At 43.0% G+C, this 72,089-nt stretch overlaps 2 protein-coding genes and 1 long non-coding RNA gene across 3 annotated transcripts; all 3 read right to left on the bottom strand.

Moving 5' to 3' along the window:
* Positions 1 to 5,451: 5,451 nt before the first annotated feature.
* LOC309797670 lies at positions 5,452 to 15,148 on the bottom strand. Its single transcript, XR_014292773.1, has 3 exons — positions 15,020 to 15,148; positions 12,247 to 12,377; positions 5,452 to 5,722 (listed from the first exon to the last, which is right to left on the bottom strand). It is a non-coding gene; the product is annotated as an uncharacterized lncRNA (long non-coding RNA).
* Positions 15,149 to 32,269: 17,121 nt separating this feature from the next.
* On the bottom strand, positions 32,270 to 35,101 carry LOC309797671 (BCL-6 corepressor-like; the record flags this gene model as incomplete). Its single annotated transcript, XM_082646120.1, has 4 exons — positions 32,270 to 32,630; positions 32,895 to 33,182; positions 34,606 to 34,762; positions 34,981 to 35,101. 4 exons carry the CDS (start codon positions 35,099 to 35,101, stop codon positions 32,594 to 32,596), a joined length of 603 nt encoding a protein of 200 aa, XP_082502246.1. The 3' UTR covers positions 32,270 to 32,593.
* A 267-nt stretch (positions 35,102 to 35,368) lies between these two features.
* Positions 35,369 to 62,201, bottom strand: LOC309797668 (BCL-6 corepressor-like). Its single transcript, XM_082646119.1, is given in 13 exon segments — positions 35,369 to 35,593; positions 36,744 to 36,910; positions 41,790 to 42,023; positions 42,027 to 42,044; positions 42,375 to 42,556; positions 43,804 to 44,049; positions 49,405 to 49,591; positions 50,058 to 50,111; positions 50,773 to 51,162; positions 52,686 to 52,814; positions 53,845 to 54,050; positions 55,501 to 55,527; positions 61,654 to 62,201. Coding segments are annotated over 10 exon segments (1,668 nt in total). The 5' UTR covers positions 52,689 to 52,814; positions 53,845 to 54,050; positions 55,501 to 55,527; positions 61,654 to 62,201; the 3' UTR covers positions 35,369 to 35,406.
* Positions 62,202 to 72,089: the final 9,888 nt, after the last annotated feature.

The raw sequence follows: 72,089 nt of genomic DNA, 5'->3' as shown, positions 1-72,089 counted from the left end.
AATTTTTAGAAAAAAGACAATAGCATATAAATGAATCAAGGTGCAGAATTCCTCAAATTATAAAAATCAATTCCTGGAGCGTTATTGATTGGTAACTATATTGATCACATCAATGTAGGTACTTTAATCAGTCTGTGTACAGAGATTGCAGCTACAAGATAAAAAAAACATAATCAGTTTATTCAGTTGTTACAAATGTAGGAGGGGGAAATGGAAATAGGATTAACAAGATTTTATGCAGAACCAAGAGTCCACTTCCTTTTCTTTCCAGAAACACTATTCTATAAACCATGGTATTGCTTCTCCTAGCCAGACTATTAAGCATGTTTGGTTAGATTATATTTTGAATTATACCAGTTCATTGGAGTAAATGTCTCTATGGGACACTTGGGTTTATAAAACTCTGTTTCATAGCCGGATGATGTAGAGCATCCCTCAGACTGTCTTCTTGCAAAAGAATGCTGTTGTGTCAAATGAACAAGCGAAAACAGGTAATAATATGATATTAGAACTCTCTACAAAATAACAGCTCAATTCACATTTTGTGATACGTTCAGTGACACCTTAGAAAACCATGTTGTGTGTATGTATGTATGGAGTGCACACATTTGTACGTAATACTGGGCTTTGATCACTAATGTTAATGTTCGCTAAAATTTGTACCTTAATGTGGATTGTAGTATGAATATATATGTAGTAAATTATTATAAAGAGATATGATTATTAATATAGAATAGTATTCTGTATTTTATAATTAGTGTTAGAGTGGTATAATTTAAAAATAATAATAATATTGAATATTTTTGCCTACCCTTCCAATATTGGACGTTAGTTAGGTAAAGTAGACATTAGTGGAAACATGCATCTTAGCTGATTGTGTATGTATATATTCTGTCAATTTTTAATTTTTTAAAAAACACAAATATTGTATTAGAAGCCATGGAGTATTAGAAGTCAGCGGTAGTCGAAAACTGAGGTTATTCATTATTTTGTGTTTTCATATCCACAATATGAAGTGATTTTGGAAGTTTTTTGCTAGCTACTAGAAAATAAGCTAAGATTTATGTTAGCTCTTTGAATGCATCTACCGAAGTTCCATCACTAGGAAAGTGAGGTCACCCTTCTTTGATTAAATCATCAAACATAACATAGTACCATTTACATGTCCTCAAAGTTTTATTAGAACACACTTAATAGCCAAGATTTTAGCTATTTACGAGGTCTTCTAACTATATACCAGGCAGTTTCATCTGTACATGGCATGAACTACCTTATAAAATAGAGCTGCCTCTTTTTATTCCCTAAATATTATAATCTATCTATATTAGTGAACTGGAGCTGTGGATCAGATGATAAGATATGCATAACTGTGTGCACTGAGTGATTGGAATGCCACTTGTTATCTTTTTTTCTGGAAATGTCTATATAAGAAAATAAAAGGTACTTTATAGAAATATGAAAAACATAGCATCCCGATACTGTTCATTCTTACTCTTTTTGGGAATTTGAATAAGTAATTTATTCTCCCTTAACCTCAAGTTCTCTATTTAAAAAAGTGACCTTGGACTAGATCCTGTTGCAGATACTGTGGTCAAATGATTTTATGCCCAGGGATTTCAGCCGTTGCCTGTGAATCAAAATCAGTTGAGCAAATTCTGATTCAGCAAGTTCAGGGTTGATCTCTGGCTTATGTACAGTTGACCCTTGAACAACTTTGGGGTTAGGGGTGTGGACCCTCACACAGTTGAAAATTCAGGTATTACCTTACAATCGGCCTTCCGTATCTGTGGTTGAACATCTTCATATTCAGTCAACCCCAGACTGAGTAGTACTGTAGATTAAGTGAACCCAGTTCAAGTCCGTGTGGTTCAAGGATCAACTGTACTTTTAAGAAGTGCCACAAGTAATTCTGATACTCAGCCCGGATATGGAATATTGATTCTATGCTATTTGGTGCAAAGAACAAAATGGGAATCTCTCAGTCTATATATTGATTATAACTTATCTAAATATCATACCTTACTAAGAAAAAATATCATTGGGTGTAGCAATGGTAAAATAGCTGCAGTGTATTTCATCGTAAGAGAAGATGGTTACAGTGTTACTGGTAGAAAAATGATCAGAATAGTGTATTAGTTAGGGTTCTCCAGAGAAACAGACCTAATAGGATATTTATATTATATTGGATTGGATTGGATATATAATAGGTCATTGTATTTTATATAATAGGGTAAACTATCCTATTGCGGTTGACCCTTGGACCATATGGGTTTGAACTGTGTGGGTCCACTTATCCACGGGTGTTTTTCAGTAAATACTGCAGTGCTACACGATTCGTGGTTGGTTGAATCTGCGGACGCAGAACCGGATTATGCAGTTTTTAACTGCACCCTAACCCCCATGTTGTCCAAGGATCAAATGTATATATGTGGGGAGGGGAGATTTCTTTTAAGGAATTGGCTATTGGCTTTGGTTTATGTGATTGTGGGGCTTGGCAAGTCAGATATCTGCAGGGTAGGTCAGCAGGTTGGAAATTAAGGTAAACGTTCATGTTGCAGTCTTGAGTCCAAAAGCTAGAAACTCAGAATTTCTCTTTTGCAGTCTGGAGGCATAGTTCTTTATTCATGGGAGGACTTCAGTCTTCATTCTGAAGGCCTTCAACTGATTGGATGATGTCCAGCACACTATGGAGGGATCATCAGCTTTTCTCAAAGTCCACTGATTTACAAGTTAATCACATCTAAAATATACCTTCACAGCCGCTTCTAGACCAAAGAACCAGACACCATAGCCTAAGTTTACATGTAAAATTAACCATCATAAATGGTAAACATGAGTGAGGGCTGGCTGATGCAGGCAGAAGAATGCCGAAGTGGGTTCATTCAGAGGGAATGTGATTGGGTATCAGAGGAGGGCTGGCATATGCTGTGTGGGTGGAGGAGGCAGCAAGGTTGTGGACTACTTGAATCTGTTGGGGCTCAAAAATGGTGCCCTGAGCCAGCACGAAGTCCACCACAGTAAATGGCAGAGGTACATAGGATGTCATACTTGAGACCAATTAGGCTTCATTTAACCAGTGAGTTTCATCACGTTGATTTTCATAGTTAACTCTCACTCCCTTGTTCATCTGTTCATTATATAACACTCCAGTCGGAGCCTTTCAACTTGCTTGAGCATTTGTGTATTAGCTTGGTGGTGTTGGTTTTGGTTGTCAGTACAGCACTATTCATTTTTGGAGTAGTATCACTTCATACTAAGGCAGTTGTTGCCTGTTGATTGAACAGGCCCGTTGTAATTTCTCTGCACTCCATAGCAATATCACTTTTCTTCAACCCAGGAAGGGTTGATTGAATAAGCAAGTTGCTTCCACTTTTAGTCTTTCAGCTGCCACTTGGATACTTACCATACTTTGAATCCACTTGCCAAACTATCATGACCCTGTTATCCTGTGTGCCCACCAGTTATATACATATTATCTTTCCTTACCTATCTTGCATATGCTGAATTTTGACTTTCTTCAAATTGGGTTACTTTGGATAATACCATTACTACTTTGGCTTTTAAAGCCTTTAAAAGTCTTTTGGCACTATAAAAGGCACAGGGCTCTAGAAATGGAATCCTCAGATTTTGGTGTGCATACGATTCACCTATAGCTATATGAAATGCAGATTCTTGGCTCCATTTCTAGAAAATTCTGATACAATTTATATGGAGAGAGGGGGGTCTGCAAATCTGCATTTTACAGGAGCTACAGTTTCTACTATGCTTAATAGCTATTCTGTGTTGATTCATCATAATGCAGTGCAACTATGCACTTAAAAAAAACTAAACCTTTTTTTGAGAATATTAGATTTATCAAACAATTGCAGAAATAGTACAGAGAGTTCTCATGTACTCTTCACCCTTCTTACTCTAATGTTACTATTTTACGTAGTACATATGTTAAAACTAAAAAGACGGTGGTGCATTACTTTTAGCTAAACTCCAGACTTTATTCAGATTTATCGATCTTTTTCTTTACAATTATGTCTTTTTGCTGTTCTAGGATCTAATCAAGTATATCACATTGAATGTAGTTATAATCTCTCTTCTATGGTCTCTGACAGGTTCCCAGCCTTTCCTTGTTTCCCATAACCTTTATAGTTTTCAGAAGTACTGGCCAGTCTTTTGTAGAATGGCCCTGACTTTGGGTTTGTTTGCTGTTTTTCTCATGATTAGACAGACCAGGGTTTTTTGGGTTTGGGGGAAGATTACCATAAAGGTGAAATGTCTTTCTCATCACCTTGTGTCAGCAATGACTTATTACTGGTGATGTTAACCTTGATCACTTGGTTAAGGTGAGGTCTGCCAGATTTCTTCACTGTGAAGTTACTATTGTTCCCTTTCCATAATCTATCTTTTGGAATCCAGCCAATACACCTAAGAGGGAGTTTAAGCCCCATCTCCTGGAGGGAAGAGTATTTACATATGTTATTTGAAATTCTTTGTAAGAAAGATTTGTACCTTCTTCCCCGTTTATCTATGTGTTCAGTTATTTATGTCAGTATGGACTCATGAATATTTCATATTTCTCTATAACTTTAAAGTTTAATTAATTTTATGACTCAAATTGTTCCAGCTTAGGCCATCAGGTGCTCCTTCAGTTGGGTCCTTGTGTCCCTTTGATCTGCCTCTCTCCTTTTGATTTTTGAGTGCCGCCTTATTTCCTGGCACTACATAATGCTCCGGGCTCATCTTGTGCTTTCATTGCCCCAGGCCTAGAATTAGTCATTTCTCCAAGGATGTTTGGTTTTTCTAAACCATGTTTAGAAACTAAGGCCTGGATGCTAGATGTTTGTTGCTACTTGGTGTCATTGTTTCTTGTCTCTCCGCAAAGTTATGAAATATATGCACGTATATTAACCAATGTATACACTCATATCTATAATCATTTCTATAGGTGTCTATCTCTATACTTATTAAACTAAACGTGAGTTCATACTAATGTCTGACTCTAATCCAGTATCACATGGTTCATTCTAACTTTTGCCTCTTGCTTATTTGTAACTTCTTTTACTAACAGTGAGAAACCTAACTCAAATTATTTACCATTTACTTATTTGTTCTACACTAGTGTAAATGTGTTTTCAGATTTCTTAACTGTATTCCTGTGAGAAACAAACTTACCAACTAAAATTGTGTTTATGTAGTTATTTTTGCACCTAGTCTTATATTTACCAATCAAAACATCATTTTCCAAAGTCACTTATGTCAGTTCCTTTTTCTCCACCCCCTCCAGTGACGTTTTATCATATATTGGAAATACAGTTAAATTTATTTGTCACAGTATGCATTACATCCAGGATACTCTGATTAAAAATTGCATACATTAAAGTTCACCCTGTGATGTACTATGTGTTTTGACAAATGCATAGTCATGTATCTTATGCCTACTACCATACAGTAGTTTCATCAACCTAAAATATTCTCTGTGAGTGGCCTTTGTAGTCATTCACTCCCAACCTCTGACAAATGCTGATTTGTCTTCCATCCCTATAATTTCTCTTTTCCAGCATGTTGAATAAACGGCATCATACAATATGTAGACTTTTGAATTTGGCATCTTTGACTTAGCAACATGCATTTAGGATTCATCCATGTTGTTGTGTGAATCTATAGTTTCTTCCCTTTTATCACCTGAAGTATCCATCATCTCAAATACCAAGTTTGTTTATCCATTCACCTGTTGAAGGATAATATGATATGATTATTTCCAGTTTGGGACAATTATAAAAAAAAGCTGCTATAGGGCCTCCCTGGTGGCGCAGTGGTTGAGAGTCCGCCTGCCGATGCAGGGGATACGGGTTCGTGCCCCGGTCTGGGAGGATCCCATATGCCGCGGAGCGGCTGGGCCAGTGAGCCATGGCCGCTGGGCCTGCGCATCCGGAGCCTGTGCTCCGCAACGGGAGAGGCCACAACAGTGAGAGGCCCGCATACCGCAAAAAGAAAAAAAAAAAAAAAAAAAAAAAAGCTGCTATAACCATTTGGGTATAGGCCTTTGTGTGAACATGGGTTTTCAATTAGCTGGGGAGTATGATTGCTGGATCCTATTGTAAAACTATGCTTAGCTCTGTAGGGAAACTGTCAAACTGTCTTCCCAAACAACTATATCATTTTATATTCTCACTAGCAATGAATGTATGTTCCTGTTGCACTTCATCAGCATTTGGTATTGTCAGTGATCGGATTTTAGCTATTCTAATAGGTGTGTAGTGATATCTCATTGTGGTTTTATTTGTATCTCCCTAATGATATATGATGCTGAGCATCTTGTCATATGCTTATTTGCCATCTGTATATCTTCTTTGGTAAAAATATGTATATATGTATTTTTCTTCCTTTTGTTCTTATAGATTTGTGTGTGTGTGTGTGTGTATATAGATATCTATATCTATATCTATATATACACACATATATAAAGTTAGGTTGCTTGTTTTCTCATTGTTGAGTTTTAAGAGTTCTTTATATATCCTAGATATGAGTCCTTTATACAATATATTGTTTTGGAAAGTAAAAAAAATGAAATGGATACAAGGTACAAATAAAAGTTTTAATCAACAGTCATATGAAAAATTTTGAAGCTGCCCAGTTGAACTTTAGGATATTTTAGATAAGTGAATACTCATTAGGCTTGCTAGTTACAGTATTATTAAAGGGAATGGTTGAAACATTGGCTCTTATACAAGTTCCTCAGAATTTTTCTAAGTAAGGAAGCTAAAATTATAGCCTTATGAAAATTCTCTTACTATATAAATAAACATCATGACATCTACTAAATGTCTTGGGACTTTAAAGCATTTTCCTATAAATAAATGAAAATATTTGTGAGATATAAGAAGATCTCTCTGACTTTTCTTTCCCCTTTATGCAATGAATATAGTTTACTTCTGTTTTCTGATTATAATTATACTATATGAAATAGCAATATTATACTGGATGCTTATTCTGAGACAGATAACATGCAAAACCATGTTACATAAATTATATTGATTTACAAATAACCCATTTGTTTGATTTCATACGAAATTTAGAAAGAATTATTTAGAAAGAATATTTAGAAATTTAGAAAGAATTTAGAAAGAATTTATATTCTTTATTTCGAAATTTAGAAAGAATTTATATTTAGAAATTTAGAAAGAATATATATTGTGTCCAGTTTACAGAGGAAGAGCCAGAGGCAAAAGAGGCCTTTATCATTCCTCATTCACAAGGAGAAGCTAAGGCATACTTGTTAGGAAGGTAGGAAACATCGTTCAGCTACATCTAACAAAGGAAATGATAAATATTCCCTTGACAAGTTAATAAACATGTTTAGAACAATTAATTCTGTCATGAAAAATACTGTGATAAAAGAAAAATCCAAGATGAATTTGTCTGTATTTCAAATCTTTAGAAAACAGCTTGTTCACGGGCATTGTTGTAAGCACCATAAAAGAGATAAAAATCTAACTGTTTTAAACAGTGGTGATACCATATGATCTGTAAGCAGAAAATAAATCTCCAAAGAAATAAAATAAATACATTATTGCTGCAACTAGAGAAAACCCGTGTGCAGCAACAAAGACCCGACGTAGCCAAAAATAAATTAATAAATAAATTTTTAAAAATACAGAAATTTAATAAATAAATAAATATATACATTGGACTTCGAAAACTGAGACATTTACCTCTGAAGCAGTAGGTCATTAACATCACAGATTTACATTTGTTACTCTATAAATCCAATTGCAATCCTTGATTTTTCCATGAATAATAAGTTAGATTTTTATCTCTTTTATGGTGCTTACAACAATGCCTGTGAAAAAGCTGTTTTCTAAAGATTTGAAATACAGACAAATTCATCTTGGATTTTTCTTTTATCACAGTATTTTTCATGACAGAATTAATTAATTTTCTCTTATTACTTAATGAAGTCGTACGCTTTTCTGTGTTTACTGGCTGTTTGGATTTCCTTTTTTATGAGGTTTACATCAACTATTGTTATTTTTTATTATTTTTTAAATTATTTTTTTATTTTTGGCTGTGTTGGGTCTTCACTGTTGCATGCAGGCTTTCTCTAGTTGCGGCGAGCAGGGGCTACTGTTCGTTGCGGTGGCTTCTCTTGTTATGGAGCACAGGATCTAGGCGTGCAGGCTTCAGTAGTTGTGGCACGTGGACTCAGTAGTTGTGGTTTGCAGGCTCTAGAGCACAGGCTCCGTAGTTGTGGCGCACGGGCTTCGCTGCTCCGTGGCATGTGGGATCTTTCCAGACCAGGGCTCGAACCCGTATCCCCTGCCTTGGCAGGCAGTTTCTTAACCACTGCGCAACCAGGGAGGTCCAACTGTTGTTATTTTGAATTCTTCTCCATTTCCAAGTAATACTCTTACATGACTATTTTCTCACTAAATTGGAGGCATTGTCTGTTCACTTTCTAACTTACTAATAAGTAAGGATTTAGTTCCTTTACACTCTTTCCTATGTCCACACTGCTCAGTAAAGTTATGTCATCATGAGTTATTCCAGTGCTCATGATCTCTTTGACTTGTAGTGATATACTTAAAAACCTACATTGTTGATCAACTAGAAACTCTCTCAACGTAACGCTTTGTAAAATGAGGACATTCATACCATCTTCCCTTTTTTCTACCTCCTGTCTACCTTCCAAACCTAGCTTTTACGTTGTCAAAGTTGAAATTTATATTCTATGTGCAGTTAAGTCTTCTGTTATTTGAGAGTCAGTACGGAGTAAGGTTTAAGAGAACAGGCAGAGAGCCTAAACTCAAAGGCTCGATCCAACCTTAAATTAGGTGCAGCCTGGGCAAGCTCCTTCCCTGTCTTAGCTTCCTGTTCTCAAAAATGGGAATGATATTAGCACCAACCTCATAAGGCTATTCAGAGGATTAAATGAGTTAATATATGCAAAAACACTGAGAGCCTAATATATACTAAGTACATACTAGTATACATTTCAGTACATACCAAGTTAATACTAATACATACTAAGTATAGTTTACGTTAGTTATTTGTGATTACATGCAAGTTGACAATAAAAGCTGCAAACCAAGACAGCATTGCCATTATTACAATGAAATTAATATTGCCCCCTGCAGATGTACTGTGTCTTTGTGTATAGACTACACCTCGTTCCATACCGTGCCAGTGTCACTGCCCTTGTGCAGGGTGACCACATACCCCAAGCCGCCTTGGGCTGTTCCAGTTTATACCTGTTGTCCTGATGTTACAGCATTAGAGTCCCTCCTTACACTACTGAAGTGTAAGGAGTTTGGACAAGTTCTGGTTTGGACAACAAACTAGATAGGTGGTCATTACCCCTGTGTGTCACTGAGAAGGGGGACATCTATAGTGTCAGGTTGAAGTGGATTCTTCCCTTCCTCACCAATAGTAGGTTAAAAATCAACCATAGTTTAGTTGGCTTCAGGTTTATGTCCGTATAGCCCTTTCTCCTCTGGAGTTCAAGTTCCTTCTCCTCTTCCTCTCCCTCCTCCCTTCCAACAGTGCCTAACACCTAGTAAGTACAATATGCCTCAAGGTGTTTCTAAGCTCTCAATCACACAATCAATAGAAGTCTCTCCACTCTGGACTGGCTGCAATCTGCACTGAATCCCCTATTACCTTCCTTCTTGGTTTATTGCCTCATTTTGCTGGATTATTTCTATAAATAGCTTAAGGTGTAGCACAGGAGGTCAATTTTTCAAATTTCTTTGTGTACAGAATATCTTCTTCAGCCTCCACTTATGACTCATAGTTTGGCTGGATACAAACACCTAGGGTGAAAATTATGTGCCTGAAAAACTTTGGAGGTATCTTTCTAATGCCTTCCAGGATCCATGGTGCTGATGACAAGTATGATAAAGTCAGATTTAAAAGGTTTTTTTTAGGTGACCAGTATTTTTCTCTCTCGAATGGATGTATCCTCTCAGTATTTTATTCTATTTTGTTTTTTCAGTATTTTAAAGTTTCACAATGAAGGGTGCCTAGGTATGAGTCTATTCTTGCTCATCTTGCATAACTATTTTCAATCTGAGGCCTGATGTCTACTTTCAGCTGTGGAGAATTTTGTTGCCCTTTGACAGCTTCCCTCCATTTTTTTTTCTGGGTCTGGAGTTTCTAATAGTAACATGTGGGATCTCCCAGATGCAGCCTCTCTAACATATTTCTATCACATTTTCCATTGTGTCTTTCTTTTTTATATACTGAGAAATCTTTTAAATTCCTACTGAATTTATTTCAGCAACCATATTTTCATTTCCAGGAGATCTGTCTTGCTTTCCAACCATTCTCTTTTTAATTAACTAACTCCCTAGTCTTATTTTATAGTGGCTAGCTCTTTTTAAACCTCTCTCAGGATATTAATTAAGGTTTTTCCTTAAATTATTTTGTTCTCTAAATTGTCCCTGGTCCTACTAGGATATGTTTTCACTCTTTTTCCCCCTCTCTGATGCTGTAAGCTTTACTCAACTATCAGGCAAATGACAGTTATTTTCTATTTAAGAATGAGTGCAGAAAGCTCCCTGAAGTCAACGACTGATTGGCTTCTTATGCAGGAAGAAGCGGGCAGTAACTGTAACAGGATCTCCCCCAAACACAATTTTCTCGGATGTAAAAACTCACACTAGCTGCCCTAGTTCTCGCCAGTTTCACTGTTTTCAAAATGAAATCATCTCATTTCAGGAGCGTGAGGGCGGGGCTGGGAGTCCACTCCTCCAAACACAACCCTTCAATGAGCTCCCCTATCTCAGTCACACTTTTAACTAACTCCACCCTCTCTCCTACATGCGCACCTGAGCATGGGGCTACTTTTTCAGGTGGGGTCAGAATCCTCCTCAGTTGCAGGTGGTCCCTGTGCATATTCTAGTAATGCCTTTCCTCTGTTCTACTGCTTCGGTTTCACACTCTTCCACCTGTCTTCCGTCTTTCCAAACTATGTTGAAATCTCTTGATTGTTGTGGGCTTATATACTGAAACACTTTGATACCATCATTGTAGTGTCTTGTCAAAATGGAGAAGAGCTAAAAGGGTTCTCATGCATTCTGAATCTGCTATTCTGTGGTCCCAGTGTTTAAATTTCTTGGTCTTCCCCAGTGTCTATCATTGCTTTTAGAAATACAATCTCGTGGTCTATTCGTGAAGGAAATGAATACACCGCATCTAAAATGACAAGGAATGCAGGTTAGATGCACTAGGGTCTTGTCGTACTCTGCCATTTACTAATAAACCACTTACGTGCTACAAATTGTAGGTGCTCATTTATAAAACGAAAGGGGGTAACTCTACATGAACTATAGATTTCTCCTACTCAAACTCATAATTTTCTAAGTTCTTTTCTTAAAATTTCTCTATATTATCATTAATTTTCATTAAAAAAATAAAAATTAACTTTCTCTTTTGAAAATCAAAGAGTAATTCCCATAGTCCTACAATAAAGGGATAATTAATTCTGAAACCTGTCAAGTTTCATGTTTCATATGAAAAGAAAATCACATTAAATAATTTTTAAATTTAAGTAATTAAATTTAAATAATTTTTAAAAAGTAAACATGGACTTTTTAGCACAAAGACACGGTCCCCCCAAATGGTGTTCCTTTATTTACTAGAAGTGTTCAGCTCTGCATTGAAGTTGAAATAAAATAAATATATTATTTTTGAGGTGCAAAAATTTCTTATGAAAATCAATTTTTCTTTTCTGTCCATACAAACAAAAGTATGGAATGACATTACAGGTCATGTTTATTTGGTAATAGAATGTAGCTTCTTGATATTTTTTATTTTAGGAAAGGAGAATATCAACATTGAAACGTTTTTCAACTTTACTTTTATTTAAAATGAGGCCATATTTTCCTCTTATAAAAAGAAAGTTCAACTAGAACTGTCAATTTTTCTCATCTTTAAACAAGATCACAGAATCAGCTGACTGTATTCATTCAGAACTCAATTTCCTTATCTTATGATCACTAAGGTTCTTCCTAAATCTAATATACTAAGGTTCTAAGGAAAGGAAAATATATTACTAACGACATGTTTTGAATTTTATTTCTTAGAGTTCAAATGTCCACCATTCACCTTGGTCTAAGCTTAAGGAACCATTCAAGGGGATACAATGCAGATGGGAGGAGAAAACAGAACCCTCACACAAGCTGTGCCGTGTTGCAATGAGGCTTCCATTTGAAAAACAGTCTTCTCTATAGCTTTAAAGTGATAACTTTGTACCTGCACTGCTTCTTGTTTCAAACGGATTTTCTCTGGCTCTTCGTGAACACGTTCTGAGGAATCATCAGCCTCTTCCACTTCTGAGGAGGAAGGACTCTCTACTGTCACAGTCACAGGAAATTCTGATGGACCTGAGTGTCACAAGAAGAAGATAGGAAACCACAGAGTTGGTATACTAAAGTGCAAAGAAAGAAGACAAGATTGTATAAAAGACAACAGAAGCCAGATACCAAATATCCAAATATTAGAGGACATTTAACAAAAGTGAACTGAGGTATCATTATTTATAAATGTCTCTCACTGCTCCTTAGTCTAAAACAGGCAATGACTAAGTAAAATTACAGGAACTTATTTTTGCTATGTTACTGTACAGACCTCTGTTGTACGTGGTTAGGATTAGTAATGGGAATTTCCCATATTATTTTATTAAGTTTCTTTCACAGAAGCCAAGTGAAGATCCAAGGTAAACATTTTTTCTCAGATCAACTTTATACTGCAAATAAAAAATTTATTCTTCACCATCAGACAAAAACAGTCTGGAAGGAAATGTAGTTTTTCAGATGAAAATACATCAGCAAAGGGACTGATGAATAATCAGAAAGTCAACATATCTAAGCTGTGAATAATAGACATTAGAATTTAAAAAAATAAATCACATACACATACGCAACTAAAACTGACCCATCAAAAATTTCATCTTCTCACCACCCTCAAGCCAAAACTAGGGCAACAGTTCTCCCAGCAAGCTTCACTGCCAATGCAAAGTTGTTCAATAGGACATTTCCAAACATTTAAAACCTGACCTGGCCACAACCCCATAAAAGTCTACAGATCATAAAGAAGTGTGCTGGGATTATATAACCACGCAGAAGACAAGTCACTAGGACATCCTTTTGACAACAAGCAGCAAATCCTGCAGCATAGGAAAACCCTAACAGGAGAACGAGGTGCACAGCCCTCTCTCTGGGAATGCAAGGCCAGGACTGACTCCCAAGACGCTCTTCTCTCAACCTCAGCAGTGGTGCCTTTCACAGACCAACTATGCAGTCTCCCAAGACCACTGGGAAGGAGAATCTGATACTGACAGTATTAGCTTGCCATGAGGCCATAAGCGAGGGAATGTGTGTGGCCTTGGTGAGAGAGCAGAGGTTTGGGAGATGCTGCTTTATATTGGCTTTCAGATCAGGAATTTGTACATATAGCCCGCAAACAACGTTTCTTGAAAACGTGAACATTCTTGAGTATGACAGCTCCATGTGAGGGGTCAGAAATGGCAGTCAAGTTCACTTCACTGGGTAACAGCTGATTTGCGGACTGGAAAACTGGCTTCCTTGTTTACAGACATAGCCACAAGGCTGCCCGTTGTGTGCCAAATCCACACAACTACACAGTTGCATTGAGAGAGCGACCAAACATGTTTTACATGGATTTATTTCAGAGAGGGAAATGCTTCTTGTAAGGCTCTGTCAGTTTAAAAAGCAAGAAGAATGACCATCCACCTTTCCCCATTCAAGCCCTATATATCATAAATATGATAGCTACACACCAGCAACTGATTACATACATCACGAGCTTTGATGAATGGAAAGCCTCTAAAAAGATATCAACAAAACGAAGTTAGATCTTGATGTAAATACATCACCAGTTAAACCCACTTAATACAACTATTTAGTAGTATGAACAGTATCCATACAGAATTTTGTATAAAAATAAATAAGCTCAAAAGAAGGACCTGGAAGGCTCTGCTATGGAGAAAACTGAACAGCATTCAGCCGACTGGCTTGGTAATAACTCTGAACTGCTGAGAGGCCCCTTCAGCTCCTATGCTCAGGATGGTTGAGGTTTCAGTCTCACTTCTTTAAATGGTGATATTAATCGTTCTCTACCACCCTGTGTGACGAGGATGGACCTGCGATTAAGTGTCTCAGGAAGAAGATAGGAAACCACAGAGCTGTAAAACTCAAGTGCAAACACTGGGGATTCAACACTATAGTTTATGCAACAGCAATTCACATTACCATTTGCAAAAAAGTAGTCGGTTGTCCAGTGGGGATTAGAAACACCCATTTAACATGAGCAACTGAACAGATATTTTACACAGTAACTACTTCAAGTACTATTTAAAATCAATTCTCTTTGTTTTCTTAAGCAATTGTTAATCCCCAATTTCGTGATTACTACCAAGTAAGTCACCTGAAGATCATCTAGAGCCATCTATTTCACTTAGCAAGCCTAAAGCTATAATTCAACCATTTTATTTACTGTTCTGTGACAAAAATTACTATGAACAGCTATCCCCTGAATAAGAAATCAGGTAATGCCAGTTTGACTCAGTATATCTGATTTACTGTTAATAAGCCAGTTGATTTAGAATAGGTCTAATGCATATTTTTCATCCATTCTGCATTAAACTAGTTCCCATGCCTAAAATGTCTTTTTTCCCATTCGTACATATCCAAATTCCTACTTCTGTGCTGTAGGGCTTCGCTCAACTACACCTGCCTTTAATGAAACTTTTCTCACATGCACAATTGGTGATCATTTTAGTCTCCTCAAGACTCCCACGGAGTTACCTCTGTTGTGACACTTGAGAAACAACTTGAAACTCCCAATTACTTTTAATTTTTCTTCCTTAGAGGGCTCATTAGGCAGAAGCCATGTGTGAGTTACCTTTTTCCCTCTACACAAAGCACCAGAGACCACCCACATAATAGAAGTTCCAAAATAAAGAACTCTAAATGACTGAAAAAGACAGGGAATGCAAACAGGTTACCTGTTGCTTTTTGCACTTTCTGCAGGACACAATGGCCGGAAACCAGACACTCCAGGTGGTAGCGGTTCAGGAGGGTAACATTCTTTACCAGCAGAGTGTTTCCTTCCATTACTTACAGGCTTCTTTGCGGCCAAGAGTACGTTTGACAAAGCATGAAAAGAAGGAATCAAGATGCACCAAAGGTCTACAGAGCAACTGTCACTCGTGCATACGTCGAAAGGAATCAAAAAGGCACTTGACAATGATGCCAAGCCCATTAAAAGAGGATCGGTTTTGTACAAAGGTTTTACATAAGCCAGCATTTTTTAAAAATATAAATTCTCTACAGTAACAAGTTATTTTAACTAAAAGTATTGAGATGTGCAGAAATGCAAAAATAAAGTTTAAAAAAAATCCCAAAGTATGATACATTTTATGTATCATGTAGAAACACTCAAGTTTCCTAAATCTTAGAACACCTTTGGCATTTCTGAATCTCAAGGACACAGAAACACAGATACACCCATGACTTCTGCCAAACAGAATCTTCAGAAGTAGACCAAAAGTTAAATTTAAGATGAATTTTTCTATGTAAAAACAATACAAGTTATAAGGCTGCAAGTTGCTGGGGGGTAGGTGAGTCAATTTTACCCTCCTATAAGCCTGTCAACCTTCACTGCTCCTTTGATTTCATATAGAAAACACACAAAAAAACAAATGAAACCCACTGCATGGAAGAGTGAAATGTGGAGACTTACCCTATATTTCAGTAGTAAAGAGGCAAGTATCTTTATATGAAACATTTGGTTGCAAAAACTAGACCTACGTGTTAATATTTTACTTAGAATAAGCCATATATTAAAATTCACATTTAAATATTTAACTTGAATTTACTGAAAACAAACATCATAGGTTAAAATGGTTATATTTATCCTTCAAAGCTACTATATTTTATGTTATTTTATTTATTTATTTTAATAGATCTTGATTGGAGTATAATTGCTTCACAATTCTGTGTTAGTTTCTGTTATACAACAAAGTGAATCAGCCATATGCATACACATGTCCCCATATCCCACCCTCTTGAGCCTCCCTCCCACCCTCCCTATCCCACCCTCCCTATCCCACCCCTCTAGGTCATCGAAAAGCACCAAGCTGATCTCCCTGTGCTATGCTGCTGCTTTCTACTATATTTTAGCAGCATTAGGATGCAGGGTAAAATGGAGTGTATGCGGTAATATAGGACAAATATTTCATAGAGTGTAGCTTATTGATAATCACCACACGATCCTGTGTGATTTACATGCCTCTTAAAAATATATAGGAGCTCAGTTCATTTTGTGTTATTTTATTGTGTTTTTTAACTTAATTGCCATCAAAAAAAATGTTTGTATGCATATGGTTTGTATGTGTATACCCTTCCTTTACTTTCAGAAACTAATGCAAATACATTTGTATTAAAATTTTTTTAAATTACACTTTTCTTGTTAGGAGATTAAAAAATTTCTAATAAAAGTTCCCATCTTTTATTAGGCATACATAAGTACAATATAAATGTGACACAATTCACACCATTATTTCACCCCTATACTCACCTGGATCTAGGTATATACCCAGATACTGATTTGGCTTACCTCTACGTCTCCAAATAACTGAGGCAAATACAAAAAAAAGCCCAAGAAATAAAATTACTCTTAAAAGAGCTCAATGAGCTTGTATACTTCAGTTACATTTCTACTTTGTTTAATCATGCTAACTAAAAAAAAATGTTTAACTGTTCTCATTCCACGATGCCCTATTATTCTGTACTAATTTTACAGAATTCCTAATATGTTTTACATATACATGTTTTATTTATATATATTTCCATTTCTAATATCATAGCAAAAGTCAATGTAGCTATTTTAAGAATGCTTTACATATGATATAAATTTTTAATAATAATATCTAATTAGTGTGATATCACAAATCTTAACTTCTTTGAATGTACTATTTGATTATTAAAATATCACTCTCGAGAAATACAGCTACACGTGGAACAACTCCTACAGAACACCTACTGAACGCTGGCAGAAGACCTCAGACCTCCCAAAAGGCAAGAAACTCCCCACATACCTGGGTAGGGCAAAGCAGAGAGATCCCCACACAGAGGATCGGTGCCGAGCGGCACTCACTAGCCCGAGAGGCTTGTCTGCTCGCCCGCCGGGGCGCGCGGCGCTGGAAGCTGAGGCTCGGGCTTCGGTCAGAGCGCAGGGAGAGGACTGGGGCTGGCGGCGAGAACTCAGCGTGAAGGGGGCTAATGTGCCACAGCTGGCCGGGAGGGAGTCCGGGAAAACTCTGGAGCTGCCGAAGAGGCAAGAGACTTTTTCTTCCCTCTTGGTTTCCTGGTGCGCGAGGAGAGGGGATTAAGAGCGCTGCTTAAAGGGGCTCCACAGACGGGCGCGAGTCGCGACTGAAAGCGCGGAGCCCAGTGACGGGCGTGGGACGCTGGGGCTGCTGCTGCCGCCGCCAAGAAGCCTGTGTGCGAGCGCAGGTCACTGCCCACACCGCCCTTCCGGGAGCCTGTGCAGCCCGCCACTGCCGGGGTCCCGGGATCCAGGGGCGGCTTCCCTGGGAGAACGCACGGCGCGCCTCGGGCTGGTGCAACGTCACGCCGACCTCTGCCGCTGCAGGCTCGCCCCGCACTCCGTGCCCCTCCCTCCCGCCCGGCCTGAGTGAGCCAGAGTCCCCGAAGAGGCTGTTCCTTTAACCCTGTCCTGCCTGAGCGAAGAACAGACGCCCTCCGGCGACCTACATGCAGAGGCGGGGCCAAATCCAAAGCTGAGACCCAGGAGCTGTGAGAACAAAGAAGAGAAAGGGAAACCTCTCCCAGCAGCCTCAAAAGCAGCGGATTAAAGCTCCACAATCAACTTGATGTACCCTGCATCTGTGGAATACATGAATAGACAACACATCATCCCAAATTGAGGAGCCCGGAGTCAGTGCTGTGCCTCTGAGGTGGGAGAGCCAACTTCAGGACACTGGTCCACAAGAGACCTCCCAGCTCCACATAATATCAAACGGCGAAAATCTTCCAGAGATCTCCATCTCAACACCAGCACCCAGCCTCACTCAACGACCAGCAAGCTACAGTGCTGGACACCCTATGCCAAACAACTAGCAAGACAGGAACACAACGCCACCCATTAGCAGAGAGGTGGCCTAAAATCATAAAAAGTCCGCAGACACCCCAAAACACACCACCAGACGTGGACCTGCCCACCAGAAAGACATCCACCAGAACATCCACCAGAACACAGGCACTAGTCCCCTCCACCAGGAAGCCTACACAACCCACTAAACCAACCTTAGCCACTGGGGACAGACACCAAAAACAACGGGAACTACGAACCTGCAGCCTGCAAAAAGGAGACCCCAAACACAGTAACATAAGCAAAATGAGAAGACAGAAAAACACACAGCAGGAGAAGGAGCAAGATAAAAACCCACCAGACCTAACAAATGAAGAGGTAATAGACAGTCTACCTGAAAAAGAATTCAGAATAATGATGGTAAAGATGATCCAAGATTCTATTTCCCAGATCCAAAATCTTGGAAATAGAATAGACAAAATGCAAGAAACAGTTAACAAGGACCTAGAAGAACTAAAGATGAATCAAGCATCGATTAAAAACACAATACATGAAATAAAAAATACTCTAGATGGGATCAATAGCAGAATAACTGAGGCAGAAGAACGGATAAGTGAGGTGGAAGATAAAATAGTGGAAATAACTGCTGCAGAGCAAAATAAAGAAAAAAGAATGAAAAGAACTGAGGACAGTCTCAGAGACCTCTGGGACAACATTAAACGCACCAACATTCGAATTATAGGGGTTCCAGAAGAAGAAGAGAAAAAGAAAGGGACTGAGAAAATATTTGAAGAGATTATAGTTGAAAACTTCCCTAATATGGGAAAGGAAATAGTTAATCAAGTCCAGGAGGTACAGAGAGTCCCATACAGAATAAATCCAAGGAGAAATACGCCAAGACACATATTATTCAAACTGTCAAAAATTAAACACAAAGAAATCATATTAAAAGCAGCAAGGGAAAAACAACAAATAACACACAAGGGAATCCCCATCAGGTTAACAGCTGATCTCTCAGCAGAAACTCTACAAGCCAGAAGGGAGTGGCAGGACATAATTAAAGTGATGAAGGAGAAAAACCTGCAATCAAGATTACTCTACCCAGCAAGGATCTCATTCAGATTTGATGGAGAAATTAAAACCTTCACAGACAAGCAAAAACTGAGAGAGTTCAGCACCACCAAACCAGCTTTACAACAAATGCTAAAGGAACTTCTCTAGGCAAGAAACACAACAGAAGTAAAAGACCTACAATAACGAACCCAAAACAATTAAGAAAATGGGAATAGGAACATACATATCGATAATTACCTTAAATGTAAATGGACTAAATGCTCCCACCAAAAGACACAGATTGGCTGAATGGATACAAAAACAAGACCCATCTATATGCTGTCTACAAGAGACCCACTTCAGACCTAGAGACACATACAGACTGAAAGTAAGGGGATGGAAAAAGATATTCCATGCAAATGGAAACCAAAAGAAAGCTGGAGTAGCAATTCTCATATCAGACAAAATAGACTTTAAAATAAAGACTACTAGAAGAGACAAAGAAGGACACTACATAATGATCAAGGGATCGATCCAAGAAGAAGATATAACAATTGTAAATATTTATGCACCCAACATAGGAGCACCTCAATACATAAGGCAAATACTAACAGCCATAAAAGGAGAAATCGACAGTAACACACTCATAGTAGGGGACTTTAACACCCCACTTTCACCAATGGACAGATCATCCAAAATGAAAATAAATAAGGAAGCACAAGCTTTAAATGATACATTAAACAAGATGGACTTAATTGATATTTATAGGACATTCCATCCAAAAACAACAGAATACACATTTTTCTCAAGTGCTCATGGAACATTCTCCAGGATAGATCATATCTTGGGTCACAAATCAAGCCTTGGTAAATTTAAGAAAATTGAAATTGTATCAAGTATCTTTTCCGACCACAATGCTGAGACTAGATATCAATTACAGAAAAAGAGCTGTAAAAAATACAAACACATGGAGGCTAAACAATACACTACTTAATAACGAAGTGATCACTGAAGAAATCAAAGAGGAAATTAAAAAATACCTAGAAACAAATGACAATGGAGACACGACGACCCAAAACCTATGGGATGCAGCAAAAGCAGTTCTAAGAGGGAAGTTTATAGCAATACAGTCCCACCTTAAGAAACAGGAAACATCTCGAATAAACAACCTAACCTTGCACCTAAAGCAATTAGAGAAAGAAGAACAAAAACATCCCAAAGTTAGCAGAAGGAAAGAAATCATAAAAATCAGATTAGAAATAAATGAAAAAGAAATGAAGGAAACGATAGCAAAGATCAATAAAACTAAAAGCTGGTTCTTTGAGAAGATAAACAAAATTGATAAACCATTAGCCAGACTCATCAAGAAAAAAAGGGAGAAGACTCAAATCAATAGAATTAGAAATGAAAAAGGAGAAGTAACAACTGACACTGCAGAAATACAAAAGATCATGAGAGATTACTATAAGCAACTCTATGCCAATAAAATGGACAACCTGGAAGAAATGGACAAATTCTTAGAAATGCACAACCTGCCAAGACTGAATCAGGAAGAAATAGAAAATATGAACAGACCAATCACAAGCACTGAAATTGAAACTGTGATAAAAAATCTTCCAACAAACAAAAGCCCAGGACCAGATGGCTTCACAGGCGAATTCTATCAAGAATTTAGAGAAGAGCTAACACCTATCCTTCTGAAACTCTTCCAAAATATAGCAGAGGGAGGAACACTCCCAAACTCATTCTACGAGGCCACCATCACCTTGATACCAAAACCAGACAAGGATGTCACAAAGAAAGAAAACTACAGGCCAATATCACTGATGAACATAGATGCTAAAATCCTCAACAAAATACTAGCAAACAGAATCCAACAGCACATTAAAAGGATCATACACCATGATCAAGTGGGGTTTATTCCAGGAATGCAAGGATTCTTCAATATACGCAAATCAATCAACGTGATACACCATATTAACAAATTGAAGGAGAAAAACCATATGATCATCTCAATAGATGCAGAGAAAGCTTTCGACAAAATTCAACACCCATTTATGATAAAAACCCTGCAGAAAGTAGGCATAGAGGGAACTTTCCTCAACATAATAAAGGCCATATATGACAAACCCACAGCCAGCATCGTCCTCAATGGTGAAAAACTGAAACCATTTCCACTAAGATCAGGAACAAGACAAGGTTGCCCACTCTCACCACTCTTATTCAACCTAGTTTTGGAAGTTTTAGCCACAGCAATCAGAGAAGAAAAGGAAATAAAAGGAATCCAAATTGGAAAAGAGGAAGTAAAGCTGTCACTGTTTGCAGATGACATGATACTATACATAGAGAATCCTAAAGATGCTACCAGAAAACTACTAGAGCTAATCAATGAATTTGGTAAAGTTGCAGGATACAAAATTAATGCACAGAAATCTCTGGCATTCCTATATACTAATGATGAAAAATCTGAAAGTGAAATCAAGGAAACACTCCCATTTACCATTGCAACAAAAAGAATAAAATATCTAGGAATAAACCTACCTAAGGAGACAAAAGACCTGTATGCAGGAAATTATAAGACACTGATGAAAGAAATTAAAGATGATACAAATAGATGGAGAGATGTACCATGTTCTTGGATTGGAAGAATCAACATTGTGAAAATGACTCTACTACCCAAAGCAATCTACAGATTCAATGCAATCCCTATCAAACTACCACTGGCATTTTTCACAGAACTAGAACAAAAAATTTCACAATTTGTATGGAAACACAAAAGACCCCGAATAGCCAAAGCAATCTTGAGAACGAAAAATGGAGCTGGAGGAATCAGGCTCCCTGACTTCAGACTATACTACAAAGCTACAGTAATCAAGACAGTATGGTACTGGCACAAAAACAGAAAGATAGATCAATGGAACAGGATAGAAAGCCCAGAGATAAACCCACGGACATATGGTCACCTTATCTTTGATAAAGGAGGCAGGAATGTACAGTGGAGAAAGGACAGTCTCTTCAATAAGTGGTGCTGGGAAAACTGGATAGGGACATGTAAAAGTATGACATTAGATCACTCCCTAACACCATACACAAAAATAAGCTCAAAATGGATTAAAGACCTAAATGTAAGGCCAGAAACTATCAAACTCTTAGAGGACAACATAGGCAGAACACTCTATGACATAAATCACAGCAGGATCCTTTTTGACCCACCTCCTAGAGAAATGGAAATAAAGACAAAAATAAACATATGGGACCTAATGAAACTTAAAAGTTTTTGCACAGCAAAGGAAACCATAAACAAGACCAAAAGACAACCCTCAGAATGGGAGAAAATCTTTGCAAATGAAGCAACTGACAAAGGATTAATCTCCAAAATTTGTAAGCAGCTCATGCAGCTCAATAACAAAAAAACAAACAACCCAATCCAAAAATGGGCAGAAGACCTAAATAGACATTTCTCCACAGAAGATATACAGACTGCCAACAAACACATGAAAGGATGCTCAACATCTTTACTCATTAGAGAAATGCAAATCAAAACTACAATGAGATATCATCTCACACCAGTCAGAATGGCCATCATCAAAAAATCTAGAAACAATAAATGCTGGAGAGGGTGTGGAAAAAAGGAACACTCTTGCACTGCTGGTGGGAATGTGAATTGGTACAGCCGCTATGGAGAACGGTATGAAGGTTCCTTAAAAATCTACGAATAGAACTACCATATGACCCAGCAATCCCACTACTGGGCATATACCCTGAGAAATCCATAATTCAAAAAGAGTCATGTACCAAAATGTTCATAGCAGCCCTATTTACAATAGCCCGGAGATGGAAACAACCTAAGTGTCCATCATCGGATGAATGGATAAAGAAGATGTGGTACATATATACAATGGAAATTACTCAGCCATAAAAAGAAATGAAATTGAGCTATTTGTAATGAGGTGGATAGACCTAGAGTCTGTCATACAGAGTGAAGTAAGTCAGAAAGAGAAAGACAAATACTGTATGCTAACACATATATATGGAATTTAAGAAAAAAAAATGTCATGAAGAGCATAGGGGTAAGACAGGAATAAAGACACAGACCTACTAGAGAATGGACTTGAGGATATGGGAAGGGCGAAGGGTAGGCTGTGACGAAGTGGGGGAGCGGCATGGACATATGTACACTACCAAACGTAAGGTAGATAGCTAGTGGGAGGCAGCCGCATAGCGCAGGGAGATCAGCTCGGTGCTTTGGTGCTTTGTGACCGCCTGGAGGGGTGGGATGGGGAGAGTGGGAGGGAGACGCAAAAGGGAGGGGATATGGAAACATATGCATATGTATAACTGATTAAATTTGTTATAAAGCAAAAAAATAAAAATAAAATAAATAAATAAATAAATAAATAAAATAAAATATCACTCTCTTGAAATAACAATTGGCAGACGATCATAAGCTTTTTTTTTGACTTCATAAACACTCTTAACAACTTATTTAATACACTATTGTCCAAGCAAGTTGATTAATAGAGAATCAAAAACATACAACTTTAAGTAGAAAAAAAAAAGCTGTATTTATGAAGATGTTTACAATAGTTTATTTTAGGTTATTTCCAATTTTTCACCAATTTAAAAAATTGACCTACTCAATGAAACCTTGTGAATGCAATGTTAAAAAGTATTAACTATGAATCACAGAATTTAAATTTAGTATGAAAAGATAAGAATGGCAAATTATATTGAAGCTATGTGGAATTATGTTTATAGACAGCAGGAAGAGAAAATAAAAAATGTAAATATTGCTTGATAGGATAATGGGATTAGAGGTGGTCTTTTAAATTTTTCATTTTTATGCTAATACAATACCTTTATAAAACCCAAAAATCTTCAAACAACACATTTTTTAAAAATTGTGGTAAACTACACAAAACAGAAAATTTATAATTTTAACCATTTTAAAGTGGACCGTTCAGTGATATGAAGTCAACGAATTTTTAAAACTTTCAGAGGGCACCTGAATAAAAGATGTGTTGTCCACTGGTGATTTTAATGTATCTGATATATAACTAAAGTCACCACAAAACTCTTTCTGGGAAATTGGCAGATCATAAACATAAAAAATTTATTTTGCTTTTTGTTAAACCTTATTGTTTTGCTGTTTCAAAATTCAAATTTACTTACAAGAAAGAGTCAGTTTCATATATTAGATTTGGTTTCACAAATGCTGCTCCTGCTATTCATTCTTATCACCAAAAAAAAAAGACTATTTGTGACTAACGATAATATGTTACAGAAAATAAAAAGTTAAAAGGTTTTCAATCTGCATATCTGGGAACCTAAATTAAAGCATCACACAACATTTTCAAAAACAGAAAAGCCATTTGATTTGACTAAAATCTTAGTTTTAAGATGGCAGAAAGTACCTTGATAATTGTCTTTTAAGAAAGAAAGAAAACCAAGCCATTAAAGAGAAATTCTTCCGAGAGAACTGAAACATGTTATATACCTCTGACTTGGCACTCCTTCCATCTGGAGAACTTTTTTGGTAACTGTTTTCATCACAGAATGATCTAAAGTAAAATGAATTGAAATTAGAGTAATTATTTTCCAATGAGTGGCTATTTCCATTTAAAACCGAAAGCCAACTAATTATTGCTTTTCCCATAAATTTAAATATGAAATCTACATTATATAATTATACACTTATTTCCCCCTTTGTGTATTCTAATTTCTTCCTCAGAAACCTAAGATGCCATCTTGCAGACTGCCCACAGTGGCTATTATTTTGGCAGCAGCAAAGGTCAACTTTAAACATTTTGCATCTAAAGTGGCTTTGGATACCTTCGGATACAAAGTACAGTCTGAGCACCGTCCAGACGCTTAGATACCTAAAGAGCATCTAAGATATCAAACCAGGGCATCCAAGATAACAAACCAAGTCCTGATATTCCCTCAAAAGCTGCTCCTCCCATCAGCCCCCTTCTTCTAAGTGATACTACCCAGTTGCACACATAATCATCAACCACTTGTCTCCTTGTTACTATTTCCTTCATACCTCACATCTATCTGCAGGTCTTGATAGCTACACCCTCAAAACACAACCTGAATTCAACCGCTTTTCACTTGCTGCAAACTTCCAACCTAACCTAGGCCATAAACATCTCTTATTTGGAGCACTGTGATAGTCTCCTAACTGGTCTCCCTGTTCCTCTTCTTCTTTTTTTTTTTTTTTTTTTTTTGAGGTACACGGGCCTTTCACTGTTGTGGCCTCTCCCGTTGCGGAGCACAGGCTCCCGACGCGCAGGCTCAGCGGCCATGGCTCACGGGCCCAGTCGCTCCGTGGCATGTGGGATCTTCCCGGACCGGGGCACGAACCCGCGTCCCCTGCATCGGCAGGCAGATTCTCAACCACTGCGCCACCAGGGAAGCCCCGTTCCTCTTCTTTATCCTCCCAAATCCCTTCTCTATACCAGGTCACCTTATTCAGATACGATTTGGATCATGCCTTTTTCCAGTTCAAACCCCTCTACTCATTTAGAATAATCCACATCTTTACTCTGGCCTTCAAGACTTTACAAGAGCAGACCCCTGGATAGCTCCTTGACCTCATGTCATACCACACTCTTCTTCACTCGGTACTCTGCCCAGATTGGCCTCCTTGCTTTTCCTTAAATACTCCACCCACCTACATGCCTACATACTCATTGCCTCCTTGTCCTGGAATGTGCTTACTCCAGATCTTCCATGGCTTGCTCCTCTCTTCATTCAGGTCTCCGTTCAAATGCCACTTCTCCAGTGAAGCTGTCCCCTAACAAACCTATCCAATGGAGTCCTACCTGCTCTCCCTCACTCTCCTTACATTAAGATATTTTTGCACTTCCTACTCTCTAAAATTATATTACTTATCTGTTTACTCATTTCTATCTGATCTCCTTCACTAGAATGTAAGCTCCATGAGGGCAAGACTTTTGTCTGTCTGGTTCACTGCTTTATCCCTAGTCCCTAAACCCGTATCTGGCACACAGAAGATATTTAAAATATTACTTGTGAATCTGACAAATGAATAAAGTACTCCTGGCAAGAATTCAGAGGTTGCACAGGAAAGAAATAATGCTCTTGGTGGAAGCAGACTTAGTATCTAGATTCACCTCTATTCAGAGTAGAGATAAGAAAAATTTACAAGTATAATTCACTTTAATTAGTACATTATCTGCTAAAAACATAAGGGAAGTCCAACACTAGAAAAGTACCGTTGAAGCTTGAACAACATGGGTTTGAACCTCACGGGTCCACTGACACACGCATATTTTTCAATACATATGTACTATCGTCCTACATGACCAAGGTTGGTTGAATCCACAGATGTGGAACCACTGACTATAAACTTATACCCAGATCTTCAACTGCGTAGGGGTCGACACCCCGAAGCCCACGTTGTTCAAGGGCCAACTGTATATGACGAGGAAAGTTAAACACATTAACTTTTTAAAAACTGTCAATACCTGAACAAATTCTTTTTGTTTTGCTATGTGTTTATCAATTTAAAAAAAGTGACCACATACCAACAAGCAGATTTTTTCTTATATCCAGAACGAGCAGAGTTCTGTTGGTTTCAAGGGCCTTTAGTAAAGCCTTCGCTCCTTCACTGGTGAGGCCGCACTGCTGCAGGTCAAGTGCTTTCGATGAAAGACAAAAGGTCACTTGCTAACTCTACAGATTTAACATATAGACAACTCTCATTTTCTCACGTGTGGAAGAGTCCTGCACAAGACAAGTCATGGCAGGTTTGTAATTTTGGGTATGGAAAAAAACAGAAACATATACGCACACACATAATGCATAATCCAACTTAAAAACCTCTTCTTGGATGTGCAATGATAACCCTGGCTTTCGTACCAATAAATCATACAACATATTTTACAATTACAGAACTGAAGAATAACTGTATAGAACCTATGAGCAAAAAGCATCACAAAATGAATCTCAGTTCATAATTAGCAAGGGCGGCAGGGGCATGTAAACCTCACAAGCAAAACCTGGTGGAGCTCAGAAATGCACTGCATTCTTTTGATCATGATCTTCAGCTCCAAATCACACTTGAAACTAGTTCAAAGGGGAAAACAAAATAGAAGAAAGGTAATAACTGTTAGTTTCAGAGGAAAAAAAGACAAGTCTAAGAGGATACAAATAATAAAAACTTTAAACAATGTGTGAATAGAGAATACATACTAAAAACCTATCATGAAAGTATGATGGTCAAGAACCCTCGCAGTAAAAGGTCAGACAAAAACCAGAAAAACTGATCATGAATTCTAGTAGTTCTGGGGCTGAACAACCTACTCATTTAAACCAAAGGGATCATCACTAACACACAGGTATTAAAAATTATTACATGAAAGGAAACTATCATGAGTCTTTTTTTAAGTGTTGTGTGGACCATCACATTAAAATAACTGGAGTCTTTCAACACCCCCATGACACATAGAAATAGCAAGTCAGACATACGGATCTGACAGGATATGATACAACCCTTACAAACTCTCACTACAGAAGAATGGACACAGGGTATAATTAACCAAATAGCCAAATTATTACAAACAGCCAGTAAACCTCACCAGTAAATCAAATGAATACAAAATAAAACAAAATGTGGTTATTCTCCTATCAGATGAAGCCAAGATTCTGTAAGAAAAGCCTTTAAATAATGTCTATACACTTTGGATCCAACAACTCTCTTTCTAAGAATTTAACCAAAAGAAATAGTCAGACATATAGGTAAGGATATGTATCAGAGTACTATTTGTAACTGAAAAACTGGACAAAGCTTATATACTAGAATGGATGAGCTATGTGCACTGTGGCATATTCATATAATGGAATACTGAACAATCACAAAAAATGATGTAGGAGATGCAAATTTACTGACTTGCTAAAATGCTCATACTAAATTAATTGAAAAAAGTTATAAAATTTGGAGTAACCCCACTTGCATAGAAAATGGAGAGGTACTCATTTTTGTAGTTTTACATTTTTTTACAAGTGCTACAGGCCAGTGTTTGTGAGAGGCAGGCTTCACATCTACTGTTGGGGTGGACTACAAATTGGCATAGCCTTTCTGGGTGGTAATTTGGCCATGTGTATCAAATGTCTTAAAAATATGTCACACTTAGTCATTTCACTTGTAGTACCTTATTCTACAGAAGTAATCCTGATGGACACAGAGATGTATATACAACGTATTCACATTGTCTCTGACAGGGAAAAGCAAACTGTCTAAATAGAATTGCAAAGAATTGATTAAACTATGGGACATCAATACGACGCAATACTACATGATACATCATTAAGTGAAAAAAGCAGGAATATGAAATAGCAAGTATACTACAATTCTATTTTTGTAATCCCTAAGTGTACATATATATTTGTAGAAAAAAAAAAGACTGAAAGTATATACACCAAAATGAACAGTGATTATATCTGGGTATTAAAATTATAAGTAATTGTTCTCTTGTTACTCTGTATTTTCTATAAAGGATATATGCAACTCTTAGAGAAAGTTTAAAAGCAAAATAAAAGCTATCAGTAAAATGAGGCTTTAAAAAATCCTATCACAATAGTATCATGCCAAAAGCTAAGCATATTTCATACTAAAAATTCAATATTTTCAATTTTAGAATTTACCTCTAAGCCATAAATCCTCACTAAGAGATTCTGCCAAAGCACTTGCACCCAGGTCACCAATGAGCGTGTTGCAGTTCAGAGTGATGCGCCTCAAACCAGCCATGCAGTCAAGATCAGGTCTTGGAATGAAGACTCTCAGCCCAGGTTTCTTCATGCCTTCTGGTAGTCTGATACTTCAAAGATTTAATGGGATGAAATTAAGATGCTTGAATAAGGAAACAGGGTGTGCCTGAGTATGGCTTATTATGTCAGAGATTTACACACACACACATATCAAGCATATATGCCAGGAGCATCAACCTGAGAAATTCAACAGTCACTTCTGGTTTACGAGTCCAGTGACCCAGACTCTGCTCGGTCAGTGATTAGATTCTAGCCACTGGATTTCCTGTTTCTGAACACTTATGTAAAGTTGGACAACTCAATTACAGTCTATGAATTATTTTCCTTATCTTCTAAGTCAGGGAATTGGTTCTAAGTTCTATCTTTGCTGAGGCCCTATATTTCATCATCCTGTCCTCCAATGGCCTCCAAACGCCTGACTGGGCAAACCATAAGAAAACTTTTTAATATGCATCTTATTTATCAACAAATTATCTACACAAACTTCCATACATATAATTTATGTACATGATAAACTACACAGATTTTTTAAAATAATACAAAGGTAAAAATGTTCTAATATTTTCTTTTCCTAACTCCTAAGGCATTATTTTAGTTTACTTATTTTTTATAAAGATTTACTTATTTGTTTGTTTGTTTGTTTGTTTGTTTGGCTGTGCCAGGTCTTTAGGTGCAGCATGCCGGATCTTTTAGTTGTGGCATGTGGGCTCTTAGTTATGGCAGGCACGTAGGATCTAGTTCCTTGAGCAGGGATCGAACCCAAGCCCCCTACATTGGGAGCACATAGTGTTAACTGCTGGACCGCCAGGGAAGTCTCAAGCATTATTTAAAAAACTATATTTACAAAATGTATCTCACATGCTACCTAGGGTATGCACACAAGCTTTAGGGGCCTGGACTGTGCAGAGCCAGTTTGATGTGCCTTGGGAAAATAATGGTTTGACATTTAAGCAAAAGTACTGTCTTGAAGACATTCAATTCTTTATATTCATAAAGTAAATTTTGGTAACAGGGAACACTGACTGTAAATGAAAAAAGTCTTATTACATTCCTAAAAAAGTAAAAGACTCAAAGTGCCTTTGTTACTCTAAAAGGAAAATCATGAGTGTCAGTTTTCTATTAACAATAACTTATTAAAGCTCCAAGCAGAAACAACAGCAATCACTTACACAGTGCTTAGTATGTGCCAGGCACTATTTATACAAATAAGTGCATTTAAACCTCATAATGAGGCATAGAGGTTAAGTGATTTGCCCATGGTCACTAGCTATGAAATGGGAGAAAGGGAATTTGAACCTAGGCCATTTGGCTTCCGCACCCAAGTTCCTGACTGTTTTCTACCTCAGGGGTCAATGGACTTGCCCTGTATAGGCTCAAAGAATTTTTCAATTTTTAAAATCGAAATTTAAACATTTCCAGATTTGTGGGCTATACAGTTTCTGTTGCAACTACCCTGCCCCACTGGTGTAGGGTGAAAGGAGCCATAACTACCATGGAAACAATGGGTGCGACTATGTTCCAGAAAAACTTCCTTTACAAAGCCAGGCGACGGGCTGGGTCTGGCCCACCAGCCAGAGTTTACCTATCCCTGATCTGCACCATCAAACTATTAAAAAGCCTTCATGTCAAATTATTAACTAACTTTAGGCCTAAATACAGTCATTATAACCACTGTAAAGTTGTTAAGGCATTATTTTAAAAACTGTATTTACAAATTGCTGAGGTACTGACTTTTATTAGTTTAAAAACTACAACAGCTAATAAACACTTGATTCATTTAAGTCTTGAAGACTAGAATGGCATAGTTTCTTCACAGTATTACAATAAATGTTTTCAGTAAAAAAAACATACATAAAAGTATTATTAGGTATTATATATTAAATCTCTTATTTCTAAAATTAAGTGGACTATCTTTACTAAATGGTAGAATCCCAAACTGAAAACTGGTCATCTTCTTTCAGCAAAATGAAAGCTGCGCTCACATGTATCAAAAGACAAAAATTAGGGCTTCCCTGGTGGCGCAATGGTTGAGAGTCCGCCTGCCAATGCAGGGGACACGGGTTCGTGCCCCGGTCCGGGAAGATCCCACATGCCGCGGAGCGGCTGGGCCCGTGAGCCATGGCCGCTGAGCCTGTGCGTCCAGAGCCTGTGCTCCGCAATGGGAGAGGCCACAACAGTACCACACACACACACACAAAGACAAAAATTAACTGCCATCTGTATCAATATATTAATGTATTTCAATCACATATGTTTTCATGAAAGTTTAAACATAAAATCACCTTTAAGACCTAGGCCATGTGATTTGCTCCATGCCATGTCAGAATACACCCCGTGAAGTTTACTTAAGTGTGATAGAATTCTTTATTGACAAGTAACTAAAAGGAAAAAAAAAAACCCACACACACAATAAGATGAAGAGCCTATACATTTGTCAGTCTTGACTTATTTGCTTTTCTTGAGTCAGTTGGAGGTTTATAGCCACATTCTCAAAATCATTAACTACAATCTTCCCAAACAGGTAATTGACGAACAGATGCATCCTAAAACTCGTCAGTAACAAAGTGTTATTCCAGTTTACAGCAACAGTTTAATTCTACTTAGATACTAAAACTGAATACACTGAATACTGCAAACTTTATCCCCAACCACTCAGCAAAGTACTACATACCTTTTCAGATATAGGAAAAAAAAAGAAAAAAAAGAAAAAGCATACGATTCTTCCTATTTTCATTTCCAAAGATACATCCCAATCTTAATGATCAATCAGCGATTCAAATGTCAACTATAAACCCGGTATTTTATTAGCTTCTCTGCAGTGTACTAGAGCAATAGAAGAGAGAGAGGACCTCAAACCCTCTGTTCCCTCAAAGTGAAAGGCAGGTTCCTGACCCCTCCAGACCACTACTGGACACAGGGAAGGCACACTAATCTTTCAGGACCCTAATCAAGAGTCACCTGCTTTGTGACTACTTCCATGACACACCCTCACCAACACAACTGAGTTTGCTGCTCCTACGGGACGTTACATGTATTTCCTATTTTAACACATACCACGGTGCATCATAATTATGATTGCAGATAGATGTTCTAACAATTGAAAGAGAATGATGACTTTTTTGCTCTTCATCTTGCTATTTCCCTTCCTATTTCTTGAAGAGAAACCATAAAAATATAAACAAACAGAGAAAACAGAAAATATACAAAACGTGGTTTGTGGCTTAACACAAACTTAAGTAAGATTAATTCTGACAGTATCCAGCATGACAAACTTCCATGGTACAAATGAGAATGGACCAAGGTTTGAGCAGCTACAGGAGACAATCCAGGCCTGAACAACACCAACAAAAGGTAGACAGGAAAAGGTAGACAGTCATGGTGTGCAGGAAATCACGAGACCAGTCTGATGGGAAGAGACTTAAACAAGACTGAAACTCACTTTCTAAACCTCCATCTCCAATTGGACAATTCGCAGGACACAGGTGCACCAAAGTGGCCAATTTATTCAATCCCTTTAATATGGAGGAAGAGTTTAAAATTTTACTGGTTTAATTTGCCCCAAAAGCAACTCTCAACAGTTATGGCCTCTGTTGTCGGAGCTTTGTATGAAATTAAGTCAAAGTGTGGAGCTCCTTTTCCTTTTTTTTTTCCTCCTTAAAAAAGAAAAGAAACAATTGTTCTGAGTAAAAACAAACATATTCCAAAGCATGTGTACACTGAAAAGTAAAGAAACTTTATTAACAACTTCATAAAAACTGACTTAAACTTTTAAAAAGAAAAAAACATGTTTCAAAGTCCTTCTGACTGGAGTCGTGTCTCATAGTGTCCTTTCTTTACAGAAATAGTTGTATTATGACACATATGCACGAGGATTAACACCATGACACACTGTACACGGCAGGCCCCGGCGAGCTCACCAGTCATCGTCTGAGTCCAGGTCTCTGGGGAGGATCCACTCCACGGATGAGCCCAGCAGAGTCTGAAGCTCGTTCGTGAACTCCACCAGATCGAAGAGCTCCTTACTTTCCGGATTAAAGGACTCCAGGTCTTTGGGGCAAGAGAATAAGAGACTTGCTGATACTTGCCGGTAGAACTCGGCCTCCGCGCTGGTGACAATTTCCACATTTGGAAAATTGCAGCGGAATATGCAGGAGGACATTTGCAGTTTCTTGAGCAGGTCTGAGAGCAACAGCCAGTTACGAGGCCTACACCAGAGAAAGGACAGTGGTTTGAGTTTCCGGCAAAATTAGAGGCGCTCCCAACTATGAACTACCCGTCTCCTGGCGGTGAGAGGGCCTGCTACTTCCCCTTTGATTACCCCACCCCACCCCACTTCTCACTGTCCTTAGAAGATCTACTTCTTCTTTTTCTTTTTTAATTTTATTTATTTATTTATTTTTGGCTGCGTTGGGCCTGTTGCTGCGCACGGGCTTTCTCTAGTTGTGGCTCGCGGGCTCTAGAGCGCAGGCTCAGTAGCTGTGGCGCACGGGCTCAGTTGCTCCGTGGCATGTGGGATCTTCCCGGACAGGGCTCGAACCTGTGTCCCCTGAACTGGCAGGAGGATTCTTAACCACTGTGCCACCAGGGAAGCCCGGAAGATCTACTTCTAGCGGGGGAACTCTGGACTCATGTGCATGTGTTAAGAGACCACCTAGGGCGGATCAGCCAACTTAGACAAAAGCAGGAGCAGCGCCCCTGAACAAGCCTCGTTGCAGGCCACCCCAGTGCTGCCTTGGCTCTGGCCACAACTCAGGTCACCCCTCTCCAAGTAAGTGCACCCCGTTCTAGTCACTGGGGAAAACCAGTCTGTATGCCAACCCAAGGGAGATGGCAAACACCTCTTTGACCTCTCCTCTCCTCCGGCCCTCACGGACAGAGCATGAGAAACACTCGAGGTCACCTGGCTTTCCTTTCCTTTCCCACACCTCCAACCCGCCCCTCAATGCTGCCGGGAGTGAGGCTTTTTCGAGAAGGGAGGTGGTACAATCCTTCCTGATACCCTGCCACGCTTTATCATCTCTATCCCGAATAGAATGTCACCACAAAGGCAGACACGTTCCCAGCCTCAGAGTCCAAGGAGGATGCTACTCCTTAAGCACCGGGGTCAACACACAGCAGAGCAAGGTCTCCTGATGTGTTCACTCCGAAGGGTTGGTCGTGGGGCACAGTGGCCCGACCGTGGGGACAAGACTCGATCTAAGCAAATCTGAAGACACGTAAGATCCCAGGTGCCACATACGACTTTCTCTAATCTTATACAAGAAGAGGGTACACATCAGTATCGTCCCGTGGACCTCACGCGCCTTGGAAGGCCCCCATGGTGGCCGTTTGGGGAGGATCCCTTCCCCAAGAGTTCAGTGACTGAAACTGTGCAATTGCAGTCACTGACTCCCGTGTCCTTTGGGCTCTAGGGGTGTGTTCCAATGAGGGCAGTTGGCTGGGGAGCCCTCCCACCCCCCAAACTTTTCTGGAAAAGTTCCACTGCATTATGTGAGGTCGGTGGACACTTGGTGAGGAATTCACTCACCCCCCAACCCATCCACCCTCATCTGCTGAAGGGGATTTCTAACTCCTGCCACCCCACAGAGCAGCTGGGCTGGCTCTCGACCACACGCTGGCCACGCTCACCCCTGAGCGACGGACACCTGGACGTTGTAACACGGCAAAAGGGGGTCTTCGGAAAATTCAGATTCCAATAGGTCACCATAGGCCTCGTTGCTGTCATCCTGGTCCTCCGGTTCTGGGGGATTTGCTAAAACATCGTAACCACTTTCATCATCTGGTCCTAACCGGGGGGGACGCAAACAAGAGAGAGGTCAGTAAGCTGGAGCAAGATTCCAGCTGTTCTCCAAAAAGGACCCTGGAAAAATTCTTTCCCAAGCAAGCCCTGCTCACAGCACCACCCCCACCCCCACCCCCATCCCCACAAGCCCAACTGAAACGAACAAGGCTGCTCACCACACACACAGCTGCCAGAGAACTCCGAAGAGCAACCGGGGTTACCGTTGTCAGGAGCCTGCAGGTTATTTAAACAGTCTGGAGAGAGAGGGGGACAGAGAGAGAGAGAGAGAAACAAGATAACGCCTGCTGGTAAGAGGCAAATGCTGCTGGAGTTCGGGAACATCTCACGCTGGGGCTGGTGTCACCTCCCGACAAGTCCCACTGCACACGCCTCCAGGTATCTGACTGAAACCTCCCCACGCGTCCACCCGCCTTCCTGAGGGACTGCCCGCCTCACCGCCCCAGCCTGCCAAACAAAAGCTAGCCTGGCTAGCTAAGAGTTTTCCAGCCCCCCACCTTGCAAAACTCAAAGTATGGATCTCTTCTTTGACAGACTAACGTTGGGCCGCTTTTCCCAGTAAAGGGTCACTTAGAGTAAACGGGGGTGGGGGTAGGGGGAACCCAGGTGAAAGGCTGTGAAGTCACCGTCTAGATGCTTGAACAAGACCGTGTCTTGACCTCTGCCGTACCTGTTAAGAACTTCTCCAGAAGTTCGCTGTGGTTCACTTTCTTGATGGTTCTACCTGAGTACGTAGCCAGGGTAGGATCAGCACCGTAGGAGAGAAGCAAGCGGACAATTTCGAGATGATCATTCTTGACAGCATCGTGGAGAGGCCTAGGAGAGGTGCGGGGGATTACACCTGTGCACGCGACGCTTGCTTCTAAGGACACGGGGCAACATCGAGCGTGTGCGGCCAAGCCTCGTAGGCGCGCTATTTCACCGAGGAGGTGAGCGTACGGTCGCTGCGACAAAGTACTCTGTTATTTCAACACATAACCCTTTACGGGACAGGTGAAGGGACCATCTCAGGCCTAATTCTTCAATGCAAATCTCTCTTCATGCATGGCCCAAGGAGGAACTCAGGCCACGATGAAAATGTTTCCAATGAACTTAAATAGTGACAGACTGTAAGAAGGTAACGTACGGCGGGGTCGGGGGAAGAACCCCAGCATCCCGGAAGCAGATATGAGAAGCCATTGTTACACCATTACAAACAAAACCCCAAAAGTGCAGTTTGTAGGAGAAACTAGGGGCAAAGTGGAACCTCTCCTGAAACCAACGTGGAGGTGAGTGATCCACCCTCTCGCCCAGCAGCAGTCGACAGGCAGGGCGAGTCCTCAGGAGGGCACAGAGTCCCCCTGCCCGTGTCCGCTGGGGTCGGGAACACTGGCCGCAGTCCCATCCAGAAAGGATGCTCTGTGGACACCATGAACCACCAAACACCTCACGGTTCTGCTGATTTCATGACCGTCAGGAAAGCCCTGGTGCCCTGCCTCGTGGTGGCGTCCCAGGTATAACCAGGAAGACGCTTGGGCTGATGCAGACCTGGGCCTCTGGCCAGTAAACCGAGGTCAAGGACAGAGTGGGGGCCAGGCCCGGGGATGTGGGTAGACACGGCAGGTCCTATCAAGCCAGTTGCCACTGGACCTGTCTGAACTCCTGCAACTTTCAACTCACATATACGTTAAAGATTGTGATTCAACAGACGCTGGTGAAGAGTCCAGGGTCTTAAAAGAGAACACCCCTGATTATTCATGCAGGCTCAACGTTTTCAGGGACTTCTGTCCATAAGAGCGTCACAGAGTTTTAAAGTTCTATGTAAATTTGCCAGAAAGATCTGTCCGATTCCATCCTAGAGGACTCCGCCATCAGTGTGCTTACATGGCACTCACTGTCCATCTTTCCTTCTGGGGTTCCCCGCACACCCTGAGAACCACTGCCTATGCCCCAGCAGGGCCAGGCCAAGAGCAAGACCGCCACTGACCCGGTTCCATCCTGGGCACTGCAGTTGACATCGGCGCCATATTCAAGGAGGTGTCGTACGATGTTGAGCCAACCTCTTGCACAAGCCTCGTGCAGGGCACAGTAACCCGCACTGTCGTGGTGGTTCACATCACAAATCTTGTTCTCCAGGCAGTACAAGACCACTTCCTACAGAGAGAGGAGAGGAGAGGAGAGGAAATACCATCAGACCACCATACAGTGAACCTTGTAAGGGTGACCTCCCCATAGCTTGGCGGTGCCCACTCTCAAAGGCATACATCCTTGGGACCAAAAGCCCACCATGGCGCGGGCAGGCGGCAGGCATCCTGGTGGGGGGCGAGAGTGCGTGAGAAGGGCTTGGAGATACAGACAGTGTTGTCTAAGGCTCTGCTGCACCAGTGGCCTGGCCATGGCCAAGTTACCCTTGAACTTCTCCAAGCTTCCACAGGGCTGCTGAGAGGACGCATTCGGATAGTGATGAAAGCCCTCAGCCCAGGGGCCGACGTGACCAGTACAGAGGTGTCACGGCTGCTAACATCTTAGATGACACATTGCCAAGCACAGACCATTCTCACTTGATGGGTCTGTTCAGTCGGTGGCAGTGGACGATAACACAAGTTTAGATAAAAGTATGGATGACCAACACTTAAAGAGAGCTTAAATCAGCCGGAGAACATTCCCCAGCTTAGAGAAGCAGGGACACCCAGGCCAGCTACATCCTCCCGCCCCCTGTTAAGACCCCAAATCAGAACCTGGGCCTCAGATGCTCTTGTCTGTATGTTAAGTAGAGTTAAAGAGAAGCTCTCTCCCTCCATCCTCGAGGAATGACACAAAATGCCTCCAATAACCCCACCCTCTATTTTGCCTCACTCCACCCTCTTGGGGCAGAATCAGTCCAATATTTTCATATTTACTCAAGTTAATGACAGGAACCTGATACACCACAGGCTGCAACCTCCACATTTCAAGAATCAAATAAAACGTTCACCGCCCCCCACCCCCGGAGATGTTCTGTGTCAACACTGTGCATTAGAATCACTGTTATTAACCTTATTTCTCTGGCTTGTTAAAATATTAATATGAACCACTCCCAGTAAGCAGAGCAGGAATTTATTCCATGTTTTATTACCTTAAGAAAGTTTTCAGACACCTCGAAAGCATTTGCCACCAGAAAACACCTTATACTGTTTATACTGGGTAAGTCGTGCCCAGCAGAGAGCTGTCAGGTTCTGAGAGCTGGGAGTAGGCAGAACGTGCATGTGGCCCAGCACATGGTCTGCTGGGTAAGGGGGGATGGGATGGGGTCAGAACAGGCCTCCTTGTGACATCTCTCAGGTAACTCATCTGTTAAACCTAAAACGGGGGTCATTCTAGCCGCCCATAAGTGCGAGATCGGTTCTGTAAAACCTTTTATGCCCTTTGGAGGACACGCCAATCAAAGGTGACCACTCACTTGGGAGCGAACTAGAATGTTCCATTTGCTTACCACGTGAACCCAATGGGGCATGCTGGTAAACCTGGCCATCGGTGCCCTGTTACTTCAGGTCACTGCAGCAGCTCCCTTCCAAAACAAGAGGAGGAAGAGAAAAGGCACGCCCACGAATGCGTTTCTACGCTTACATCCCAACCTGCCAGAAAGCCCACAACCCTCTGGGCTCCCAGGCCACCTGCCCCGAGCCCTGGTATCCAGGACACCGCATGAAGCTGCCGCTCTTTTAGCAGGCCCTCACTAGCCAGACTTGAGTGGACGGCTGCAAGCTAATGAGTTGTGTGCCCCAGCCAGGGAGAGGCCCTGTCACGTGGCTCTGGGATCAGCTCTGAACGCCACCAACTGCTGTGCACAGATCAATTTACTCAACCCAGGGTTTATGTGCTGTGACAATCATGGCCTTCGCCTGGAAACCTTCATCACTACGAGGGCAGATTCAAGGGTACCTAGAAATGAAAGGCCGTCCGAGCCGATGGGTAAGTCAACTCTCTTCTCCTGGGAGATGGCAGCAAAGGCAGCAGTGGCCCCACGGCCAGGTCAGACCTTTGGCCACGGGCTGTCCTAACCCAACCACGTTGATCCCACTATTTACACGGTGCTTCTCATTTCCCCAGATGAGGACGTCTTCTGTCACCCAAGGGAACCCAGGAGACAGCAGGAAAGGAAGGTAGTACTATCCTCATTCAACACTTGGAAACTGAGGCCCAGAGATATTAAACCCCAAGTTCAATTAACATGAAGCACTAGACCTGTAACTGAGGGCTGTGGTACCTGGTCAGCTGGGAAGATTCAAAAGGCCCAAGAGGGCCCCAGTTAGAGGGATGCAATCCCGCTGTGACGAGCATCCCACAGGCCTTCTCCGTTGGGGGTCAAGTGGGCTGACTACACTCTCCTAGCTACGAGGGTGACGGCCTCTAAATGGATGGCAACCGTCGCCACCAACACTTTCTCTAACTGAAAGGTGAAGAGGCGGGGCGGGTCTGTCGACGCAACACATTCCTTGCTTTATTTTCTCCGCTAGAAATAAACGGGAGTGTCTGAAGGGCAGTCCAGCCATTCCCAAGCAAAGTCAAACTGCTTTTGTCGGACAGCTCTCTGTTCAGCGGCTATAAACCGAATGCCATTACCCGCAAAACGTAACCATAAAGGCCATAAGCCCGACGTTGTGAGTTAATTAAATGCCTCATTAACTTTTTAAAAAACATGACTTATTCAATTCATAGAAAATTTAACCATCACCGCTAAAGGCACAAGCATGTGGTTGCACACTGGCGTTTTAGCCTAAGAAATAGAAGCCTTTTTCCCAGGAGGGAAAGGTTTGAGGTCTTTGGCCACGCAAGTGATCTGTTTAACGCGGATCTGAAGCCAGAGTGTGTTTCTAAACTTCCAGAACCAGATTATCATGACATAAAGCTCAGACAGCCTTTATACTGCACATGGTATCTTTGGCTAAGCAGAAGAAAATAACCAAGAATGCTGAAGACAAAACTTCAGGAAAACCCTCCCAAACCACACCCTTATCTGGTTAAGCAGACTGTCCTTCCGTTTTAAAAGGTTGAAGCTGCCACATCTCCCAACTGGGCCATCATCCCAACATTTAAAATTCTGCCCAGAGAAATCCCAGAAAGTTGGGTTCAACGTTGAAAGCGTTCATCTACTTGTCACAATGTTCAGCATCAACACTGGTGATCTGTGTAATCTACATATTGAAATTTACATTTGAAGAAAAAAACAAATCCCACCGTAAACATTCCCAAGGCTTCCTGTGCAATCAAAGGCCAGGTAGCCTAAAACAGTATGGATCAAGTGTCCCTTGGTCCAGGCCTCAGAGCCACCAAACCAAAATGGAAACTGTCTTAGAGGACCAACGAGGGTCTTTTGACGTCTCTGGTCCCAAAGGGAGGCTGCTGGAAATGATGCCGAGTTCACAGGTGGGGCTCGGAGCCCCGCCCTCCACGGCGGGTGCAGCAGCACCCCGCCCCCCCATCTCCAGCACTTGCTGGAAGCGGGAGTCTACTTTCTCAACCCTAACCCAAAAGTTGGGGTTAGGGGGCTCCCCCCCACCTCCAGCGTTTGCTGGAAGCAAGGAGACGATCTTCTCAACCACGGGGGGTCCAGCTCAGCACCATGTGCAACATCTGCTCCGTCCTCCTAGGCGCCCGCTCTCAGGTCTTGGGAAGCCAACTGGGTGCTCCTTGGACTTCACCTGCAAGTAACTGCGCCAACTACCAGAAAGTGCTCTCTAGCTAATGGAGAGGTCTCCAAGAGACGTGGAGATATAAACAACAGCACATTCAACCCACAACAACAACAAAAAACACCCCCAAACTAAGCAGAGCCCTGGTGCTTCCAACTTCCCACCCCCAGTCATGCCTTAGGGCCAAGGCAGGCACACTTCGAAGGGCTCACGGCGCTATGGACCGGGGTGGGGGGACACGACGGGAGGCGGGGGACGGGGGCACAGAGCTGGCTGAGGGTGTGGGCGCCAGGGCTCCGGGCCAGCCTGGGTCCTGCCACCCCAGTGCTCAGCCACACCTCCACGCTCAGCCTGCTGAACCGCCTTTTACTGTCACCATTCAACTCCCAGAGGGCTGACGCCAGCACAGAAAAATGCCTTTGCCCTGTGGGCTATTACATCCCAATTGCTCCTGACAAGTATGGTGGGGGAACTGCACAGGGCAGAGACAGTCATGTGTCTCACAGAGGTTTTGAACTGTAAAAAGGGCAATTCCAGTGTGAGCCCGTCTTGCTGAGGAGCGTGGTGGGCTGTGGGGCACTGCTGGGTTGCTACCTGTACGGGTATCAGCCAACCCCTCTGAGGCTCCGTTTCCTCATCCGAGAGTGGGCTAGAACTCGTTACTCCCAGTGAAGATGTTAAAAGGGTGAAAGGAGTTACTACAGGTCACACGGGCTTAGGCAGACGTCAGCTCTCTTTCCATGTTGCTCCAGCAATAGAGGCCATCACTGTCATCAGCGTGCTGGGTTGGGATACAGCAGTGTGGACAGGAGTTTTGTGCAAGGCTCAACCCCTGCTCCCCGCCCATCAGCCCTCGGCTCCCGTGCCCTCTCAGAAAGAGACTGCTCACGTCTGCCCCACTCCCACCCCTACTCTGCACAGACACTTCCCACCCGCTACCCCACAGGGGCATCACTCTGCCCCAAACAGCACAACTTATTAGAGCTAATAACTACTCTCCTTCTTGCTATTCAGAACCCAAAGGGCTCATTAAAATTCCCCTGGTCGCCAAGCCCTGGGTTAGGTCAGATTTTATATCAGAGATAAGTGAGCCGGACTGGCCGAAGCAGCCTACCTGCCTGAACGGGAACGGAACGTCAGAGAGGCCTGCCTTTCTTTTCACACCACGACTGAACAAGCCACCAAAGAGCCCGCAGTGTGAGCGGGGCCAACGCAAACACCCTGCTGGAACAGCCAGCCCAGCCCGCCACGTGGAGGGGGCTGGGCTCTGAGACCCGCCCCCCATCCCCAGCCAGCGTGTCCCCCACCCAAGGAGCAGCAGCCGGCGGATCCTGATCCGGGGCACCCACAAGGATGCTCACGTCGTAGCCAAGCCGGGAGGCCTGCTGTAGGAGGGTTTCGCCCGCGTTCTTATTGACAATAAGTCTCCGCGCTTCCGGGGGCATCGGGCGGGACTGGGTGGTCTCTGGAGGGGAGCTTGAGCACGTCAGCTGCGAGGCCTGGGAAGCTGGTAACAATTGCTGCAAACGGTCCAAGGGCTTCTGGTCCTGCTTGGCCGGCGAAAGATCATGGTCAGAACTGGGCTCAGGCCGCTTTCAAAATCTCCGGACGGTCACCTATCACGAAACCAGGCAGCGCACACATTTCAGGCTGTCCTTCCACCACCCGCCTGGTTCGCCTCCTCCCTGAGTTACAAACCTGAGTGGAGGAAAGCACTTTTCCTCCTCTCTGTCTGGGGGAGGCGGGGCGGGAGGCAGAGGGTGCATTTTTACTCGCTGGAAACCTCACCACCACCCTGGAGACAGGTCCCCTAGGAAGGGGCAGTGACGTTCTGGGGGGAGGGGTTCAGGAAAAGGAAAGCTTTGTCCCCAGAAGCAGAGAAGTAGGCAGGCGGGATGTGCCTGCACAGGCCCGGGGGGCGGGGGAGAGCCAGGGGCAAGAGGTACCTTGCCATCCGCATTGTCCACGTAGGACTCCCCTGGCAGCGGCAAGCCCCGCCTGGGCTCCTGAGGGATCAAATGCTTGGTTTTGCACGGTCGCTTCCCGGATGGTTTCTCGCTGTTGTCGGTGTATTTCTGCGGCGGGGGCGAAGGCTGCCAATCCATTTCTTCGTCCACGCACAGCACATCTGTCAGGGGGAGAAGAAGCGGGCGTCACACAGTTGTAGCCGGTGAGGAAAGAAAAGCCCATTGTTAGCACGGATCGTTGGAGCAGCTTCAGTTTTTAAAGATATACCGATTATGTTTTCAAAGCACTAATATTTTAATTATCCCACATTCAACCGGCAAATAGGCTAAGCCACGACACGCCAAATGGCAAGTCGCTTCAAAGGGCCGCAAGAGAGGACAGAAGCCAGCCCTTCGTGCGCTCCCGTCCCCAACCGTGGGGGACCTGGGGGCTCGGGACAGGGCGACTGGGGACAGCCTGAGGCTGGAATGAGGGCGCTGACAAGCGCCCGGGCTCACCCAAGACTTCCCTTCCTGCCCAGCCGCGGGCTGGGTGATGAGGAGCAGCCCAGGAAGTCGCGCTCCCGCCTCACTGTCCATTCCATAAGGAAGTGCGCAGGCTGAAAGGACCCCATGAAGAAAACTCCCCGCTCGCCACACGCTACTCTTGTCAACTTGGATGGCGCTCAGGCCCCCTCCAGGGCCGTTTCCCACAGAGGGCGGGTGATCCACCCTCCAGGAGCGCCCCCCGCCCCGCGCGTACCCTGTTCACTGTCACTGCAGTTAAGGGACTCCTCCAACCAGCTTCTGTTGCTTTTGGCCTCTGCCCTTTTCCTGCCAGGTTTCTCTTCGGAGATGCTATTGCCCTGGGGGGTGACCGCAGGCTGAACCGCCTGGGTCACCTCCTTCCTGCCCTGCCGGCCAGGTTTGCTCTCTGCTCCCGCCGGTCTCTAAGGTGCAGCGAGCGGCGCTGCTTTCTGGGATGGAGCCCTGTTAATTCAATGCACACCTCAGGGTGGTCAGCTCACTATAATGTGGCTCTTGTAAGTGGTTAGAGGAACTGTTTGTCATTTCCCTCTCAGGCCAGTCCGCTAATGGAGAAACAACTACAAATTAATGAAGAAGCCCCCCGGGGCAGGCCGGGGGGGAAACAAACTGTCTTACACATCACTAACAGGGGTGGGGGAGGGGAGGGGTGTGGCCACTGTGTTGGCTGGAACTTGTCACCAAGTCTCGGGAGGGGGCCTATTTGCCTTTGGCCACCTTTGGGCTCCAGCCCCGGCACCTGGCTTTGGGGGGGTGGGGGGTGGGGGGTGGGGAGGGGTGAGTGGCTCCCCCCAGGGCTCCAGGGTGGGACTGGAACTTTCCACTGCTCCGCCCCAGGACTGCCGTAGGGTGCCCTGCGGGCCCGAGGCGAAACCGAGCTCACCTTTGGAGACCCGTCTCCGCTTGGCTTTCAGCAGACAGTCCTCCGGGAGCACAGTGGTCTCAGTGTGGTTCCTATCGCCAGAGACCCTGCGCTTTCTGTTCAGCCGGAGGGTGGGGTTGCGTGACGCGTCCGGGGCCGCCTGGTCGGCGGGGGACTCTCTGGGGGGCTCCGTGTCCATGTCCTCAGGAAGATCACTGTCTTCTGGGGCTTTGAAGGGGTCAGGTTTGCTTCCATCATAACACTCCCCTAGGGGAGGGGAGACAACCCGGAAAGGAGGGAACAAAGGTCACCAGGAGCAGGCAGGACCCCCATGCCCAAGGCAATCTGCTACCAACAGACCACCCCCCCACCTTTGGAGACCAGGGGCCTCACACGCTGGAAGCACAAAACCCTCAGAAAGACATCCCAAAGGAAGGACAGCTGAACACAACCAGCAAAGGAAGCAGAAAATGAGGCGCGTAGCCCACTCACAATCCATCCTTCAAGGGTCAAGGTGGGGCATCTACAGGCATGTGAGATAACTCCCTGACTGCTTAACTCTCCAAGGTGGCTTACTCTTAAAGGGGAGTGAGTGACCTCACAGTAAGATCCAACCCATCAGGGCGGAGCTACAAATTACTATGGAAACAGCTGCTAGTAAACAAAAAAGGCCGATGTCATCAAGAGACCAAATAGCCCCCAACTGCCATCTACACAGACATAGCACCAATGTTCACTTGGGTCAGCAGCGGCGAGGGGGAAGCAAAAGGGTAGGGAAGGAACGGTGGGAGGCTGGGAAGCTGGGGAGACCAAGGGAAGAGGAGCCTGGCAAAGGGAAAGGAAAGGCTTCCCGGTGCACACACAGGGTCAAGGGCAATTTCAAAGAACTCAACCAGATTGCTACAAGTCCGTCTGTCCTCTTTCCACACCCGTGGGGGGAAGAGCATTTCACTGCCATCGAGGCGCTGCTCCTATTTCCTGTCTAGGAAGAAGGCCCTCAGTGACACCAGTCACCCACCTGGCACGTCTCCAGGCCTTCCTTCCCAGGCAACAAGCATCTAAGGACATTTCAAAGACAAGACTCCAACCCCCTTCATGGGGGGTTGGGGGGGGGGCGGCAGGCAGGGCTGAACGGCTCACACCCCAGCTCCGCCTGTGTTGCTCCTGCCCCCTGTGCTCAATCTAGCATCCACTTGGGGCTTTTCCTCCAGTCACCCCAGCCTAACATCACTCCTCACTTTTGCTCTAGCCAAAGAAACAGTTCAACTGCTTTGCCAGTCACATTGTTTCTAACACACAAATAATTCCATAACGATCACTGTGCTGTTAAAGAGTTCCCCGACGGTGACCCTGTGTCCATCACCGGCCGGGGGTGGGGGTGGGTGTATGAGTTTGGTATTTCGTTAACACCTGAGCTAAGCTCCCACAGCCCGTTTTTCTAGATGAAATCATGGACACACCCCTCACATGCTGCTTGCATTCCTCCTCCTCTCCCTAGACCCCTTCAAGTATCACCCCCACTTCTGCCCAGCCAGCTGGTCCCCTGATCAGCCTCTCTTGGGGGGCATTCCCAGCATTTAATGGCAGTCAGTTGTGGGGATGAACCTCACCCTGGCCTGGGCTACCCTGACCTGTGTTCTCAATGGTGGAACACACTTAGCTTTTCTCCAAGGGTATCCCAAGGTGGGACAGGTCCCCATCTACTCTTGCCGGAATGGTGGAATCACCCCAACCGCGAGGGTCTCCTGTCATGGCAGGAGAAACCCCAAACTCCTGGCCTGTGCTTACGGGTGATGCAGCCCAGGCTGCCGCAGGCCCGGTGAAGACGGCGTGCTGCAACTCTCACTCCGGCTGCTCTGTGACCCTCTTAAACACTCGGGAAGGAATGGCGCCGCTTTTCAACTCGGTCCCCTTCACTTGTAAGGTGGGAATGTTACTGCTAGCCTCCCTCCAGGGGTGGGCTTCATCATCATGGGCCGGGCTCAGCACAGAGAAAGGCTGGAAAAATCCCTTTAACCAAAAGATGCCAAGACTTTCAGACCAGCCAGAACCTCAGGCCTGAAATGTAGGAAATTTTAAGAGGTGAGCCTTGCTGGTTACACCACCGGACTTCTCTGGTCCAATCAGCCTTCCCTAAAAGCTCCGTGGGAGGGGATCCATGGAGGAATGGAAGGGCTACCTTAAGAACCCCCATGTCCAATTTGAAAGTTTCTTTTTCCAAACTAGATCCATCCACCCTTCCCCCAACCCCGGAGCCTTTTAGGGCAAAGATCTCAATTCCCCTCAGCTAAGGCCCCCCAAGACCTTACGCTCGTGTGACCTTACCCAGGCCAGTAACATCCCTGAAGGACACCCACCCCGACTGCCCAAGAGCCCCATGGCCACCAGCTATGGGGTAGAGGCTCCGTGTCACCTGGAGCTTCTCCAAGACTGTTCTAACCACGACCCACAGGAGGACTACCCTCGAGGGCAAAGGAGATGGGGAGAGAAATAGATACACGGGGATCCTAACCATCAGGCTTTGCCATCATCGCTACTTTTGGCCCTTCTAAAGTGGGAAGCCATGTGCCCTTGGTCACCCAGTCTAAGCAAGATGTGAACGTGGTCCCTGCAGCATGGTCCTGTGGCTCACAGCACACATATCCCAAATGCATTATGGTTGTACCACAGCATCACCTCACAGAAGCATCACCACAGCAACATTTACAAGTCACTGTGGCAGCAAAGCACCCTCACCACGGTTGAGCCATGCCCAGTGAGGCCTAAACAAGGTGAGAGGGTTCTGAGTCGCTGGAAGGCTCCCCAGGATTAAAATCCCCTTCTCTCTAGCTTAACTATAGCACCTCCAGTCAGGGCTAACCTTGTTCAAAGTTACACCCGCTACGGAAGGAGTGCAGGGGATCTCTGTTCCAAAGTAGTTGACAAACGTGCAGGTGCTCAGCTGGAACAGAAGTTCCCTGAGCAAAGAAGTCTCATGAAGCCCCTCGACGGAGGCTTCCTCCAGCTCCTGGCCAGGCACTGCCACTGAGCAGGTCCTAGGCCTGTCCCAGCCAAGTGGTTGGCAAGGGAGATGCTTACTCCAAGTTTGAGAAGGAAGGGACCAATGCCTCCTGGCCCCGCCCCGTCTTCAAATGCCACTGAGGGTTCCTAGTGATGAACTTCCAAGTCTGAGGAACCTCCAAACTCATTTGGTGAACTTCCAAAATAAAAATGTCACTCAGCCACCCATGTGATCATAAAGAATAAATGAGTGTCTCGGCCCCTGTGTTTTCAAGTTAATTCCTTTTTTAAACAAGCCCCTAGCAACAAGATGCACCCGCACCAGGGCCACGCAAACAGCACCCACCACCTTGGAAGCTCCTGGTCCCTCCATGGGTAGGGGCTGCCTCAGAAGGGGGAAGGCATCTCGAAGGCGTCCTGGACCCTCTTTGTGACCCCTGCCCGCCCCAAATCCCCGCCCCAGCTCCCATGTGCTCACAGCTCGGCTCTCGGCCACACCGACACCCATGCGCAGGACCTGAGCCCATATCAGCTCAAGACATGATGGCCCAAGAACAAGAAGGCCCATTCATTTCCAGCTGAATGGAATGAACACCTGCTGTGCCTTGGACGTGGAGGCCGCAATAAGAACAGTGGCCCCTTCAGGTGACCTTTCCTGACCAGCTATTTACAAACCCCACGTCTCTACAAGACAGAGGGTGGGTGGGGAACCCACCTCCGTTGCCCCAACCTTTCAAACGGAGCCCCTCACCTTCCCCAACCCTTCTCCTGCCCTCCCACGGTGGTGATTCATGGCTCACTGGGCCACGTCCCAGGTGCTCCAGGAAGAGACCCGTCGGTCGGTCTGAGATTGGAGGCAGGCGGTGGGGAGAGGGGGCTTTCAGAATCGTCTGGGGCTCAGGCCCTGCTCCCCATCAGCCACACCGAATTCTCGTCTCCACGCTCAGCAGGAAAGACTGGGAAGGATGCACACAAACGTCTCTGGGAAGAAGGGCGGGTAAGGCCACTGAGACGTGAAGGGCAGCGGCCACCCTGGGTTTGGCCACGTTGCAGGAGAAAAGGGCGAGAAGACTCGAGGCCGGTTAACTGCCCGCTCCCTTCCTCCAGCCTCCCTCACCATCCACCCAGAACAGGCAGATCCCCTCCTCAGAAAAGCGCATCCCCGTGAACTTGGCCTTGTCCACTTTTATCACCTCTCTCTGAGAAACTTCCCCAGGAGCTGAGTCATGAGGCCACTCAGGAGGGTAAGGGCTGCGTGTCAGCTGTGAGCACAGGCAAGGAGGGAGGCCTTCTTGCTGCTTCACTCCAGGGTGGCCTGGACCCTCCGTTCTTCATTCCAGTCCCGAGGGGGAGGAGCTCGGAATCGGCTACTCCAAGCACATCAAGAGCCCCATCCCTCGGGTAAGGCCGCCACTGACTAGCCACAGAAATCCCCGTCTACGGGAGCCACGTAGGACAAACCGGTCCCGGTGTGGCTTACCCAGAACCCTGGCCACAGGCCTTTGTCTGACCCCAAAGAGGAGCTGGGGGAGGGCAGTGCTCCAAGCAGCAGAGAGAAGCACACGCTGTTGCTGACCACAATTTTCCCGAACTGCATCAGGCACCCACGACCTAAGCGTGCGGGTGAACGCCGACCCTACGACTGGGTCCAAGGGCCTGGACCTCCCAAACGTGCCCACCACCCCCGACTGTCCCGTCTCAGGAGGATGTCACGCCCACCCTGTCCTCGACGTTCACCTAGGTGCCCTCACTCACCATCACCGGTGAGGTTTCTGGGGTCCGGAGCAGGCTGCAGGCCACAAGCACGCACACTGAAGAAAGCGGGAGAAAGACCTCCACTGGCTGCCAACACATCTCATTAGCCCAGGAAGTCTCGAGGGCAAAGCCCGAAGTCAACCCCAGCGGGGGAGCAGCTGATGGGACCGCAGAGTGTGACTCGAGGCAAACACTAGCTTTCTCTCCAATTTTGCCTCCAAAACATAATACACCCCGTCTGGTAGGAAGAACGCCCTCGTCTATCCCACGCCCTTGGAGCGTGCCGTCAACTCCTAATGACTGCAAACGAGCCTGCCACAGAGAATAATTATGCTCATCTTTCTGGTGCCTTCATCAGCCCTCATCCCATTTTAACGAAACCTCTGCCTTTGGAGGGAGAATCCGAGTACTCTCCACTCCCTCCCATAGGAGACCGTCACTCTGGAGGGTCTGGCTCTGGCTGCAAGTGTCATTCCACTGCTACCAAAAACCCGGATCCGTACCTGCTACAAAACAGAACACGTACCTGCGACGCTGGAGGTCTTGCACTGCCGTTCCTCTGCTCTGCTGTATCAGACTATTACTAACTACAGGACGAGCATTTCTCCGGAAAAAGGAGATGCGTGCCAGGAAACAACACTTCATAGGTGCTTCACTCCTGGATGCCGCAACGCTCAAAAGGACACCCAGCCTTGCAATCCACAGCTGGGAAGGGTGGCCAGAGCAGCCCGTTCTCCGAACAGCCAGCACCCCGACGCTGGGCCGTCGCAAGCGTATTGTTTCCTCTCACCTCCCTCGGCACTGGGAGCGGAACCGCCCCGTTCCCACCGACGTGGTACCACACGCGAGCCGCCTGGGTTCACTTACATCTCTCACTGTCGTTCTGGTCGGCAATGGCCTCCTCCAGGGCGACCGACTTTGGCTTTTTGTCCTGACTTCCTTTCAGCCTTTCCCAGTCAGCGGGGCTGAATTTGCGCACCTCGGAGTGTTTGGTCGTGGGGTGGCCACCTTCTCGCTCTTTCATCTCCAACTCTGAGAAGCGCATCACTGCACGCTAGAAAGAGAACGGAGATGGAAAAAAGACACACCTTACCACCAAAGCTATTTCACTGCCCTTACCTTAAAGGAAAGTATCTTCAAAGAAAAGTTTGCCCCAAACCAACCACAACTTATGATACAACTGAGATATTTTAAAATTGAACGATAAAAATGTAAGAGTGTCTATGTGTAACTAGTCACACACTCTTTATTCGTAAAGCCATATGTATGTAGAGATATATGTGGTGTGTATGTATAGCCATACATACACTGTGGCATAGAGACAGACATTCTCTTTCGAAGGTAAATAAAACAAAACAAAAACACAACGCAAAGAAAGCAAAACAAAAACACAAAAGAAAACAAATGCACAATGAATAAAGACGACCAAGGCCCACAAACTTCCCTTTGTATATTTGGAAATGAAATTTAACTCAAAAGGTTTATGTAAGATTCTAGTAACAAAAATTTGAAGAACTGACCTCACAGTAAGCAGCAGGTAGACATAAAATACTGTCCTCTTGTAATCCTTCCATCTATGTAATTAAAATGGGCACTCAATGGATCATTTAGATAACTTCATCCATTTTTATAAGCATAAACCAATTTTTTTCTTAACATTGCAAAACAATTTGGCTTTATTTGTCTTTTAATTAAAAGTAAAACATCTTAAGGAAATTCCTATACAACATCTATCATTCACTAGCAAGTTAAATACATCCTCTATCCCTTTAAGCAAGGTTTGTTTTTTTGGGTTTTTTTGTTTGTTTGTTTTTTTGGTGGAAAAAAAAATTGCACGAATCTCAGACATGCGGCCGCTACACACCTCCACCAAGTATCACGTAAGGCATTCTAAGCAGCGCTTTTAGGTATATTTGTTAACGTACAGTAACGGCAGAGAAATCAAAGCGATTGATAGGTAAATGTCATGCAGTCTTTTAGACATCCTTCGCAATAATTAAAACTTCCATTATCAGCATTCGAGTGGAGTTCGCTTAAAATCTACAGAATAACTTAAAGTATCCACTTACGTCCCCTTACTGGACACATTTCAAACATTTAAATTATCCTAAGCTTCATTAACCAAATCAGTCCGGTGTCCTGCCCTATCATACCCCCGGCCCCCTCCTCTTCACATATTAAAAAAACCTGACAACTGGTCAGGCTCCTGAAATTCGGGTGGGTGGGGGGGCTCACCTGCAATGCCCGCTGCTCCCGGCTGAGCTGACTGGAGTCTGCGTACAGTCCGGTAGCGACACACTTGAACCGGTCACCCACGTAACCAGCGGAGTTTGCGATTCTCTTTGCCAGCTTAGATGGCTTCGGTTTCAGAACTTTGCCATCGGTTGATCCTGCCTCGTCAGCTCCGTCTTTGGTGTAGATGGGGGTGACGTCCATACTCGGTGGGGCACTGCCCACGCAAAATGATTTGGGATCTTCTTGGGTTTTCCCGAAAGTGACCGCAGAGCCGTCGCTCCCCAGGGTCGGCTCCAGGAATGGAGTCGAGACCGGCGTCGCCAGGTTCTCCTTGTTGGTTACCGCTGGAACATTCTCCTTGCTTAAGCCGGAAACTGGCTGGCCCGGAGCCTGTTTCAAAGTATAGGCTTCGTGGAAGTCACTGATGCGCCCCAACTCCTCTCTCAGGGCAATGAAATCCCGGTGTGGCCACATTTTACTTTTTTATTTTTAATATATGTTCACATGTTTCCATAAAGGATCCAAGGTGGCCCATAACGTAAGGACACACAATATTAGCTTTAAAAAACATGAAAAAAAAGAAAAGGGAAATCATGATCCTGGAAATGGGTTGCATCCTTTTAAGGGGTGAGCATAACAGAATGAGTGAGCCAAAGATTTGGGAAAGGATCTCACATTTCCAAATGTCCAAATCTTTACATTGCACCAAGTGGGAATGTAGCTGGGGCAATATTAACCTGAGAGAGCTCTAGGATCGTTGTCTTTACTCATCACTTGGTTGCAAGGTTGTACATGACAGGGTAAGTGAAGGAGGGCAAGTAGACAGATAAGAGTCACTTCCTGACTCTCAACAGAAGGGGCATCACCTCGGGAAGGGACTCCAGAACCCTACAGGGATCCTCTTGATACACTGAATCCTCTAGGTGGCCAAAGAATCTCATGGGACCCTAGCAGCCAGATGGAACTTAGACAAGTCATGAAAAGCTACTCAACTGAATGCAAGTCATATGACTAGGAGCACGTCAGTGAACAGTTCCAGCGCAGAGGCTGTGGAGGAGCAGTTCCCCTTGTGCTCGAGCCTCCTCAGGACGTGCAGTGGGAGACGCAGTGCCTGCTCTGTCCCACAGGGACCCTCCAACCTCCACACTCATCTCTCCTGGGAAGCTGAATTCAAACAGTCAAGTTAAAAAAGAGATAGGGCTTCCCTGGTGGCGCAGTGCTTGAGAGTCCGCCTGCCGATGCAGGGGACACGGGTTCGTGCCCCGGTCCGGGAAGATCCCACATGCTGCGGAGCGGCTGGGCCCGTGAGCCATGGCCACCAAGCCTGCGCATCCGGAGCCTGTGCTCCGCAACGGGAGAGGCCACAACAGGGAGAGGCCCGTGTACCACAAAAAATAAATAAATTAATTAATTAATTAAAAAAAGATAAAAGTCTCTAGTAGAGAAATTTTATCAGAGCCTAGTATTAAGAGCTGTAGAGCCACAAGTTTCCCATGATACAGCCTTAGCAGAGGCTGTTAAGGCAGTGACAGAAAATTTGTACCGAGGGAAATAGCACAAGAGTTGGCCTACAATTCACGAAAATGATCCCTGCAGGCCTGAAGGAAATCAGCAAACTTTATAACAGCTTGTGTATTTGTATGCGGGATTGAGAATGAATTTAATTTTTTAATTTCTCTGAATTATCACATAAGATTCAGAAGATGCTCTCTCTGCCTAGAAGCCACCCCACTGGGATAACTATGCCTACGGAGTTCCTTTGCCTACGACTCCTACTTGCTAACAGACTGGCAGCCTGGCCCCAGGGCCTGGTCGCTGCTCCCAGTGCAATGGTGGATGTGGTGTCAACGGTTGCAAAACCAAAGCCCCTTACATCCTCTCCATGCCTCTGTCCCGCCCCCCACCCCACTCACCATTGATGTTCAGGAAGGGGAAGGTGTCCTGGATGGGAACGTGGTGCTGGGACTGGTCCAGCTCATCTTCCTCATCTTCTTCATCCACATCATTATCTTTCTCAGCCCAAGGAGCAGATCCAGTGGATCCTACCCGAGAAACACACACACACACACACACAAAGGTCAAAAGTGAGGCGCTCACGTTGCACTGTCATCCCTGCAGCTGACCCACTGTTCAAGCTAGGCACTGCCAGCACAGAGGTGCCTTGGGTTCAGTGTGCACCCTCAATGCCAAAGAGTGGGAACCAAGGGTGTTCACCCCACTCCCAGCTCCTCCTACGGAGCCCCAGTGCAAGCTCTCATCCCCTCCCCTATCCAGGAGCTGCAGACCCTACTCCCTTCTCCTAGAAATCTTTTAATTCCTACTCTAAACCCCTTTCTACACATTAGCATCCCTTCTAAGGACCCAAGCAGCACAGCTTCTCTCCTTTATAAGCTTACTGTGAAGACAGACCCTTCCCTCATGGCAGAGCCTCACTAGATTCACTGGAGGTCAAGTCTAAATTATCTGGCGCTTAGTCCGAACTTGCTAAACATTGAGTAAATATAGGGATCAGGTGGTATTCTCCTAGGAAAAATACCATAGAAATTAAATGATCACTTACCCATCATTTATAAAGAGAATTTAATAGCCTTCATAATGTCATGTCAATTGATTCTTAGAACAGCCTTTGAAATATGCAGGAAAGATGAGAACCCAGATTTTATAGTGGAAGAAGCTGAGGCTCAAAAGGTTGAATGACTTGATTCAATGTCCCACAAGTAGTGAAATGGAAAGACCGAGGTTTATAACTCAGACCTTCTAAGTTTTAAGCCCTCCTTCTTCTAAACTACCTGGCCTCTCTTCTCAGTGTTGAGTCCCAAGAGAAGTTATTTTTTATAGGACTCAATACCCCCTCTTCTTTCTAATGCTTTACTGTTCCACTGGGTGGGCAGGAAGACTGTGCTGAGTTTATATCTTTTGTTCTCTGGGTTCTTTCTAGGGACAGCATTTCTTGCTTTATTTACCAGTCTTCAACTTCGTAAGCGAGGCGACTTTCAAGTCGACTATCGCTTTCAGGGTCCAGCCCGGAACCTGGCACACTGTCCACCTTCTCCCCAGCAGCTGGGGCCTCACCTGGGTTAATGACAGAGCCCTGAGGCTGGGGGATGTCACACACTTGATATATCTTCACTGGGTTCATGGGCACCTCCTTGGTGCCGTCGTACATCAGGTTGAATTCCCTGCTCTTCTTGAGCACACAGCGGAGCTGGGCCTTCCATTTAGCTGGGTCGGGGTCGTCCACCCCTTCGTGGTACTTCCCCTGTCTCCACAGCCCAGGCCTGAGGGATAGGAAACTGCAGTGAGTGCCTGCTTGTTGCCCAGAAACACTGGAAAGTGTGCCCGCCCTCCTTCATACAGACACAGATACACACAGCCCTGCCTGACCGCCCCATCACCCCAACTCCAATTTACAGAGACTGCAGCAGAAAACACCACGCTGGGGACCAGGCAAGGCAGGGCCTGAGAGAAATTAAGCCAAATGCAAATACAGTATTTTAAAAAGAGGAGCCTCAGCTCAAGTGCTTGTGCCAGCATCATCTGTCAAGACTACAATGGCCTTAATGAAGGGTTGAAAATAAAGAAAAATCTGGAACAAGTATACACCAAAATACTCATGGTAACTTTCGGATAGCAAGATTTCAGGTAATTAAGACTCTCTGAAAGACATGGGGAAAATAGTCCCAAGAAATAATGATCCAAGTTAAAAGTTCTTTTATAACAACTTCAGAAATTCTCTGCTTTCTATATCTGTGCTTTCAACACACAGGAAACAGTTTTGATTTTAAGCAAGAAAAACAAGCCTACCAAGATTGAGTCTATATTTGTTCTGTTACTGAGAAATTAGATCCAAAGTCAACTTGAGATTTACATGCTTAACGCCTTCTATTTTCAACAATAAGAATATTTATTAATAATTTCTAGGGACTTCCTTTGCGGTCCAGTGGATAGGACTCAGCGCTTCCTCTGCAGGGGGCACGGGTTCAATCTCTGGTCCGGGAACTAAGATCCTGCAAACTATGCAGCTCGGCCAAAAAAACCACCACCACCACAAAAAAAGTTTCTAACCATTCAACTGTTTTAGAAATCCTCTGGATTTTCATATCTCAAATCAAATTTTATTTTTGAAATTTGATCTCAAAGGACTTAAAATTTTCTTTTATCTCAATAAAATTTTGAGTAATGATTTTTCTCTCCAGACACCGTCTCTTTGACTAGTCATTAAAACTTTAATTCCATTTCAAAATGAACTAGTAATATAATTCACAAATTCAGAGTCTGGTTACTTAATTAAATGACTATGAGTAGTAAAGTACTATTTTAAACAAATGCATAAACAAGAGAACCACCAATAAAATTCAGACATCATGAAACACCTCCTCCTCAAACTTAGCTAGAACTGATATTAAAAATCTTTGAACCACTACTATAAAGAGTTCTAAAGAATATACAAGGCAAAAATATGTATATAAATACATCAAAGAAGTTTGGGTACTAGATGCCTTACAAAATAATCAATTTACATAAATAACACAAATGAGAATATACTGAATGTATAAAAATAAATCTAATAACACATCTCCTTTTAATCACTTAAGCTTTAAGAATATATATCTTCTTTCTGGAAACCAAAACACACACAGTCATCACTAAATAACAAGTATATGGGTTGTAATTAAGATACCATAAGTAGTCTACTTAACTTGAGAGTGAAAGTTAAAAGTGCCTTACCGTTTTCTCCATTTCCAGAAAGTGTAACTAAAATAGAAGAAAACACAGTGAATATATTTTAAACACTTGTATATAAACTTTATTTCAGGTTGACTATTCACCTTAATATCATTTTCATAAACATAAAATTTAGTTGTAAAATGTAAACAATAATGCAAATTCAGAATTGTACACTCAAAAACCATGGAAACACTAAAATTCAAATTCTTCTTTACCATAAACATTGCAATCACATTAAAATTTTTCTTCAGACCTTTGTTAATTTTAAGTGTATCAATATGGTTATAGTTATGTTTTCTTTAGCTCTTTTCTTAATGCTGCCTACAGAATGAGGAGAGCTCTCCTCTATGGCACTCATATGGCACTTAATTAAGTAGTCTGTGATGTAACTTACCAAACTTTTTGTAAAAGCTACACACAAAACACATTGTTATTTTTCTACAGAAAAAAAAAAAAAGAGGAACTTATCCTGTGATTTTTAGAGCACTTTTCTTCCTAGTTTGTAACCCTGGGAACTGCTCCTTATTCCTCCGCTCTGGATCGTCCAGTGGCCTCTGGGTCCTGTTGATTCTACCACCTAGGTCTCTTCACTTCCGCCTCCCCCTCCCATTTCTCCCGTTGCCTTGTTTTAGGACCTTCTCAAATGCGACAGCTTAAAGCAACTCTACTCGCAGTTGAACACATCCTCACCACCAGCAAATCTGAAGATGGGATACTCTTCAACACCCACCCGTCACTTACAGAAAAAAGCCCACAGTCGTCAGAGTAGCCAACACTGTAGGCCCTCTGTGATCTACGATCTGTCCGCCTCTCCAGTCTCTTGTCATTTGCCCACACCCACGGTCTAATTATCCTGGAAAAAACTGCAGTTTCCTAAATACATCAAAGCTGTTTCCCACACTGTTGCCTCCCCCATTCACCCTCCAAGACCCGGTGTGTACATCCCTCCTTGGCAAAGCCTTCCTGAGTCCCACTCTGGGCAGAGCGGGTCCCTCCTTTATTTCAAGGCTGCGCACCCCTCCATCCTACCATACCACCTCATTTTTCGCAATTACTTGTTGACATGTCTGTCTCACCCTGCTGGACTGCATTAGTGTGGAATCATGTCTTAGAACAATAACAACCCTAACAGTTATCATTAGTTCCCTCTTACAGATAAATAAACTAAGACTCAAAATAATTAAAGGACGTCCCTGAGGTCACAGAGCTAGTACATGCTGCGTAGATAAGATCTGAACTCAAGGGCTTCCCTGGTGGTGCAGTGGTTAAGAATCCGCCTGCCAATGCAGGGGACACAGGTTCAAGCCCTGGTCCAGGAAGATCCCACGTGCCACGGAGCAACTAAGCCCGTGAGCCAGAACTATTGAGCCCTCGCGCCACAACTACTGAAGCCGATGCTCTGCAACAAGGGAAGCCATCGCAATGAGAAGCCCACACACCGCAATGAAGAGTAGCCCCTGCTCGCTGCAACTAGATAAATCCCGTGCACAGCAATGAAGAGCCAACACAGCCAAAAATAAATAAGTAAAATTAATTTTTTAAAAAAATCTGAAAAAAAAAAAAGATTTCAGGTAATTTTGTTTTGTTTTGTTGGCCTTATTTGTTTTTCACATGAATTGCTTATATAATAAGAAGAGAAAGGGAGGTGGCGTATGATATGAAGAATTTAGGCTTGCTGTTCCCTCTCCCTTCAGTCTTTAATCTGATGCACAAATAACTGTTGAAACCAAGTACCTTTAGGAGGAGCAGCCCATAGGAGGGCAGGAAGCACGCTCTCGGGGTTCAGCTGGCCTCGGTGCGAGGCTGAGGGCCTCAAGTCCTAATAAACTCACACCACCTGCCTTTCCCTGCTTCCTCAAACTCCCACACTGGGAACATTTTGCTGGGAACACCAGTGGCTGGTGGCCTGGGCCAAAACCAGTGTGGCCCCGCCTCTCTGGTTTTCAATTTCCAGGTCTAACAGGCATTTATGTGTGTGTTCACGGGATATCAGCCCTCCCGCACTGTTAACGTATCTCAGATGTCTACACGTTCTTCAGGGCTGTGACGTACGTGCTGGTGCAGAAAAGGGGGATGTCTTTTGCAGGGGACTCAAGATCAAGAAAACGAGATGGACCGGCCAGACTGCTCCCACTTGATGTTAGGAAGATAAGGTGGCCACGTAGTTAGAATTCTGCAGGGGAACATAGTCTATATAGTCTATGGGTTTGCGGATCCACAACTTTTATTTTTTTCAGTAATGCCAACCAAGCTCATAAGAGACTGACATATCATCCAGAATGCCAGTCTACTCGTTTTCAATGGGGGATAAAGCTGGTCAGTGACCAGCATGGTTAAGTCCAATAACCTGGACATAACCATGTATGATCTCAACCAGTAACTCCTGTATCTGGTTTCTAATGACAATTCCAAGAACGTAAGACCCACTCAACATTTAAATCCAAATTTTCAGATGACTCCAAAGCTAAATGGAAATGATATGATATTGAACTGTAAATTTGCATTATCTAGACTATCTCTTACCCAGTTGGGTAACCCAGAATCGACACTAAAAGGCTCCTGCTTTCCCAAAAATCACAGGGCATAAAAATGAAAAGCACTGGAAAGGCAAGATCCCCAGTGAATTTGCAAAGCTGCTCTTGTGTCTTTTTCTTTTTGACCTTGAAGCCAGGAGAAATTCTAAAAATACTATTCATTTTTAAAACTTGACTTTACTGAATAGTGTTCAGATCCCCAAGCCTACAAAAATAATTTTATTTTTTAAAAAATGCTCCCTGCCCCAAAGGAGTTTACAATCCCTTAAAGGAGACAGATGAGTCAATAGATTAGCAATATAGATACTATGTGAACACCAGTAAAACTGCCTAATCCATAAAGAGTCGGGGGGGAGGTATGGTTGGCCAAGTTTATCAGAATTTATGATTCTAGGGCTGAATCTTGAACATGGGTAGAAGTTAACCAGGTGAGAAGCGTGGGTCACGATACTCTAAGCAGAAGCAGCTTTATGGGCAAAGGCAGAGGCTGAAAAGCACAGTGCTTAGGGGGCCTACAAGCAGTTCAGCTTGCGTGGAGGCAGCAGGAGATGAAAGTCTGGGCTTGTAAGCAGGAGCCATGCCAAGGGGTTTGGACCTGATTCTTATAACTCTGAGAACCACTGAGGGATTTAAGCAGGTTGTGATGGGATCAGATTTAAGTTTTAGAAAGAACCCTCTAGCTGCAGGACTGAAGAGGGTTTGAAGGGAGGCAAGGCACGAAGATACTACATAGTCTCTGCATAACCCCTAGAATAGTGTCAGTGGGGTCTGGACTGAGGAGGTGGCAGTGGGGATAGAGGACACAAGTGATGAACCGTTAGAGACGTTGACTTGACAGAGCTTGAGGATGAACTGATGCCTTGAAGGTGAGAGAGAAATCAAGGAGGATTCCCTGGTTTAGGGTTTGGGAGACTGGGTGGGTGGTGATGCTGGCCACTGAGATAGGAGCAGGTTTGGAAAGATGATTTCCCTTTGGAAATGTCAGATTTCAAGTGCCTGTGGAAGGCCTAGGGGAGAATGCCCAGCACGCCCAGGGCAGTTGTTTATCCCCACTCACCTCTCACATCACCTGAGGGACTCTCCCTGCCTGCCTCCAGCCTGGAAGAAGGTCCACCAGATTACTGACATCTCTGCCCTGTGGGCAAGGACCAATTTCTTTTCATTTCTGTATCCCTGCTCAGGCCTTAGCACACAGTAGGTCAATGTGTATTTGTTGAATTGCCTCAAATTTACAGAAATACACTTCTTGGGGAATGAATAAGGTGCTATTACAGATGGAAGACCAGAAAAACAGCTATGAGCAGAAGGCCAAGGAGACACTGCAGAAAGTGCCGGAGGAGAAAACGCGTGCAGAACAGCAACTGCAGAGCAAACAGGTGTGGGGATGCTCCATAATCCTTGGGGCTGGGAACCCTGGGGCAGTCTGGGTGGCAAGGGAGCCCGCTGCACAACTCCCTGGAACCCCCAAGGCACCACCCTCTCCTCTGATCTCCCTCAGCGGCGCCTGGCTCTGGCCGAGCACAAGTGTGAAGAGTGGAAGAGCCAGTACGAGAGCCACCCCCAGCAGGCAACTGTCCCCTACCCTGCCAGCCCAGTAATCATGAATGCCGTCTTCCTTCTCTTTTTTACAATGTGCTACATATGGATTTTTTTTAAATGAGATTTAACCAGCTTTTAAACCTTTCTTCTTTCTAACAATATTAGCACTCTCTGACTCTCCAAATGCGCCTTTTAAAGTTGATTTAATTCATGGAAAAATCACCCTTCATACTTTCCCTTTCTTTTTTAAACCTCCCCATGGTAGTGTAATGTAGTAGAAGGAGATTTGGCCTGGAAGTTTGGACACCAGGGTTCTAGCTGCAGTAACCCACAGTTACACACGTTATATTATTAAAGAAAAAAGTAACTTACAGAAATGTATGAGGCCATTATGCACATACACACAAATATATATTCACTCATACATCCATAAAAAACTAGTCTGGAAGGTTCTATAAAATGTTAAAGGTGTTCATCCCAGGGTGGAGGAGATATACGTTAACTATATTACCCTCTTAAATTTTTACAGTAAATATATATTACTTTTATAATTTAAAAAACCAAAGTTTTCATTTTTAAAAACCTAAAACATGAAAGGAAACTGGAAAACCAACAAAATTTTAAAAATCCCTAAGTCTGAGGCAACGATTTTTTTATCCCAGTACAAGTGATGAATGAAAACACTAAGAATGGTGTGTGACACCTTAAAGTATAGAAAAAAATACAGTAAGGCAAATAGGCATTAAGATAATAGAATATAAAAAGTTACCCAGATATATTCAGACAATGGACTACTATTCCAGTAATAAAAAGAAATGAATGACTAATATGAACTACACGGATGAGTCACAACAACATGAGGAGCCAAAGAAGCCATGTGCAAAAGGGTACTTATTGTATGCTTCCATTCATATGAATTTCTAGAATAGGAAACACTAATACATAGTGAAAGCAAGCATGTCAGTGGTTGCCTGATGCCAGGCCTGGGAAACGGACTGTAAAAGGACAAGAAGGAACTTTTTGCAGGTATTGGAAGTGTTCTGTATCTTACTTTGGCGATGACAATATATATATACACATTTGTCAAAACTTATCAGATTACATGCTTAAAATGGGTACACCTTGTTGAATGTAATTCATACTTCAATAAAGTTGATTTTAAAGTTAAATTAAAAAGTCACCTATGGGGACTTCCCTGGTGGCACAGTGGTTAAGAATTCGCCTGCGAATGCAGGGGACGTGGCTTCAAGCCCTAGTCTGGGAAGATCCCACATGCCGCCGAGCAACTAAGCCCGTGCGCCACAACTACAGAGCCTGTGCTCTAGAGCCCGTGAGCCACAACTACTGAGCCCGTGTGCCACAACTACAGAGCCTGTGCTCTAGAGCCCGTGAGCCACAACTACTGAGCCCGTGTGCCAGAACTACTGAAGCCCACGTGCCTACAGCCCATGCTCCACAACAAGAGAAGCCACCACAGTGAGAAGCCGGCGCACTGCAACAAAGACACAACGCAGCCAAAAATAAATAAATTAATAATAATTTAAAATAAAATAGTCACCTAGATGTCTGAGTGAAACAGAGTTCCTTTAAGCTTTCAATCCCAGCTCTTCTCTGAAGCCTCCCCTCATTTACCCTGGCAGCATGGGACCACGCTGCATCTCTTTAACACCTTATATTTATCGGTTCCATTCAGATTTGATGCTTGAAAAGTTCTGTATATTTTATGTCTATCTTCCATTAAACTTGGCTCCTCTAAGGCAGGAACAATAATCTCTTTCATAAATTGAGACCATTACAAAAACAGAATTACATTCCCTTTCCTCTCAATTAGGGGAATTTGAAGTAGGATTGATGAAATCCTGGAAATCATAAGCAAAAATGTCATTTCTGCATTTTTATGGCCAGAGGGTCCTGTGTTTTCATCAGATTCTTGAAGATATCACAGAGCCCAACAATGTTAAGACTCTCTGCTTTGAATCCATGTGCTTTCACCCAGCTCTATGGTACAAGGCACCCTGCCCCTGGGGCAATCTGTCTGTGGTCCCTGCAAAGACGATAAACCCACATCAAAGACACTTACTCTTCTGCATGTCAGTAGACTCTACCGCCATCTCTTCCTCCACAACGATGTCACTATCGCCATCTTCAAGATTCATTTCCGTCTCATCTAGAACACTGTCTTCTTCCTCTTCCTCCTCCTCATCTTCCTTGGAAACATCCTTTAATGTGGCAAGTAGTCTGTTGTAACCAGAAACTTGTTCTGGTTCACTCTGTGCTTCACTTTCAGAACTTGAAGTATCTATAAACTCTCTGACTAAAAGGAAAATGGGGATTTTAAAAACAAAAATTATATTGTTCTTGTTGCTACCCCACGACTATCATCAGGCCCACAGTGGAACCAAGTTCAGACTTTTCTAAATAAAAACTAGCTTTTCTGAAAATATGCAACCCTATCTATTCAACCAAACCTAGCACCAAATTTGTTTAAAACAGCTAATCTAGCTATGATTCTAGAAGCGCTTCCTCTTCTTTGAACTGCTAATGTTCCACATGGGAAGACAGCAAACTAAACACAGGGAGCTTTAGGTTATAAGGCGATCTAACCTATGTGTCAGACATCTGGCACCTTTAAAGGAGCAACAGGAAAACTTACAACAAAGTGTACTTTATTTCTGAGTCTGTGGTAATGAAATAAGACCTTTGATGATTTTGCACTCTATTTTATGTTAAGCAGACATGACATTCCCTCTTAGGAGTCACCAAGAGCCCTCTGGTAAGCCTCCTTACCAGGTTCTAACAGGCTAATCTCTCAGGACAGTTTCATACTCTATACTATATTAGTTATCACAATGGCATTTTAACAGACATCTGCACTTAAAACTAAGCAATATTACTAAAATATAGCTTACATCTAAAATCAAAAAGAGTGGAAACGTAGCCAAACTTTACTACCATATATAATCTTAAAAGTAACAGCCCAGAATCTACTATCATAAAGAAGGTATAAAGCATTACCAGTTGACAAGTCTGTGCTTTTGCTTCCTTTCTGGAAACCCTGAGAAGAAACAGGCAATGTTAAACTTTAACTACTAGTATGTAGCAATTAGGAAGTCTAATGATACAACTTTAAATGAACATGGCAGACTATACCGCTATAAATACATTAATTACATCTATTGTCAAGTAAAAACTCCATATGCATTTGGACAGGTTTTGGAAGGATATGCCAAATAGATAATAAGAGACGAATGAAAAAGTCTAACAAGACCACATGACAAATACTACAGTCACACAGTAACAGGCTCGCATCCAAAAGATGGGAAATTTGGGCAAATAAAAGCCCTCGGGGTTCACCTTTTCTAGCAAATTTCTTAAGTAGACTATCCCTCTAACTGTTGAGAAAGCAGCCCAAAGGGGTGGGATGAGCACTAAGATCATAACTGAGAGTCTGGACACTTCTAGAGGAACCCACAACTACCCAAACATTAGTTTCCTCACGGTCATTGAATAGATAGGTGATGTCGAGGGTCCCAAGCAATTCTTTTTTTATTTTCTTTTAACTTATTTAATTTATTTATTTTTGCCTGCTATGGGTCTTCGTTGCTGCGCCCGGGCTTTCTCTAGTTGCGGCGAGAGGTGGCTTCTCTTGTTGCGGAGCAGGGGCTCTAGGCTCGCGGGCATCAGTAGTTGCACCACCCTGGCTCAGTAGTTGTGGCTCGCGGGCTCTAGAGTGCAGGCTCAATAGTTGTGGCGCACGGGCTTACTTGCACCGCGGCATGTGGGATCTTCCCGGACCAGGGCTCGAACCCCTGTCCCCTCCGTTGCCCGGCGGATTCTTAACCACTGCGCCACCAGGGAAGCCCCCAAGCAATTCTTTAAAAACATAGAAAACGAACACAAGCTTATAAAATCTCTGCCCAGTCGCCACACGGGAGGCGTGCCGTCTCGCATAAAACTACAGGCTCAACAAAGGGTAGGAAGACCGGTGAAGAACCCCATCTCAGGCGGGAAGCCGCCAGGATCCCCGGGCGAGCTAGGCCGGCGCCGGGGCAGCGTGGGACGCGGCGGGGGCTGCCCTGTCACTACCCCCGGGGCACCGGCGGACCAAACGCGGGGACACGCGGGCTCCCACCGGGAAAGGACGCCGGCAGCGCCGGTCCCAGCCTTGCCTCTCCATACCTGTCATAGAAGGGATGCTCCTCGGCGAAATCCCTTAGATGCTTCTTCTGCTTTTTAGTTAGGGAGTTGAGCAGCTGGCTCCGGCTCCGGCTCCGGCTCCCGCGTTTGCCCGTGGGGAAGACGTCAAGTCAGCCAACCTCCAAGAATCGCGTTTTTCACCTGGAAGTAGTCTCCTCAACCCACTCACGCGGGATTGCCAACGGCGCTTTACGGCGGAAGCAGGGTGCCACAAAGCAGACCCGCTTTACGTCGCGCTTGTACGACAGGCGTTAGAACTTCCTGCTTCCCATTCCGCCCCCTAGCGAGGCTCTCTGGAAGCACGTGCACGCGTGCGCAGCTTTTCTCTGAGCCCCGTAAGGCAGGCAGGCAGGGAGGCTTCGGGCTTCCCCAGGTGGGTAAATGGGTGGGTGTACTTTGTGCGTCTGTTTTGGCTGTGAGAATCAGCCTGCATAAACGTGTAGTAACTGAGATGGTTGAATGCAGTGCCTTTCTATTATGCCATAATACAAATACCAACTAACATTTAAGGCTGCCGGTGCATCTCCATTCATCCTCACAACAGTAAACAAAAAGGCCTTGTTAATAAGCCCGATATTGGAGATGAGAAAGCTGATGCTTACAGAAGGTTACATACACACTAGCAAGAGAGGAGATGGAAACCTAATTCCCTCTGATGCGACCACAGGCTCTTCCCACTAGGATCTGCCACATGCGTGTGCTACGTGAAGAATGAGGACGCAAGGCTGAGATTCCCGCCCTTACCCCACCCCCTCATTGCCTGAAAGTATCGCAAGGGCCCTTGGTAACACATTTGTTCTGGCATTTTTCATGTTATAAAAGCAAAAACACATCCAGAGAGGTGAAGTGACTTTCCTAAATCACCCGGAGAGTCGATGTTAGAGAAAGCAGTAAAACTCAATAAAGTGTCTCAAAACTGAATTGGGGCAAATTGGGATGGAAAACTTTTAAAGGGTAAGTAACTTTTCTATATCTGGGTCGTGGTGGTGGTTACACCTGGTATACAATTACCAAATTAATCAAACTGTACCTTTGAAATTGGTACATTTTAATGCAAGTAAATAATAATCTCAATAAACAAAGAGGTAAAAACAGCGCAACTGGACTTAATACTCTAGAGACAGGCAGAGTGTGCAGGGATACTTAAAAACCACAGGATAGGGCTTCCCGGGTGGCGCAGTGGTTGAGAGTCCGCCTGCCGATGCGGGGGACACGGGTTCGTGCCCCGGTCTGGGAAGATCCCACATGCCGCGGAGTGGCTAAGCCCGTGAGCCACGGCCGCTGAGCCTGTGCGTCCGGAGCCTGGGCTGCGTAACGGGAGAGGCCACAGCAGTGAGAGGCCCGCGTACCGCAAAAAAAAAAAAAAAAAAGAAGAAGAAGACGAAGAAAAGGAGAGCTTAGAAGCTTTCCTTCAAATGGGCCCCTGCTATGATACCCTGAGCCATTTGATACAAAACCTTAAGGTACACAGAAGACTTTGGGGGCCAGTCTGATTCTTCCTTCTCCTATTACAGAGAAAGAGGAAAACATCCTTTTCTTTCCAAACATCCATCATCTCTCCCCCTCTCTACCTCCTGAAAGAGCTCCATTCCACATACACTGTTTATTCTAGGCAGTAGGCTGGGAATACGGAACAAAACTCTTTGCATGCTATATTCTATGTCCTGTCTCCTAGAAAGCTGTACTTTCTGTTGTCTTTAAGTTGGTCCATTGGATATCAGAGATGAATTTATAAAACTATACTTCCCTTTCCACTTACTTTGTTTTGTTTTGGTTTTTTTACCTGAAGTATAGTTGATTGACAATGTTGTGTTTCAGGTGTACAGCCAAGTGATTCAGATATATATATTTCTTTTTCAGATCCTTTTCCATTATAGGTTATTACAAGGCATTGAATATGGTTGCCTGTGCTCTACAGTAGGACCTTGTAGTTTATCTACTTTATATATAGTATACACTTACTTTGTGTGATCCAGGCTGGTCAGACCACATGATTATTTTCACTTTTGATATAATTTTTTCAGGTCCAACCTCAAATCTTTGATAAGAAGATATTTTAAAATAAGTTTAGTATCTGCATGCTCTAAATCCAACAGTAGTTATTAGAGATATGGTTTTGCACTAGGTATTCCTCTCTTTTTTGTTCTTGGCCAACCAATTGAAAATTAGCTTTTATTTTCTGGTTGGTTTGCTAGATGTTTATGACTATAATAAAAGTCTTAAATTTTGTCTCATATCTTAAAACACAATCCGAATTAGCAGTGGATATTGTGCTATACATAGGGGCTGTGATAGAAATATAGTTTCGAACTTCAAAAACATATAACCTAGCAGGGAACACAGACACATATGCAGCAATTATGGCAACTGCATTTGTTTACTAAGTGAAATAGTGCTGAGATGGATAAAGTGCTAGCAAGCCTTGAACAGCCAAATCAGCTTCAAAAATAGATGTGCAGTTCTTTAAAAATATTTTTAACATTTTTCCAGCTACATGTAGAATATAACAGCATAAAAACGGTATGGGTTTTATTTTAAGTAATTAAGCATTTTGACATCGTCATAATGAAATGAAATCCAGAAGGAGGTTTCTCTCCATGATCTCTTGAAATGGTCCTTGATCATCCACAGTATTTCCCATCATCACAAAGGTGATAGCAAGGGCAGGGAACTCCAACATTATTAAAGTTTCATAAAGCAAAGTCAATTTTAAGAATATAATGTCCCCAAACTGATAAAGGTCTTGACAGATAATTTCAAGGGAAGCATAAATTATTTTCTGTTTGTCAGAGGGCAAAAATATTTAAATTGAGTTAATGAATGGTAGAGTTTTTGAGTGGAGAGTGTCCTTAAAATATTATGTGGATCTGTACTGTCAACAGATGCTAGCTATGTGGCATTATTTATATGTAAACAGATTTAAAAATAAGATTAAAAATTCAGTTCCTCAGTTGCATTTGCCATATTTCAAAGATGTTTATTAGCTCCATGTAGCTATTGAATACTGCTTTGCATAGTACAGATATAGAATATTTTCATTATCACCAAAAATTCTATTGAGCAATACTACAATTCTATTGAGCGATACTAAAATTATACCCAGATATTCACAGAGAAGGCAACCAAGTCTCAAGGAAATAATATAACTTCCCCAAGGTCACACAGCTAAAGAAAAACAAAATGACACAAAAGAAATAGTAACAGAGGCATTAAAGAAACCCAGTAAGTTTCTGGAGCAGTCAAAGTAGGGTTGAAAAGTGCATACTTAGCTGTTAGCAGGGTTGAAGCTCTTGATGGTTGGTAAGATCTACCTGCCTGAATTTGGACATTAGCATTTTATGCAGTGAATTAAAAGCAAAAAATCCTTTCAACGTGTGGCTACCAGCTCCATATTTTTAGCCACTGCCATGCTTCCAGATTATGTTTATCACTTTCATATACGGGGCACCACTGTGAAATGTGATGGTTTATCTGACCCCAGAGAAATCAAGAAATCTTGTGGGGGCTATGGCTATATTTGAAAAGGTTGATTTTTAAATGCATCATGCAGACTGGCCCTGTTTTAAAAGGGATTCCTTCCATCAATAATCAAAATGTAAACTCTCTTCTCACCTTGCAAAAGTCAAAGATAGTCCCTGTATCTTTATTATTTCCTTGAAATCCAAATATTATTTTTCCATTCTCTAACTTGTTTTCCTCACAGTGTGATCAACTATTGCCACGGAAAGAAAGGTTAGATTTATCAATCAAAGTTTGCAAAAGGCCCCCTAGGTAATTGAACGCTCAGGAGAAACAATCCTCATGTATTCTTTTTCTGTTGTTTCAGTAGCTTTGTTTCAGTATGTTTTGTTCTGTAGCAGAGTTTCTGTGACGTGCTTATCTTCCTCAGAGGTCCAGAGAGCCTTCGAGTCTGTGGGTAAAGAAGGGTAAGGAGAGAGAGGGAAGGAGGATAGAGAGTGGCTCAGGGCTGAGATAAGGACAGTGGTCTACAGCCTCCTGGGCGTGAGGCTGGGGTGCACAGACACCCACGACTAATCTAGACAGAAACTGAATAATCAAGGGGACGACTGTGAAGTCATGTGGTCACCTCTCCCTCTAGAAATAAACATTGCCCTCAGTAAGTCTCCTCCCACCCCAGAAGAGCATTACGAAGGTCTGGAGAGGGGGATTATTGGCAGAAATGGAAAAATGAGGTTGAAGGGATTAGCCTGGAGCAGAGAGACCAAGAACCCCAAGCCAGTAGGTGGAAGGCAGACTTTTCATGGAAGTCTCCAAGCCCAAGTCAAGTTCTGGGACCACCAAGTACAAGTCAAAGAGTGCTCATTTAGCCTCTTTGGGCCCCCATGGGAGTAGAGGAAGACTGGAAAGAGAGGGAGAATTGAAGGTACAGTATTTACTATGGGATTTAACTCCTGAAAGGCCTCCCAGTAGCTTCATATCTGCTCAAGAATCCTTCATGTCCTGCTGGTTTGCAGTGAGTGGCTCACAGCTTCAAGGCCTCCTCTGCCAGATGGAGAACTATTTCAGACATCCTGCCTCTATTTTGTACTGTAGCAATGCAGACAGGAAACCTGACCCCATGTTCAGGTTCTAAAGAGAAATTCTAAGTACCTGAAGGACTGAGGAACATGGTGGCTTTTATTTAAGATGGGGAGCTAGAGAGCACACACCTGGACTTGGGCCTGCAGCAGCACCAAATTGCACCAAGAGTTCCCTTTAGTTTCTCTCGCCTCTCTGTTTCTCCTTTTCTCTCTGCTGGATTAGCCACGGGGACTCCGAGTTCTTCATTGTGTGGTCCTGGTACCAAGATTCTCCTGGGAATTATAAAGCTATTCACCTTCTACACCGAGCACTTCTTATTTTTTCCCCAGCAACGTTAAGTCATCCTTAAGAGGAGTCAGGTGCTAGCTCTTAAATATATTTTAGTCATCCCTTTGTACATTTAGTGCTCTTTCTTGGAGACTGCTCCTGACGTGGCGTTCACCGTGCTCTCAGCTGGCCTCCTGAAGTTCTGCCCTGCCTTCCCCACCAGGTACAGTCCAGGAGCTGCCTACCTCAGGGTGATAGGTGATCTTCTAGTTGCTTTATTCCTGTCCCTTTTACATTTAGAGAATATAATTTGAATACATAAACTTCTCTGTGACCACAGCTTTATTTGCAACCCACAGGTTTTGTTATGGCATATTTTCATTATCATTCAATTAATAAAATTCTAATTCCCATTGCGACTTTATCTTTGACCTACCTAATGATCAGAAGTATGTTTTTAATATCCAACTATTTGGTAAAATATTGGTTATATATTTTTAAATTTCTTGCTTATTCGGAGTCTTGTTTTATAACCGGAATATAGTCAATTTTATAAATGTGCCATGTGCACCTAAAAATTTCTGCATAATGTATATATTCCATCATTGTTGGTGCAGTGTTTTATGTAAACTTAGGCCAAAGTTATTAATGATGTTATTCAGATCTTCTCTAATTTGCTGATTTGTTGCTGTGGTTCTATGTTACTGATCTAGGTAATTTAGATTTTTCTATTTCTACTTAGTTTTTTGGAATTTCCTTTCATCTATTGCATTGAAGTGTAGATTTATAATATATTGCTTGTAAAGTAACAGTGGGTTTTATTATCCTGCCTTATCACCAGTGATACTTTTTGCTTTCAAATCTATGTTAACATTAAAAAATCTTCTTCAGTTTTACTTATTGTTGTTACGACATCATTTTTGAATCCTTTAATTTTCAATCTGACTCTTGTCTCTTGTAGGTGGCATAGAATTAGGTTTTTTATTTCAATAATCCTTGTCCTTTAATTTGAGTATTTACAGTTAATGTATTTTCTTATAGACCGTTTACTCCTCGTTTACTATTTGTCTCACCTTGTTATGTTCCTTCTGCTCTTCCTTCTTCCTTTTAGATTTCTTCAAATTCCATTTTCCCTTGTATTAGCTTGTTATTTTTACATAAGTAGCAGTTACACATGTACCATGACTTATTAGCTCTTTTACTGCTTCTCAAGCAATGCTGAGATCTTAAATTTCTTTTACTACTTTTTCCTCTTCCATTTGTTTGAATGCATTCTAATTTTTGATATACTTTTATTACTCTTTTGTGCAGTTAGATTTTATTTAGGTTTATCCACTTATTTATCCTTTCTGTTATACATAATTCTTTATAAAGTCCTTATTTTCGTCTGTGATAATCTTCCTTCTGCCTGCGGGTATCCCTTTATAATTTAATTCAGTCAGTTCTGATGAGAACATATTTTCTAAATTTTGTTTGTCTGCAAATTTCCTTATTTCATCTTTCCTTCCAAACAACATTTTCTCTGCCTCTAGAATTCCCAATGGGCAGTTCTTTTCTTTAGCACTTAAAAATGTTATTCCATTATTTTCTAGTATCCAGTCAGTTTCATTGAGAAGAAAGCTGTAATCTTAATCCTATTATTCCTTTGAAAGTAATCTCTCTCTTTTTCCTCAGGCTTCTTTTAAGACGTCATGATTTTCTTTACTATTCATGAATTGTACTGTGGTGATCTTAGGTGTGGTTTTCTTTGTATTTGTTCTTGTTGCATTTTTTAGTGCTTACTGAATTTATGGCTCCATATATTCTTTTTAGTTTTAGAGAACTCTCAGCTGTTAATATTTCTGAAATATTGTTTTCATCCCAATCTCTCTCTCCTTTTTTCTTTGGACTCCAGTTTACACATATGATAAAAATGTTTACTGTGGCCCATATGTCTCAAATGCGCTTTTGTGTACTTTTTATTCTTTTCGTTTCCCATGCTTTAGTCTTAATATTGTTACTATTCTATCTTCAGTTCACTTACCGCTCTTTACCTGTGTCCAATCCACTACTGAGTTTTAAATTTCATATAATTTTTAATTCCATCAGTTCAGCTTCAATCAGTTTATAGTTTCTAGTTGTCAAGTTAAGTTCTCCACCTTGTCATCTATTTTCTTGAACTTGATAATATTTACCAAAATATGTATGAACTTTAATGTTTAGGTCATCTATGATTCTGATTCTGTTTTGTTTTTTATTCTAATTCTCCTTTTCTTGGTAGTCTTGGTGGTTCTTCAGTGAATACCAGACTTGGGATATGACAAGTTGTAGAGAATCTGAATGACATTACAGTTGCCCTTTGAACAACCTGGATTTGAACTGCACAGGTCCACTTATACATGGATTTTTTTCAATAAGTAATACAGTACTACATGATCTGTGGTTGGCTGAATCCTCACATTCGGAACCACAGATAAGAAGGGCCGACCGTAAAGTTATATGTGGATTTTTGACTGTACAGGGAGTCAGCGTCTCTAACCCCTACCTTGTTCAAGGGTCAACTGTATTTTCCTGAGTAGAGAATTTTCTATTCTTAGGTAGGGAGCAGAAGGGAAGATCACCTCAGTCACTGGACCAAATTCATACTCATTTTCCTTCTTTATAAGGTTCAGTGTAGATGTTGCACCAACCTTCCTAACACACAGACACACACACACACACAAACACAGACACACATACACACACACACATATGTAGAGACTTTCAATGTCCTAATTCATTAGCTTTCCATTGGGCCACAAATCTTTCATAGGTTCTGAACCCCGATTTTGTCTCTTCAGCATTATGAGCCAACTAAGTCTTTGCTTTGACTTCAGTTAGCTTTTGTTTGACTTCTTAGCATCTTGCCTTGTCTACCTATTATGCATGGAAAATACTGCAAGGGAACACTGTTGCTGAATCCAGCTCCGTTCTCTGAATCTTTATTCTCTTTGTGATTTTGGTCCTTAAAATTCTAGCTGCCTTGTTATTTCTCAATTCCAACTGTGGTTTCCTTAGTCCTATGATGTTGTCCTAAGATCTACTGGCTTTTCTATCTCTTAGGAGCCACATTTGGTTTCTCAGACTTTTGCTCTTCATCAGTAGTTTCTAAATGACTGGGCTAGAAAAAGCATGTGCAGAATATTGTTCTCACTTCAGTGAGTTTCTTTCTCTATTTTACCTTTCTAGGTAATGGCTACCTCAGTAGCTTTCTAACGCTCACAGTCCAATGTTGCTTATGATTTATCTGGCCTAAGGTAAACTGATATAGTTGGAAACAGAAGTTCATACCCACCATTTTAACAATTCTGTTTTGTGTTTCTATGAATTCTTTTTGTCCCATCTTCTGTCACTTTTTCCTACCCAAACTTCCCATTCCCACAGATAGATTATTTTAAGATTAAAAATTATTATTAAGCTAATATGTTAATTTTGAAAGGAATTAACTTTGCTTTCAACAAGAACACAGATTGGTGAATGGAATACGGAAGA

Source organism: Mesoplodon mirus (assembly GCF_964341445.2).
Source record: "Mesoplodon mirus genome assembly, contig: HAP1_SCAFFOLD_856, whole genome shotgun sequence".
NCBI lineage: Eukaryota > Metazoa > Chordata > Mammalia > Artiodactyla > Ziphiidae > Mesoplodon > Mesoplodon mirus.
The sequence above is the reverse complement of the archived record's forward strand: the minus strand, read 5'-3'. Positions and strand labels throughout refer to the sequence as shown.